General features: G+C 47.3%; 1 protein-coding gene across 1 annotated transcript; it reads left to right on the forward strand.

Annotated features, from left to right (window-relative positions):
• Positions 1-30,617: 30,617 nt before the first annotated feature.
• On the forward strand, positions 30,618-52,914 carry SKP2 (S-phase kinase associated protein 2). Its single transcript, XM_077281654.1, has 10 exons — positions 30,618-30,782; positions 31,996-32,267; positions 33,679-33,790; positions 35,109-35,252; positions 35,549-35,683; positions 46,562-46,660; positions 47,179-47,306; positions 50,060-50,111; positions 51,000-51,104; positions 51,434-52,914. Exons 1-10 carry the CDS (start codon positions 30,778-30,780, stop codon positions 51,639-51,641), a joined length of 1,260 nt encoding a protein of 419 aa, XP_077137769.1. The 5' UTR covers positions 30,618-30,777; the 3' UTR covers positions 51,642-52,914.
• Positions 52,915-72,089: the final 19,175 nt, after the last annotated feature.

Consider the following 72,089-nt stretch of genomic DNA (forward strand, 5'->3'; position numbering starts at 1 on the left):
AGGTACACCTGTCCAACTTCTTGTTAACACTTAATTTCTAATCAGCCAATCACATGGCGGCAACTCAGTGCATTTAGGCATGTAGACATGGTCAAGACAATCTCCTGCAGTTCACACCGAGCATCAGTATGGGGAAGAAAGGTGATTTGAGTGCCTTTGAACGTGGCATGGTTGTTGGTGCCAGAAGGGCTGGTCTGAGTATTTCAGAAACTGCTGATCTACTGGGATTTTCACGCACAACCATCTCTAGGGTTTACAGAGAATGGTCCGAAAAAGAAAAAAAATCCAGTGAGCGGCAGTTCTGTGGGCGGAAATGCCTTGTTGATGCCAGAGGTCAGAGGAGAATGGGCAGACTGGTTCGAGCTGATAGAAAGGCAACAGTGACTCAAATCGCCACCCGTTACAACCAAGGTAGGCCTAAGAGCATCTCTGAACGCACAGTGCGTCGAACTTTGAGGCAGATGGGCTACAGCAGCAGAAGACCACACCGGGTACCACTCCTTTCAGCTAAGAACAGGAAACTGAGGCTACAATTTGCACAAGCTCATCGAAATTGGACAGTAGAAGATTGGAAAAACGTTGCTTGGTCTGATGAGTCTCGATTTCTGCTGCGACATTCGGATGGTAGGGTCAGAATTTGGCGTAAACAACATGAAAGCATGGATCCATCCTGCCTTGTATGGAGCATCTTTGGGATGTGCAGCCGACAAATCTGTGGCAACTGTGTGATGCCATCATGTCAATATGGACCAAAATCTCTGAGGAATGCTTCCAGCACCTTGTTGAATCTATGCCACGAAGAATTGAGGCAGTTCTGAAGGCAAAAGGGGGTCCAACCCGTTACTAGCATGGTGTACCTAATAAAGTGGCCGGTGAGTGTATGTGTATGAGAGTATATATATCCACACATACTCTTCTGCATACCTTCTGGGTGCCCCTCACTCCTATTTTTTGGCTTCATTATATAATTGTTTTTATGCATATTTGCTCTCTATAATTTAATTTTTTCTGTCCTAAAAAAATGTGCACACTATGTATGCTGTATTCTAATTGTTGCAAATAAAGTATATTTAATTTTATATCCGTGTCAGTGCTTCCTTGGGTTCTGGTTCCATATTCTTGGTGATTGGTTTCTCATCAGTAAGTTACTGCAGATCTGTGCCAGTCCTTGCAGTCGGACCCCACCATCAGTAAGTTTCTGTCACTATATGCCAGTCCTTGCAGTCGGACCCACACGGTCAGTACGTTTCTGTAGATCGGTGCCGATCCCTGCGGTCAGACCCACACGATTAGTAAGTTTCTGCAGATCGGTGTCGGTTCCTGTGGTTGGACCCTCATGATGAGTAAGTTTCAGCAGATTGGTGCCGGACCAGAAGGTCGGACCCACCGGTCGGACCCACACTATCAGTAATTTTCTGCAGATTGCTGTGGGTCCCTGTGGTCGGACCCACACTATCAGTAATTTTCTGCAGATCAGTGCCGGTCCCTAAGGTCAGACCCCCATGATTAGTAAGTTTCTACAGATCGGTGTCGTTCCCTGCAGTCGGACCCAAGCGATCAGTAAGTTTCTTCAGATCTGTGCGGGTCCCTTCGGTCTGATCCCCATAATCAGTACGTTTTTGTAGAATGGTGCTGGTCCCTGCGGTCGGACCCCCACGATCAGTAACTTTCTGCAGAACGGTGCATGTCCCTGTGATCGACCCCCACAATCAGTAAGTTTTTTCAGATTGGTGCCAGTCCCTGCGGTCGGACCCCCACGATCAGCAAGTTTATGTAGATTGGCGCCAGGCCGTGCGGTCGGACCCCAAAGTCAAGAGGTTATCACTGTGTAGTTTTAGTGTTACTGTGACAACTGCAGACTCTGATTCGTGCTACAAGCCACCACTTGATCCTCACTGACACTAATGTATTACACCAGTCTCATGCATCCTCCCCACTGATACTCGTGTATTACACCAGTCCCAGCTTCCTCCCCACTGGCACTCATGTATTACACCAGTCTCAGGCTTCTGTTATGACCCCAATGGCAGAGGGTCTCAGGAATAATTGCTAAGTCTGCAAACACAGAAAACCAGCTCATAGGGCAGTGGTAACTGGGCTGACCATATATCTAATCCTAGCACCACAAATACCAGCAGCCGGGGAACGTTCCTACGTTGATCCTAGACGTCTCGCGCCAGCCGGAGAACTACCTAACCCTAGAAGGGAAAAGAAAGACCTTTCTTGCCTCCAGAGAAAATACCCCAAAAGTTGGATAGAAGCCCCCAACAAATAATAACGGTGAGGTAAGAGGAAAAGACAAACATAAGAATGAGCTAGGTATTTAGCAAAGAGAGGCCCACTAGCTAATAGCAGAATATAGAAAGATAACTTATATGGTCAGCAAAAATCCTATCAAAAATATCCACACTGGAAATTCAAGAACCCCCGAACCGTCTAACGGCTTGGGGGGAGAACACCAGCCCCCTAGAGCTTCCAGCAAGGTCAGGAATCACATTTAGTACAAGCTGGACAAAAATGAGAGCAAGCAAATAACCCAAAAAACAAAGAAGCAGGACTTAGCTTAATTTTGCACGAACCAGGAGCAGCAGATAGGAGCAAACAGAATGTGTCTGATTACAACGATGCCAGGCACTGGACTAAGGTTCCAGGAGGTTTATATAGCAACACCCCTAACTAACGACCCAGCTGGGTGCAAACTGAGGAAAGAAAATCCCAGAGTCATATCACTAATAACCACCAGAGGGAGCCAAAAAGTCTAATTCACAACAGTACCCCCCCCTTAAGGAGGGGTCACCGAACCCTCACCAAGACCACCAGGGCGATCAGGATGAGCAGCGTGAAAGGCACGAACTAAATCGGCCGCATGCACATCAGAGGCAACCACCCAGGAATTATCCTCCTGACCATAGCCCTTCCACTTGACCAAATACTGAAGCCTCCGTCTGGAGAGACGAGAATCCAAGATCTTCTCCACCACGTACTCCAACTCGCCCTCAACCAACACCGGAGCAGGAGGCTCAGCAGAAGGAACCACAGGCACAACGTAGCGTCGTAACAAAGACCTATGGAACACGTTGTGAATGGCAAACGAAACCGGAAGATCCAAGCGAAAGGACACTGGATTAAGGATTTCCAATATCTTGTAAGGACCGATGAAGCGAGGCTTAAATTTAGGAGAGGAGACCTTCATAGGAACAAATCGAGAAGACAGCCATACCAAATCCCCAACACGAAGTCGGGGACCCACACCGCGGCGGCGGTTGGCAAAACGCTGAGCCTTCTCCTGTGACAATTTTAAGTTGTCCACCACATGATTCCAGATCAGCTGCAACCTATCCACCACAGAATCCACCCCAGGGCAGTCAGAAGGCTCCACATGTCCCGAGGAAAAACGAGGATGGAAACCAGAGTTGCAGAAAAATGGCGAAACCAAAGTAGCGGAACTAGCCCGATTATTAAGGGCAAACTCAGCCAACGGCAAGAAGGTCACCCAATCATCCTGATCTGCCGAAACAAAACACCTCAAGTAAGCCTCCAGAGTCTGATTAGTTCGCTCAGTTTGTCCATTAGTCTGAGGATGAAAGGCAGACGAGAACGACAAATCAATGCCCATCCTAGCACAAAAGGATCGCCAGAACCTGGAAACAAACTGGGATCCTCTGTCAGACACAATATTCTCAGGAATGCCGTGTAAACGAACCACATTCTGAAGGAACACAGGAACCAGATCGGAAGAGGAAGGCAGCTTAGGCAAAGGCACCAAATGGACCATTTTTGAAAAGCGATCACATACCACCCAGATGACCGACATACCCCGAGACACCGGGAGATCAGAAATGAAATCCATGGAAATATGTGTCCAAGGCCTCTTCGGGACAGGCAAGGGCAAGAGCAACCCGCTGGCACGAGAACAGCAAGGCTTAGCTCGAGCACAAGTCCCACAGGACTGCACAAATGACCGTACATCCCGTGACAAGGAAGGCCACCAAAATGACCTAGCCACCAGATCTCTGGTGCCAAAAATTCCCGGATGACCTGCCAACACCGAGGAATGAACCTCGGAAATGACTCTGCTGGTCCACTTATCAGGAACAAACAGTCTGTCAGGTGGACAAGAGTCAGGTCTACCAGCCTGAAATCTCTGCAACACACGTCGCAAATCAGGAGAAATGGCTGACAAGATAACTCCCTCTTTAAGAATACCAACAGGTTCTGTGACTCCAGGAGAGTCAGGCACAAAGCTCCTTGAAAGAGCATCAGCTTTCACATTCTTTGAACCTGGTAAATACGAGACCACAAAGTCAAAACGGGAGAAAAACAATGACCAGCGGGCCTGTCTAGGATTCAGGCGTTTAGCAGACTCGAGATACATCAAATTTTTGTGATCAGTCAAGACCACCACACGATGCTTAGCACCCTCGAGCCAATGACGCCACTCCTCAAATGCCCACTTCATGGCCAGTAACTCCCGATTGCCAACATCATAATTCCGCTCAGCAGGCGAAAACTTCCTAGAGAAGAAAGCACATGGTCTCATTACCGAGCAATCAGGGCCTCTCTGAGACAAAACGGCCCCTGCCCCAATCTCAGAAGCATCCACCTCGACCTGAAAGGGAAGTGAGACATCAGGCTGGCACAAAACAGGCGCCGAAGTAAACCGGCGTTTCAACTCCTGGAAAGCCTCCACGGCAGCAGGAGCCCAGTTAGCTACATCAGAGCCTTTCTTGGTCATATCCGTCAATGGTTTAACAACACTAGAAAAATTAGCGATAAAACGACGGTAGAAGTTAGCAAAACCCAAGAACTTCTGAAGACTCTTAACTGACGTGGGTTGAGTCCACTCATGAATAGCTCGGACCTTGACTGGGTCCATCTCCACAGCAGAAGGGGAAAAAATAAACCCCAAAAAGGGAACCTTCTGTACTCCAAAGAGACACTTTGAGCCTTTAACAAACAAAGCATTCTCACGCAAAACCTGAAACACCATCCTGACCTGCTCCACATGTGAGTCCCAATCTTCAGAGAAAACCAGAATATCATCCAGATAAACAATCATAAATTTATCCAGATACTTCCAGAAAATATCATGCATAAAGGACTGAAACACTGAGGGAGCATTAGAAAGCCCAAAAGGCATCACCAAGTACTCAAAATGACCTTCGGGCGTATTAAATGCAGTTTTCCATTCATCTCCTTGCTTAATGCGCACAAGGTTGTACGCACCACGAAGATCTATCTTGGTGAACCACTTGGCACCCTTAATCCGGGCAAACAAGTCCGACAAGAGAGGCAAAGGATACTGAAATTTTACAGTGATTTTATTCAGAAGCCGATAGTCAATACAAGGTCTCAAAGATCCGTCCTTCTTGGCCACAAAAAAGAATCCAGCACCAAGAGGGGAAGAGGATGGACGGATATGCCCCTTCTCCAGAGACTCCTTGATATACGAACGCATTGCGGCATGCTCAGGTACAGACAGATTAAATAATCTTCCCTTAGGAAATGTACTACCTGGAATCAAATCTATGGTGCAGTCACAGTCCCTATGAGGAGGCAGAGCACTGGATCTGGACTCGCTGAATACATCCTGATAATCAGACAAATACTCAGGAACTTCCGAAGGAGTAGAGGAAGCAATAGACACCGGCGGGGAATCAGCATGAATTCCCTGACAGCCCCAACTTGACACAGACATTGCCTTCCAATCCAAGACTGGATTGTGGGTCTGTAACCATGGCAGACCCAAAACGACCAAATCATGCATTTTATGCAGAACAAGAAAACGAATCACCTCCCGATGTTCAGGAGTCATGCACATGGTCACCTGCGTCCAAAACTGCGGTTTATTTTCCGCCAATGGCATAGCATCAATACCTCTAACAGGGATAGGATTTACTAACGGTTCAAGAACAAAACCACAGCGCTTGGCAAATGACAGATCCATAAGACTCAGGGCAGCACCTGAATCCACAAACGCCATAACAGGGTAAGAAGACAAAGAGCAAATTAAAGTCACAGACAAAATAAATTTAGGTTGCAAATTACCAATGGTGACAGGACTAACAACCCTTGTTAGGCGTTTAGAGCATGCTGATATAACATGTGTAGAATCACCACAGTAAAAACACAACCCATTCTGACGTCTATGATTTTTCCGTTCATTTCTAGTCTGAATTCTATCACATTGCATTAAATCAGGTGTTTGTTCAGACAACACCACCAGAGGATTAGCAGTTTTGCGCTCCCGCAAACGCCGGTCAATTTGAATAGCAAGCGCCATAGAATCATTCAGACTTGTAGGAATGGGGAAACCCACCATCACATTCTTAATGGCTTCAGAAAGGCCATTTCTGAAATTTGCGGCCAGAGCACACTCATTCCACTGAGTAAGCACGGACCATTTCCGAAATTTTTGGCAATACACTTCAGCTTCATCCTGACCCTGAGAAATAGCCAGCAAGGCTTTTTCTGCCTGAATTTCAAGATTGGGTTTCTCGTAAAGCAATCCGAGCGCCAGAAAAAACGCATCAATATTTGCCAATGCCGGATCTCCTGGCGCTAGCGAGAAAGCCCAATCCTGAGGGTCGCCCCGCAAAAAAGAAATAACAATTTTAACTTGCTGAGCTGAATCTCCAGATGAACGGGGTCTCAGAGAAAGAAACAATTTACAATTATTCTTGAAATTCCTAAACCTAAATCGGTCTCCAGAAAACAATTCCGGAATAGGTATTTTAGGTTCAGACATAGGACTACTGGTAACAAAATCTTGTATGCCCTGCACACGAGCTGCCAGCTGGTCTACACTTGTAATCAAGGTCTGGACATTCATGTCTGCAGCAAGCACAAGCCACTCAAAGGTAAAGGGGAGGAAGAGAGGAAAGAAAAAAAAAAAACTCAGAATTTCCTTTCTTATTATCCCACTTCTGCAATGCATTAAACATTCAATGTTGGCCTGGCATACTGTTATGACCCCAATGGCAGAGGGTCTCAGGAATAATTGCTAAGTCTGCAAACACAGAAAACCAGCTCATAGGGCAGTGGTAACTGGGCTGACCATATATCTAATCCTAGCACCACAAATACCAGCAGCCGGGGAACGTTCCTACGTTGATCCTAGACGTCTCGCGCCAGCCGGAGAACTACCTAACCCTAGAAGTGAAAAGAAAGACCTTTCTTGCCTCCAGAGAAAATACCCCAAAAGTTGGATAGAAGCCCCCAACAAATAATAACGGTGAGGTAAGAGGAAAAGACAAACATAAGAATGAGCTAGGTATTTAGCAAAGAGAGGCCCACTAGCTAATAGCAGAATATAGAAAGATAACTTATATGGTCAGCAAAAATCCTATCAAAAATATCCACACTGGAAATTCAAGAACCCCCGAACCGTCTAACGGCCCGGGGGGAGAACACCAGCCCCCTAGAGCTTCCAGCAAGGTCAGGGATCACATTTAGTACAAGCTGGACAAAAATGAGAGCAAGCAAATAACCCAAAAAACAAAGAAGCAGGACTTAGCTTAATTTTGCACGAACCAGGACCAGCAGATAGGAGCAAACAGAATGTGTCTGATTACAACGATGCCAGGCACTGGACTAAGGTTCCAGGAGGTTTATATAGCAACAACCCTAACTAACGACCCAGCTGGGTGCAAACTGAGGGAAGAAAATCCCAGAGTCAAATCACTAGTAACCACAAGAGGGAGCCAAAAAGTCTAATTCACAACAGGCTTCCTCCCCACTGACACTCATGTATTACACCAGTACCAGGCTCCTCCCCACTAGCACGCATGTATTACACCAGTTGCAGGCTTCCTCCCCACTAGCACTCATGTATTACACCAGTCCCAGTCTTCCTCCCCACTGGCACTCATGTACTACACCAGTCCCAGGCTTCCTCCCCACTTGCACTCATGTATTACACCAGTCCCAGGCTTCCTCCCCACTAGCACTCATGTATTACACCAGTCCCAGTCTTCCTCCCCACTGGCACTCATGTACTACACCAGTCCCAGGCTTCCTCCCCACTGGCACTCTTGTATTACACCAGTCCCAGGCTTCCTCCCCACTGGCACTCATGTATTACACCAGTCCCAGGCTTCCTCCCCACTTGCACTCATGTATTACACCAGTCCCAGGCTTCCTCCCCACTGGCACTCATGTATTACACCAGTCCCAGCTTCCTCCCCACTGGCGCTCATGTATTACACCAGTCCCAGGCTTCCTCCCCACTGGCACTCATGTATTACACCAGTCCCAGCTTCCTCCCCACTGGCACTCATGTATTACACCAGTCCCAGGCTTCCTCCCCACTGGCACTCATGTATTACACCAGTCCCAGGCTTCCTCCCCACTGGCACTCATGTATTACACCAGTCCCAGCTTCCTCCCCACTGGCACTCATGTATTACACCAGTCCCTGGCTTCCTCCCCACTGGCACTCATGTATTACACCAGTCCCAGCTTCCTCCCCACTGGCACTCATGTATTACACCAGTCCCTGGCTTCCTCCCCACTAGCACTCATGTATTACACCGGTCCCAGCTTCCTCCCCACTAGCACTCATGTATTACACCAGTCTCAGGCTTCCTCCTCACTAGAACTCATGTATTACACCAGTCTCAGGCTTCCTCCCCGCTGGCACTCATGTATTACACCGGTCCCAGCTTCCTCCCCACTAGCACTCATGTATTACACCAGTCCCAGCTTCCTCCCCACTAGCACTCATGTATTACACCGGTCCCAGCTTCCTCCCCACTAGCACTCATGTATTACACCAGTCTCAGGCTTCCTCCCCACTAGCACTCATGTATTACACCAGTCCCAGCTTCCTCCCCACTGGCACTCATGTATTACACCAGTCCCAGCTTCCTCCCCACTGGCACTCATGTATTACACCAGTCCCAGGCTTCCTCCCCACTTGCACTCATGTATTACACCAGACCCAGGCTTCCTCCCCACTAGCACTCATGTATTACACCAGTCCCAGTCTTCCTCCCCACTGGCACTCATGTACTACACCAGTCCCAGGCTTCCTCCCCACTGGCACTCTTGTATTACACCAGTCCCAGGCTTCCTCCCCACTGGCACTCATGTATTACACCAGTCCCAGGCTTCCTCCCCACTTGCACTCATGTATTACACCAGTCCCAGGCTTCCTCCCCACTGGCACTCATGTATTACACCAGTCCCAGGCTTCCTCCCCACTTGCACTCATGTATTACACCAGTCCCAGGCTTCCTCCCCACTTGCACTCATGTATTACACCAGTCCCAGCTTCCTCCCCACTGGCACTCATATATTACACCAGTCCCAGGCTTCCTCCCCACTGGTACTCATTACACCAGTCCCAGGCTCCTCCCCATTGGCACTCATGTATTACACCAGTCCCAGACTTCTTCTCCACTGGCACTCATGTATTACACCAGTCTCAGGCTTCCTCCCCACTGGCACTCATGTATTACACCAGTCCCAGGCTCAAAAGGATATCGGAAGGAGATATAAAAGGGGAGACAAGGGGCGCAGAGTCTAAGTGTAGGTGTATATTCACAGCAAGAAATATATATTGTTGCTCTCACCCTTTGGATGTCTTGTATGTACATTCAATTGATCCGTATGATGGATCCACGCCTTATAATATTCCGGTATGCAGCACTATTGCAGGAGCTATGCCAGCCTTGATCCAAGGATTGCATGTGAATACATTGGTTAGAGAAAAAAAAAATCCTTTCTTGGAATAGGATAGTTTGGAGGTTGAGATAATTTGCTCAGTACCAAATTTATTAGGACACTTTAATAAGAACAAAACAACGCATTTCAGCCCACAACGGCCTTCATCAGGTATTATATGTGCTTTTAAAAATGGTTTAAAAGAAAGTTGTCTTTATAGATTGGTGATTCCTAACACATAGCAGGGGTGTGCCTGAATTAATTGGGATTAACACTCCACCCCAAGTGAGTCAGTGTGATCGTAAACCAATCCTGGTGTATCAAATGTTATAATGGTATATAAAAATATATATATATATATATATATATATATATATATATATATGTAAATAAATATACAAGACATATTATAAATTGTAAAGTTACACAGTAAATCCTTTCGAAAAGTATTTAAAAAACAATTAAATTACATATCGTCTTAGCAAAATTTAAAATGTAAAAGTTCGGAAAGGAGAAAAAAAAATAAAAAAAATAAAAATAAGATAAATGAATAAATAAATGAATGAATATGCGAAGCATATTATAAACTGCAAAATTGCACAGTGGATCCTGTAATCCTTTCCACACATATTTATAAAACAATTAAATTCTATAACATTTTAGCAAAATTCAGAAGGGAGAAAATATACATATATATACATATACACACATACACACATACATGTATATATACATATATATATGTATACACACACATACACATTTTTTTTTCTTTCCTCCTTTTTCTCTTCTTCTCTCCCTTTTCCTCTTCTTCTCTCCCTTTTCCTCTTCTTCTCTCCCTTTTCCTCTTCTTCTCTCCCTTTTCCCCTTCTTCTCTCCCTTTTCCCCTTCATCTTTCATTTACCTCTTCTCCCTCTCCCTCCTCCCTCCCCTCTCCATTGCGAATCTCTATACGTTTTCCACTGTTTCATTGAGGCCATCGGGATATAAGGTTTTCAGCCGGAAAATCCAGTAGGACTCCTCTCTATTTAATTTCTGGATTCTGTTGATGTCATTCTGTGGTATTTGCTCCACAGGGGTCACCTTTATGGCTGATGATGTTGCAGCAGTGACACTTTTTAGATCCACATTTGAAAACTCCAAAAGGATGTTATATACGAGTCTCTTTAGTACTTAAAGAGGATAGGGGTTTGCCCAAATTACTAGGAGCAATGATGTTTTTAATTGTAACTCCCCTCCGAAATGTGATACCTGAATCCTTTCTTAGGATGTACCAATACTTATTTCAAATCTGTCTTACTTGCACGCTTCCCTGATTAAAAGCTGTGATGAAATGATATTCCCATCTAGTATTTTTTTCTTCTATAGTGTTCTCATTTTTGTTTTTGCACCCCTTCGTTTGTTCGATGTTTGAATTAGAAGGTTGTTTATTGTTTATGAGTCTCTTGTACAGACACTCATTTTGAGTTTTTTTCAAGTTTGTTTCATAAGCTTCTGCTATGAGTTTTTTTGGGTATTTTTTATCCAAGAACTTTTTGGTCAAAATTTTGGATTGTTCTACATAGTCTGTGTCTACCGTATTATTTTTGCGGACGCGCCGATATTGACTAAACGGTATATTCTTTTTCCATTTAGAATAGTGTGCGCTCCGAAAATCCAAAAAAAAACATTAGAATCTGTTTTTTTTTAAAGTGAGTTTTGGTTATAATTTTTTTGCCTGAATGACTGATTTCTAGATCCAAATACTGGATTTTCTCTTTATTTATATTGTATGTGAAGGAAATGCCCCAATTATTCTTGTTGAGTTCTTCTACAAGTGAGATTGCTAATTTTTCAGTGCCCTTCCAAAAGATGATAAGATCATCTATATAACGCCTGTATAGCAATATGTTTTCTTTATAAGGCGTTTGGCTGAGAGGCGATGAGGACTCGAATCGCCCCATAAAGAGATTTGCGAAACTGGGGGTGACACGAGTCCCCATAGCGGTGCCAAATTGCTGCAAGGACAGCTCACCCTGGAATTCAAAAACATTGTGCTCCAATATAAATCTTAAACCTGTTATGAGAAAATCTTTCTGGACTGGTGGCATATCTGGAATCCCAGATAGATAGTATGCTACTGCTTCGATTCCCATACTGTGTTCTATGTTGGAATATAGAGCATTCACATCTAGTGTAATAAAGAAATAATCTTTTTCCCAATTTAGGGAACTACATTCCTTTTTAAGTTGGTTAGAATCCAGTAGAAAAGATGGTAGTTTTTTTACAAGATCCTGAAGATGTAAGTCTATGTAATGGGATCACTGGCTGGTCAAAGATCCGATACCTGAGATAATTGGTCTACCTGGAGGTGCTGTGGGATTTTTGTGAATCTTTGGTAAGTGGTAAAAAATTGCTGTGCTTGGATTTTTGTTTGTCAGAAAACGTTTTTCTTTTTTGTTGATAATATGTTGAGAATAGGCTTTATTTATAAATAGATGGTATTCTGAATTGTATGTTTTGGCAGGATCCATATTTAGTTTTTTATCATATTTTTCATTTGATAGAATATTATAGGCTTCTGGCAAATACTCATGTATTACACCAGTCTCGAGCATCCTCCCCATTGGCACTCATGTATTACACCAGTCCCAGGCTTCCTCCCCACTGGCATTCATGTATTACACCAGTCCCAGGCTTCCTCCCCACTGGCATTCATGTATTACACCAGTCCCAGGCTTCTTCCCCACTGGCATTCATGTATTACACCAGTCCCAGGCTTCTTCCCCACTGGCACTCATGTATTACACCAATCTCGAGCTTCCTCCCCACTGGCACTCATGTATTACATCTGTCCCAGCTTCCTCCCCACTGGCACTCATGTATTACACCAGTCTCGAGCTTCCTCCCCACTGGCACTCATGTATTCCACCAGTCCCAGGCTTCCTCCCCACTTGCACTCATGTATTACACTGGTCCCAGGCTTCCTACCTAATGGCACTCATGTAGTACACCGGTCCCAGGCTTCCTCCCCACTTGCATTCATGTATTACACCAGTCCCTGGCTTCCTCCCCACTGGCACTCATGTATTACACCAGTCCCAGGCTTCCTCCCCACTGGCACTCATGTATTACACCAGTCCCAGGCTTCCTCCCCACTGGCACTCATGTATTACATCAGTCCCAGGCTTCCTCCCCATTGGCATTCATGTATTACACCAGTCTCACGCTTTCTCCCCATTGGCACTCATGTATTTCACCAGTCCCAGGCTTCCTCCCCACTGGCACTCATGTATTACACCAGTCCCAGGCTTCCTCCCCACTGGCACTCATGTATTACACCAGTCCCAGGCTTCCTCCCCACTGGCACTCATGTATTACACCAGTCCCAGGCTTCCTCCCCACTGGCACTCATGTATTACACCAGTCTAGAGCTTCCTCCCCATTGTCACTCATGTATTACACCAGTCCCAGTCTTCCTCCCCACTGGCACTCATGTATTACACCAGTCCCAGGCTTCCTCCCCACTGGCACTCATGTATTACACCAGTCCCAGGCTTCCTCCCCACTGGCACTCATGTATTACACCAGTCCCAGGCTTCCTCCCCATTGGCACTCATGTATTTCACCAGTCCCAGGCTTCCTCCCCATTGGCACTCATGTATTACACCAATCCCAGGCTTCCTCCCCACTGGCACTCATGTAATACACCAGTCTTAAGCTTCCTCCCCATTGGAACTCATGTATTACACCAGTCACAGGCTTCCTCCCCATTGGCACTCATGTATTACACCAGTCCCAGGCTTCCTCCCCACTGGCACTCATGTATTACACCAGTCCCGGCTTCCTCCCCACTTGCACTCATGTATTACACCAGTCCCAGGCTTCCTCCCCACTGGCACTCATGTATTACACCAGTCCCAGGATTCCTCCCCACTGGCACTCATGTATTACACCAGTCCCAGGCTTCCTCCCCACTGGCACTCATGTATTACACCAGTCTCAGGCTTCCTCCCCATTGGCACTCATGTATTACACCAGTCCCAGACTTCCTCCCCACTTGCACTCATGTATTACACCGGTCCCAGGCTTCCTTCCCACTGGCACTCATGTATTACACCGGTCCCAGGCTTCCTCCCCATTGGCACTCATGTATTACACCGGTCTCACGCTTCCTCCCCATTGGCACTCATGTATTACACCAGTCCCAGGCTTCCTCCCCACTTGCACTCATGTATTACACCGGTCCCGGGCTTCCTCCCCACTGGCACTCATGTATTACACCGGTCCCAGGCTTCCTCCCCATTGGCACTCATGTATTACACCGGTCTCACGCTTCCTCCCCATTGGCACTCATGTATTTCACCAGTCCCAGGCTTCCTCCCCATTGGCACTCATGTATTACACCAGTCTCGAGCTTCCTCCCCACTTGCACTCATGTATTACACCGGTCCCAGGCTTCCTCCCCACTGGCACTCATGTATTACACCAGTCCCTGGCTTCCTCCCCACTGGCACTCATGTATTACACCAGTCCCAGGCTTCCTCCCCACTGGCACTCATGTATTACACCAATCCCAGGCTTCCTCCCCACTGGCACTCATGTATTACACCAGTCCCAGGCTTCCTCCCCATTGGCATTCATGTATTACACCAGTCTCACGCTTTCTCCCCGTCACGCTTTCTCCCCATTGGCACTCATGTATTTCACCAGTCCCAGGCTTACTCCCCATTGGCACTCATGTATTACACCAATCCCAGGCTTCCTCCCCACTGGCACTCATGTAATACACCAGTCTTAAGCTTCCTCCCCATTGGCACTCATGTATTACACCAGTCACAGGCTTCCTCCCCATTGGCACTCATGTATTACACCAGTCCCAGGCTTCCTCCCCACTGGCACTCATGTATTACACCAGTCCCGGCTTCCTCCCCACTTGCACTCATGTATTACACCAGTCCCAGGCTTCCTCCCCACTTGCACTCATGTATTACACCGGTCCCAGGCTTCCTCCGCACTGGCACTCATGTATTACACCGGTCCCAGGCTTCCTCCCCATTGGCACTCATGTATTACACCGGTCTCACGCTTCCTCCCCATTGGCACTCATGTATTTCACCAGTCCCAGGCTTCCTCCCCATTGGCACTCATGTATTACACCAGTCTCGAGCTTCCTCCCCACTTGCACTCATGCATTACACCGGTCCCAGGCTTCCTCCCCACTGGCACTCATGTATTATACCAGTCCCTGGCTTCCTCCCCACTGGCACTCATGTATTACACCTGTCCCAGGCTTCCTCCCCACTGGCACTCATGTATTACACCAATCCCAGGCTTCCTCCCCACTGGCACTCATGTATTACACCAGTCCCAGGCTTCCTCCCCATTGGCATTCATGTATTACACCAGTCTCACGCTTTCTCCCCATCACGCTTTCTCCCCATTGGCACTCATGTATTTCACCAGTCCCAGGCTTCCTCCCCACTTGCACTCATGTATTACAACGGTCCCATGCTTCCTCCCCAATGGCACTCATGTAGTACACCGGTCCCAGACTTCCTCCCCACTTGCATTCATATATTACACCAGTCCCTGGCTTCCTCCCCACTGGCACTCATGTATTACACCAGTCCCAGGCTTCCTCCCCACTGGCACTCATGTATTACACCAGTCCCAGGCTTCCTCCCCATTGGCATTCATGTATTACACCAGTCTCATGCTTTCTCCCCATTGGCACTCATGTATTTCACCAGTCCCAGGCTTCCTCCCCACTTGCATTCATGTATTACACCAGTCCCTGGCTTCCTCCCCACTGGCACTCATGTATTACACCAGTCTCACGCTTTCTCCCCATTGGCACTCATGTATTTCACCAGTCCCAGGCTTCCTCCCCACTGGCACTCATGTATTACACCAGTCCCAGGCTTCCTCCGCACTGGCACTAATGTATTACACCAGTCCCAGGCTTCCTCCCCATTGGCACTCATGTATTACACCAGTCTAGAGCTTCCTCCCCATTGGCACTCATGTATTACACCAGTCCCAGGCTTCCTCCCCATTGGCACTCATGTATTTCACCAGTCCCAGGCTTCCTCCTGTTGTGAATTCCGTTCTCGGGCTCCCTCCTGTGGTCATGAATGGTACTCTGTTGAGTTCTGTTCGTGGGCTCCCTCTGGTGTCTTTGAGTGATACTGCTGGTCCTTAGCTGGCTCCCACCTGCCTCGTTTTCTGCTGTGCTGGCTGCCTATTTAACTCCGCCTAGATCTTTACTTGTTGCCAGCTGTCGTTGTATTCAGTATTGGTTCAGATCTCTCTGGAACTTCTCTTGTGACCTGTCTCCTCCAGGAGAAGCTAAGTTTATGCTAGTTCATTTTTGCTCATTGCTTTTGGAAAATGTTTCTCAGTATGTGATAAGTTCAGTCCAGCTTGCTTATATGCTATTTTCTTGCTTGCTGGAAGTTCTGGGGTGCAGAGTTGCACCCTCACATCGTGAGTCGATGTGAGGGTCTTTTTGTATTCTCTGCGTGGATATTTTTGTAGCATTTTATACTGACCGCACAGTTCCCTTGCTATCCTCTTACTATTTAGTATTAGTGGGCCTCTTTTGCTAAATCCTGTTTTCATGCCTATGTTTGTATTTTCCTCTTAACTCACCGTCATTATTTGTGGGGGGCTGACTTTACTTTGGGGAAATTTCTCTGAGGCAAGTGAGGCTTTGTTTCTCTCTAGGGGTAGCTAGCTCTCAGGCTGTGAAGAGGCGTCTAGGGAGAGTTAGGTACGCTCCACGGCTGCCTATAGTGTGTGTTATAGGATCAGGGTTGCGGTCAGTAAAGTTCCCACATCCCCAGAACTTGTCCTATATTTCTGGTTTACTTATCAGGTCATTTCAGGTGTTCCTAACCACCAGGTCCATAACAGTACAGCTGGCCAAAGTGTTAATGCATCACAAAAGAGGGATAAGAGAAGTTCAGAGCTCATTTTTTTTTCTCTGCTGTGTGTTTTGCTTCTCTCCTCCCCTTAGTCTCTGGGTGGTTCAGGACTCAGCTGCAGATATGGACTTTCAAAGCCTGTCCTCTAGTTTGGATCATCTCACTGCAACGGTACAAAGCATTCAGGATTATGTGGTTCAGAATCCTATGTTAGAGCCTAGAATACCAATTCCTGATTTGTTTTCTGGAGATAGATCTAAGTTTCTGAATTTGAAAAACAATTGCAAATTGTTTCTTGCTCTGAAACCCCGCTCTTCTGGTGACCCTACTCAGCAAGTTAAAATTATTATTTCTTTGTTACGTGGCGACCCTCAAGATTGGGCATTCTCTCTGGCGCCAGGAGATCCTGCATTGCTAAATGTAGATGCGTTTTTTCTGGCGCTTGGATTGCTTTATGAGGAGCCTAATTCAGTAGACCAGGCAGAAAATACCTTGCTGGCTCTGTCTCAGGGTCAGGATGAAGCGGAGATTTACTGCCAGAGGTTTAGGAAGTGGTCTGTGCTCACTCAATGGAATGAGTGTGCCCTGGTAGCGATTTTCAGAAAGGGTCTTTCTGAAGCCCTTAAGGATGTTATGGTGGGGTTCCCCACACCGGTGGGTCTGAATGAGTCAATGTCTCTGGCCATTCAGATTGATCGGCGTTTGCGGGAGCGCAAACCTGTGCACCATCTGGCGGTGTTTCCTGAGCAGAAGCCAGAGTCTATGCAATGTGATAGGATTCTGACCAGAATTGAACGGCAAAATCACAGACGTCAGAATGGGTTGTGTTTTTACTGTGGTGACTCCACTCATGTTATCTCTGATTGTTCTAAGCTCACTAAAAGATTCGCTAAGTCTGTCACTATTGGTACTCTACAGCCTAAATTTATTTTGTCTGTTACTTTGATTTGTTCTCTGTCATCCTACTCTGTTATGGCTTTTGTGGATTCAGGCGCTGCCCTGAATTTGATGGATTTGGCATTTGCCAGGCGCTGTGGTTTTATCTTGGAGCCTTTGCAATTCCCTATTCCACTAAAGGGAATTGATGCTACGCCATTGGCCAAGAATAAGCCTCAGTACTGGACTCAAGTGACCATGTGCATGGCTCCTGCACATCAGGAGGATATTCGCTTTCTGGTGTTGCATAATTTGCATGATGTTGTCGTGTTGGGTTTGCCATGGCTGCAGGTTCATAATCCAGTCTTAGATTGGAAATCAATGTCTGTGTGTAGTTGGGGTTGTCAAGGGGTACATGGCGATGTTCCTTTGGTATCAATTGCTTCTTCTACTCCTTCTGAAGTCCCTGAATTTTTGTCGGATTACCAGGATGTATTTGATGAGCCCAAATCCAGTGCCCTACCTCCTCATAGGGATTGTGATTGTGCTATAAATTTGATTCCTGGTAGTAAGTTCCCTAAGGGTCGACTTTTCAATTTATCTGTGCTGGAACATGCCGCTATGCGGAGTTATATAAAGGAGTCCTTGGAGAAAGGGCATATTCGCCCGTCGTCGTCACCTTTGGGAGCAGGGTTCTTTTTTGTGGCCAAGAAGGATGGTTCTCTGAGGCCCTGTACAGATTATCGCCTTCTTAATAAAATCACGGTCAAATTTCAGTACCCTTTGCCTCTGCTGTCCGATCTGTTTGCTCGGATTAAGGGGGCTAGTTGGTTCACCAAGATAGATCTTCGAGGAGCGTATAATCTTGTGCGTATAAAACAGGGCGATGCATGGAAAACAGCATTTAATATGCCCGAAGGCCATATTGAGTACTTGGTGATGCCATTTGGGCTTTCTAATGCCCCTTCTGTGTTTCAGTCCTTTATGCATGACATCTTTCGAGAGTATCTGGATAGATTCTTGATTGTATACCTGGATGATATTTTGGTATTTTCTGATGATTGGGAATCTCATGTGAAGCAGGTCAGGATGGTATTTCAGGTCCTGCGTGCCAATGCCTTGTTTGTGAAGGGGTCTAAATGTCTCTTCGGAGTCCAGAAGGTTTCCTTTTTGGGCTTTATTTTTTCCCCTTCTACTATCGAGATGGATTCAGTTAAAGTCCAGGCCATTTATGATTGGACTCAACCTACATCTGTGAAGAGTCTTCAGAAGTTCCTGGGCTTTGCTAATTTTTATCGTCGCTTCATCACTAATTTTTCTAGTGTGGTTAAGCCTTTGACTGATCTGACCAAAAAGGGTGCTGATGTGACGAATTGGTCTTCTGCGGCCGTTGAGGCCTTTCAGGAGCTGAAACGTCGGTTTTCTTCAGCTCCTGTCTTGCGTCAGCCAGATGTTTCTCTCCCTTTTCAGGTCGAGGTTGATGCTTCTGAGATTGGAGCAGGGGCTGTCTTGTCTCAGAGAAGCTCTGATGGCTCTGTGATGAAGCCATGCGCTTTCTTTTCTAGAAAGCTTTCGCCGGCCGAGCGTAATTATGATGTTGGGAATCGGGAGTTGTTGGCAATGAAATGGGCATTTGAGGAGTGGCGACATTGGCTTGAGGGAGCCAACCATCGTGTGGTGGTCTTGACGGATCACAAGAATTTGATTTATCTCGAGTCTGCCAAGCGGCTAAATCCTAGACAGGCTCGATGGTCGCTGTTTTTCTCCCGTTTCGATTTCGTGGTTTCGTACCTTCCGGGCTCTAAGAATGTGAAGGCTGATGCCCTTTCTAGGAGTTTTGTGCCTGATTCTCCGGGAGTTCCTGAACCGGCTGGTATCCTCAGAGAGGGGGGGATTCTGTCTGCCACCTCCCCTGATTTGCGGTGGGTGCTGCAGGAATTTCAGGCCGATAGACCTGACCGTTGTCCACCGGAGAGACTGTTTGTCCCTGATAGATGGACCAGTAGAGTTATTTCCGAGGTTCATTGTTCGGTGTCGGCGGGTCATCCTGGGTTTTTTGGTACCAGAGATTTGGTGGCTATGTCCTTTTGGTGGCCTTCTTTGTCACGGGATGTGCGTTCTTTTGTGCAGTCCTGTGGGATTTGTGCTCGGGCCAAGCCTTGCTGTTCTCGTGCCAGTGGGTTGCTTTTGCCTTTGCCTGTCCCAAAGAGGCCATGGACGCATATTTCCATGGATTTTATTTCGGATCTTCCAGTCTCTCAGAGGATGTCCGTCATCTGGGTGGTTTGTGATCGTTTTTCTAAGATGGTCCATTTGGTGCCCTTGCCTAAATTGCCTTCCTCCTCTGATTTGGTTCCACTGTTTTTTCAGAATGTGGTTCGTTTACATGGTGTTCCGGAGAACATTGTGTCCGACAGAGGGTCCCAGTTTGTGTCCAGATTTTGGCGGTCCTTTTGTGCTAAGATGGGCATTGATTTGTCTTTTTCTTCGGCGTTCCATCCTCAGACGAATGGCCAGACCGAACGAACTAATCAGACCTTGGAAACTTATCTGAGATGTTTTGTTTCTGCTGATCAGGATGATTGGGTGACTTTTTTGCCATTGGCTGAGTTTGCCCTTAATAATCGGGTTAGTTCGGCTACTTTGGTTTCGCCTTTTTTTTGTAATTCTGGTTTTCATCCTCGTTTTTCCTCAGGGCAGGTTGAGCCTTCTGACTGTCCTGGGGTGGATTCTGTGGTGGATAGGTTGCAACAGATCTGGAACCACGTAGTGGACAATTTGGCGTTGTCACAGGAGAAGGCTCAACGCTTTGCTAACCGCCGTCGCTGTGTGGGTCCCCGACTTCGTGTGGGGGATTTGGTTTGGTTGTCTTCTCGTTATGTTCCTATGAAGGTTTCCTCTCCTAAGTTTAAGCCTCGTTTCATCGGTCCTTATAAGATTTCGGAAAGCCTCAATCTGGTGTCATTTCGTTTGGACCTCCCAGCATCTTTTACCATCCATAATGTGTTCCATAGGTCATTGTTGCGGAGGTATGTGGTGCCTGTGGTTCCTTCTGTTGATCCTCCTGCTCCGGTGTTGGTCGAGGGAGAATTGGAGTATGTGGTGGAGAAGATCTTGGATTCTCGTATTTCGAGACGGAAGCTTCAGTACTTGGTTAAATGGAAGGGCTATGGTCAGGAGGATAATTCCTGGGTTGTTGCCTCTGATGTCCATGCTGTCGATTTGGTTCGTGCCTTTCATTTGGCTCGGCCTGATCGGCCTGGGGGCTCTGGTGAGGGTTCGGTGACCCCTTCTTAAGGGGGGGTACTGTTGTGAATTCCGTTCTCGGGCTCCCTCCTGTGGTCATGAATGGTACTTTGTTAAGTTCTGCTCGTGGGCTCCCTCTGGTGGCTTTGAGTGATACTGCTGGTCCTTAGCTGGCTCCCACCTGCCTCGTTTTCTGCTGTGCTGGCTGCCTATTTAACTCCACCTAGATCTTTAATTGTTGCCAGCTGTCGTTGTATTCAGTATTGGTTCAGATCTCTCTGGGACTTCTCTAGTGACCTGTCTCCTCCAGGAGAAGCTAAGTTCATGCTAGTTCATTTTTGCTCATTGCTTTTGGAAAATGTTTCTCAGTATGTGATAAGTTCAGTCCATCTTGCTTATATGCTATTTTCTTGCTTGCTGGAAGTTCTGGGGTGCAGAGTTGCGCCCTCACATCGTGAGTCGGTGTGAGGGTCTTTTTGTATTCTCTGCGTGGATATTTTTGTAGCATTTTATACTGACCGCACAGTTCCCTTGCTATCCTCTTACTATTTAGTATTAGTGGGCCTCTTTTGCTAAATCCTGTTTTCATGCCTATGTTTGTATTTTCCTCTTAACTCACCGTCATTATTTGTGGGGGGCTGACTTTACTTTGGGGAAATTTCTCTGAGGCAAGTGAGGCTTTGTTTCTCTCTAGGGGTAGCTAGCTCTCAGGATGTGAAGAGGCGTCTAGGGAGAGTTAGGTACGCTCCATGGCTGCCTATAGTGTGTGTTATAGGATCAGGGTTGCGGTCAGTAAAGTTCCCACATCCCCAGAACTTGTCCTATATTTCTGGTTTACTGGCACTCATGTAATACACCAGTCCCAGGCTTCCTCCCCACTGGCACTCATGTATTACACCAGTCCCAGCTTCCTCCCCACTGGCACTCATGTATTACACCAGTCTCAAGCTTCCTCACCATTGGCACTCATGTATTACATCAGTCCCAGGCTCCTCCCCACTGACACTCATGTATTACACCAGTTCCAGCTTCCTCCCCACTGGCACTCATGTATTACACCAGTCCCAGGCTCCTCCCCACTGGCACTCATGTATTACACCAGTCCCAGGCTTCCTCCCCACTGGCACTCATGTATTACATGAGTCCCAGCTTCCTCCCCATTGGCCCTCATGTATTACACTGGTCCCAGGCTCCTCCCCACTAACACTCATGTATTACACCAGTCCCAGGCTTCCTCCCCACTGGCACTCATGTATTACACCAGTCTCAGGCTTCCTCCCCATTGGCACTCATGTATTACACCAGTCCCAGCTTCCTCCCCTGTTGTGAATTCCGTTCTTGGGCTCCCTCCTGTGGTTGTGAATGGCACTTTTGTGAGTTCTGCCCTTGGGCTCCCTCTGGTGGTTTCGAGTGGAACTGCTGCTCCTTGGGTTTAGTAGTAGCAGCTGCTTTCACTGATCGTTTCTCCTGCCTCTGCTATTTAACCTGGCTCTGGTCTTCATTCAATGCCAGCTGTCAATGTTTTTGGGTTGGATTCAGATCTCTCCTTGGATTTCTCTGATGGCCTGTCCATTTCAGCAAAAGATAAGTTCTTGCTAGTTCTTTGGTTGTCCATTTGCTGTGGACTTTATTCTCAGCTCATGTTATGTTTCTTTTTGTCCAGCTTGTCAGTATGATATATTCAGGCTAGCTGGAAGCTCTGGGGAAGCAGATTTGCCCTCCACACCGTGAATCGGTGTGGAGATTATTTTTGTAAACTCTGCGTGGATTTTTAGTTTTTAATACTGACCGCACAGTATCCTTTCCTATTCTGTCTATCTAGATTAGTATTGGCCTCCTTTGCTAAAATCTGTTTTCATTTCTGTGTATGTCATTTCCCTCTCCACTCACAGTCCATATTTGTGGGGGGCTATATTTCCTTTTGGGGTTTTCTCTGAGGCAAGATAGCTTTATGTTTCCATCTGTAGGGGTAGTTAGTTCTCAGGCTGTGACGAGGTGTCTAGGGAGTGATAGGAACATCCCACGGTTATTTCTAGTGTTGGTGTTAGGATTAGGAACTGCGGTCAGTACAGATACCACCTCCTCAGAGCTCGTCCCATGTTGCTCTTCAACCACCAGGTCATATCAGTGTTGCTCCTTAACCACCAGGTCATAACAGTACAGCTGGCCCGCAATGTGTTGAATGCATCTCAAAAGAGGGAAAAAAAAGTTATGAGCCATTTTTTTTTTTTCCCCTTTGTAGTTTGTTTTGTCTTTTTTTTCCCCTTAATCTCTGGGTGGTTCAGGATTCTGGTGCTGACATGGAGGTTCAGGGTCTGTTCTCGCGTGTGGATCAACTCGCTGCAAGGGTACAGAGTATCCAAGATTATGTTGTTCAGACTCCGGTTTTAGAGCCTAGAATTCCTATTCCTGATTTGTTTTCTGGGGATAGATCCAAATTTTTGAACTTTAAAAATAACTGCAGATTGTTTTTTGCTTTGAGACCCCGTTCCTCTGGTGACCCCATTCAGCAGGTGAAGATTGTCATTTCCCTGCTGCGTGGAGATCCGCAGGACTGGGCATTCTCACTTGAGCCAGGGAATCCTGCATTGCTCAATGTAGACGCATTTTTTCAAGCACTCGGATTGCTGTATGACGAACCTAATTCTGTGGATCATGCAGAAAAGACCTTGTTGGCTCTGTGTCAGGGTCAGGAAGCGGCAGAAGTATACTGCCAGAAATTTAGAAAGTGGTCTGTGCTCACAAAATGGAATGACTATGCGCTGGCCGCAATTTTCAGAAAGGGTCTTTCTGAAGCCCTTAAAGATGTTATGGTGGGTTTCCCCACGCCTGCTGGTTTGAACGAATCAATGTCTTTGGCCATTCAGATTGATCGGCGCCTGCGCGAGCGCAAGGTGGTGCACCATATGGCGGTGTCCTCTGGGCAGAGTCCTGAGCCTATGCAATGTGATAGGATTTTGACTAGAGCAGAACGGCAGGAATTCAGACGTCAGAATGGGCTGTGTTTTTACTGTGGTGACTCTACTCATGCTATTTCTGATTGCCCTAAGCGTACTAAGAGGGTCGCTAGGTCTGTTACCATTAGTACCGTACAGCCTAAATTTCTCGTGTCTGTTACCCTGATTTGCTCATTGTCGTCCTTTTCTGTTATGGCATTTGTGGATTCAGGTGCTGCCCTGAACTTAATGGACTTAGAGTTCGCCAAACGCTGTGGTTTTTCCTTGGAGCCTTTGCAGAGCCCTATTCCCTTAAGGGGGATTGATGCTACGCCATTGGCCAAGAATAAACCTCAGTACTGGACACAGTTGACCATGTACATGGCTCCAGCACATCAGGAAGATATTCGCTTTTTTGTTTTGCATAATTTGCATGATGTTGTTGTGCTGGGTTTTCCATGGTTACAGGTACATAATCCAGTGCTGGATTGGAAATCTATGTCTGTGACTAGTTGGGGTTGTCAAGGGATACATAGTGATGTTCCTTTGATGTCAATTTCCTCTTCCCCCTCTTCTGAAGTTCCTGAGTTTTTGTCGGATTTCCAGGATATATTTGATGAGCCCAAGTCCAGTTCCCTTCCTCCTCATAGGGACTGCGATTGTGCTATTGACTTGATTCCTGGCTGTAAGTTCCCTAAGGCCCGACTTTTCAATCTTTCTGTGCCAGAGCATGCCGCTATGCGGAGTTATGTAAAGGAGTCTTTAGAGAAGGGGCATATTCGCCCGTCTTCGTCACAGTTGGGAGCGGGGTTCTTTTTTGTTGCCAAGAAGGATGGCTCCTTGAGACCCTGTATAGATTACCGCCTTCTCAATAAGATCACGGTCAAATTCCAGTACCCTTTACCTTTGCTTTCTGATTTGTTTGCTCGGATTAAGGGGGCTAGTTGGTTTACTAAGACTGACCTTCGAGGGGCGTATAATCTTGTTCGTATTAAACAGGGTGACGAATGGAAAACAGCATTTAATACGCCCGAAGGCCATTTTGAATACCTTGTGATGCCATTCGGGCTCTCTAATGCTCCATCTGTGTTTCAGTCCTTTATGCATGATATCTTCCGGAATTATCTTGATAAATTCATGATTGTATATTTGGATGATATTTTGTATTTTTCCGATGATTGGGAGTCTCATGTGAAGCAGGTCAGGATGGTATTTCAGATCCTTCGTGCTAATTCGTTGTTTGTGAAGGGGTCTAAGTGCCTTTTTGGAGTTCAGAAGGTTTCTTTTTTGGGTTTCATCTTTTCTCCCTCGGCTATTGAAATGGATCCTGTTAAGGTCCAGGCCATTCATGATTGGATTCAACCCACATCTGTGAAGAGCCTTCAGAAATTTTTGGGCTTTGCTAATTTTTATCGCCGCTTCATTGCTAACTTTTCCAGTGTGGTTAAGCCTCTGACCGATTTGACGAAGAAAGGCACTGATGTGATGAATTGGTCCTCTGCGGCTGTTGAGGCCTTTCAGGACCTTAAACGTCGTTTTACTTCTGCCCCTGTGTTGCGTCAGCCAGATGTTTCTCTCCCTTTTCAGGTTGAGGTTGACGCTTCTGAGATTGGGGCAGGGGCCGTTTTGTCTCAGAGAAGTTCTGATGGCTCTTTGATGAAACCGTGTGCTTTCTTCTCCAGAAAGTTTTCGCCTGCTGAGCGTAATTATGATGTCGGCAATCGGGAGTTGTTGGCTATGAAGTGGGCATTTGAGGAGTGGCGACATTGGCTAGAGGGAGCCAAGCATCGCGTTGTGGTCTTGACCGATCATAAGAATCTGATTTACCTTGAGTCTGCCAAGCGGTTGAATCCTAGACAGGCTCGATGGTCTCTGTTTTTCTCCCGTTTTGATTTTGTGGTCTCGTATCTTCCGGGATCTAAGAATGTTAAGGCTGATGCCCTTTCTAGGAGTTTTTTGCCTGATTCTCCGGGAGTCCTTGAGCCGGTTGGTATTCTCAAGGAGGGGGTGATTCTTTCTGCCATCTCCCCTGATTTACGGCGGGTGCTTCGTGAGTTTCAGGCTGATAAACCTGACCGCTGTCCAGTGGGGAAACTGTTTGTTCCTGATAGATGGACTAGTAAGGTAATTTCTGAGGTTCATTGTTCAGTATTGGCTGGTCATCCTGGGATTTTTGGTACCAGAGAGTTGGTTGCTAGGTCCTTTTGGTGGCCTTCCTTGTCGCGGGATGTGCGTTCTTTTGTGCAGTCCTGTGGGACTTGTGCCCGGGCCAAGCCTTGCTGTTCTCGTGCTAGTGGGTTGCTTTTGCCTTTGCCGGTCCCTGAGAGGCCCTGGACGCATATTTCCATGGATTTTATTTCTGATCTTCCTGTTTCTCAGAAGATGTCTGTCATCTGGGTGGTTTGTGACCGGTTTTCTAAGCTGGTCCATTTGGTACCTTTGCCTAAGTTGTCTTCCTCCTCTGATTTGGTTCCATTATTTTTTCAGCATGTGGTTCGTTTGCATGGCATTCCGGAGAATATTGTGTCTGACAGAGGTTCCCAGTTTGTTTCTAGGTTTTGGCGGTCCTTTTGTGCTAGAATGGGCATTCATTTGTCTTTTTCTTCAGCATTTCATCCTCAGACAAATGGCCAAACGGAGCGAACCAATCAGACCTTGGAAACCTATTTGAGATGCTTTGTGTCTGCTGATCAGGATGATTGGGTGACCTTCTTGCCGTTGGCCGAGTTTGCCCTTAATAATCGGGCTAGTTCGGCTACCTTGGTTTTGCCTTTTTTTTGTAACTTTGGTTTTCATCCTCATTTTTCTTCAGGGCAGGTTGAGCCTTCTGATTGTCCTGGTGTAGATTCTGTGGTGGACAGGTTACAGCAGATTTGGACTCATGTGGTGGACAATTTAACGTTGTCTCAGGAAAAGGCTCAACGTTTTGCTAACCGTCGTCGGTGTGTTGGTCCCCGGCTTCGTGTTGGGGATTTGGTCTGGTTGTCTTCTCGTCATGTTCCTATGAAGGTTTCTTCCCCTAAGTTGAAGCCTCGCTTTATTGGGCCTTATAAGATTTCTGAAATTATCAATCCGGTGTCTTTTCGTTTGGCCCTTCCAGCTTCTTTTTCCATTCATAATGTTTTCCATAGATCTTTGTTGCGGAGATATGTGGTGCCTATGGTTCCCTCCGTTGATCCTCCTGCTCCGGTGTTGGTTGAGGGGGAGTTGGAATATGTGGTGGAGAAGATTTTGGATTCTCGTTTTTCGAGGCGGAAGCTTCAGTATCTGGTCAAGTGGAAGGGTTATGGCCAGGAGGATAATTCTTGGGTTGTTGCCTCCGATGTCCATGCTGCTGATTTGGTTTGTGCTTTTCACTTGGCTCGTCCTGATCGGCCTGGGGGCTCTGGTGAGGGTTCGGTGACCCCTCCTCAAGGGGGGGGGGGGTACTGTTGTGAATTCCGTTCTTGGGCTCCCTCCTGTGGTTGTGAATGGCACTTTTGTGAGTTCTGCCCTTGGGCTCCCTCTGGTGGTTTCGAGTGGAACTGCTTCTCCTTGGGTTTAGTAGTAGCAGCTGCTTTCACTGATCGTTTCTCCTGCCTCTGCTATTTTACCTGGCTCTGGTCTTCATTCAATGCCAGCTGTCAATGTTTTTGGGTTGGATTCAGATCTCTCCTTGGATTTCTCTGATGGCCTGTCCATTTCAGCAAAAGATAAGTTCTTGCTAGTTCTTTGGTTGTCCATTTGCTGTGGACTTTATTCTCAGCTCATGTTATGTTTCTTTTTGTCCAGCTTGTCAGTATGATATATTCAGGCTAGCTGGAAGCTCTGGGGAAGCAGATTTGCCCTCCACACCGTGAGTCGATGTGGAGATTATTTTTGTAAACTCTGCGTGGATTTTTAGTTTTTAATACTGACCGCACAGTATCCTTTCCTATTCTGTCTATCTAGATTAGTATTGGCCTCCTTTGCTAAAATCTGTTTTCATTTCTGTGTATGTCATTTCCCTCTCCACTCACAGTCAATATTTGTGGGGGGGCTATCTTTCCTTTTGGGGTTTTCTCTGAGGCAAGATAGCTTTCTGTTTCCATCTTTAGGGGTAGTTAGTTCTCAGGCTGTGACAAGGTGTCTAGGGAGTGATAGGAACATCCCACGGTTATTTCTAGTGTTGGTGTTAGGATTAGGAACTGCGGTCAGTACAGATACCACCTCCTCAGAGCTCGTCCCATGTTGCTCTTTAACCACCAGGTCATATCAGTGTTGCTCCTTAACCACCAGGTCATAACACTCCCCACTGGCACTCATGTATTACACCAGTCCCAGCTTCCTCCCCACTGGCACTCATGTATTACACCGGTCCCAGCTTCCTCCCCATTGGCCGTCATGTATTACACTAGTCCCAGGCTTCCTCCCCATTGGCACTCATGTATCACACCAGTCCCAGGCTTCCTCCCCATTGGCACTCATGTATTACACCAGTCCCAGCTTCCTCCCCACTGGCACTCATGTATTACACCAGTCCCAGGCTCCTCCCCACTGGCACTCATGTATTACACCTGTCCCAGGCTTCCTCCCCACTAGCACTCATGTATTACACCAGTCCCAGGCTTCCTCCCCACTGGCACTCATGTATTACACCAGTCCCAGGCTTCCTTCCCACTGGCACTCATGTATTACACCAGTCTCAGGCTTCCTCCCCACTGGCACTCATGTATTACACCAGTCTCAGGCTTCCTCCCCACTGGCACTCATGTATTACACCAGTCCCAGGCTTCCTCCCCACTGGCCCTCATGTGTTACACCAGTCCCAGGCTTCCTCCCCACTGGCACTCATGTATTACACCAGTCCCAGCTTCCTCCCCATTGGCCCTCATGTATTACACCAGTCCCAGGCTTCCTCCCCATTTGCACTCATGTATTACACCAGTCCCAGCTTCCTCCCCACTTGCACTCATGTATTACACCGGTCCCAGGCTCCTCCCCACTAACACTCATGTATTACACCAGTCCCAGGCTCCTCCCCACTAACACTCATGTATTACACCAGTCCCAGGCTCCTCCCCACTAACACTCATGTATTACACCAGTCCCAGCTTCCTCCCCATTGGCACTCATGTATTACACCAGTCCCAGGCTTCCTCCCCATTGGCACTCATGTATTACACCAGTCTCAGGCTTCCTCCCCACTGGCACTCATGTATTACACCGGTCCCAGCTTCCTCCCCACTGGCACTCATGTATTACACCGGTCCCAGCTTCCTCCCCACTGACACTCATGTATTACACCAGTCCCAGCTTCCTCCCCACTGGCACTCATGTATTACACTGGTCCCAGGCTTCCTCCACATTGGCACTCATGTATTACACCGGTCCCAGGCTTCCTCCCCACTAGCACTCATGTATTTCACCAGTCCCAGCTTCCTCCCCATTGGCCCTCATGTATTACACCAGTCCCAGCTTCCTCCCCATTGGCCCTCATGTATTACCCCAGTCCCAGGCTTCCTCCCCACTTGCACTCATGTATTACACCAGTCTCAGGCTTCCTCCCCACTGGCACTCATGTATTACACCAGTCCCAGGCTCCTCCCCACTGGCACTCATGTATTACACCGGTCCCAGGCTCCTCCCCACTGGCACTCATGTATTACACCGGTCCCAGGCTTCCTCCCCATTGGCACTCATGTATTTCACCAGTCCCAGGCTTCCTCCCCATTGGCACTCATGTACTTCACCAGTCCCAGCTTCCTCCCCATTGGCACTCATGTATTACACCAGTCCCAGCTTCCTCCCCACTGGCACTCATGTATTACACCAGTCCCAGGCTCCTCCCCACTGGCACTCATGTATTACACCGGTCCCAGGCTCCTCCCCACTGGCACTCATGTATTACACCGGTCCCAGGCTTCCTCCCCATTGGCACTCATGTATTTCACCAGTCCCAGGCTTCCTCCCCATTGGCACTCATGTACTTCACCAGTCCCAGCTTCCTCCCCATTGGCACTCATGTATTACACCAGTCCCAGCTTCCTCCCCACTGGCACTCATGTATTACACCAGTCCCAGGCTCCTCCCCACTGGCACTCATGTATTACACCGGTCCCAGGCTCCTCCCCACTGGCACTCATGTATTACACCGGTCCCAGGCTTCCTCCCCATTGGCACTCATGTATTTCACCAGTCCCAGGCTTCCTCCCCATTGGCACTCATGTATTTCACCAGTCCCAGGCTTCCTCCCCATTGGCACTCATGTACTTCACCAGTCCCAGGCTTCCTCCCCATTGGCACTCATGTACTTCACCAGTCCCAGCTTCCTCCCCATTGGCACTCATGTATTACACCAGTCCCAGCTTCCTCCCCACTGGCACTCATGTATTACACCAGTCCCAGGCTCCTCCCCACTGGCACTCATGTATTACACCGGTCCCAGGCTCCTCCCCACTGGCACTCATGTATTACACCGGTCCCAGGCTTCCTCCCCATTGGCACTCATGTATTTCACCAGTCCCAGGCTTCCTCCCCATTGGCACTCATGTACTTCACCAGTCCCAGCTTCCTCCCCATTGGCACTCATGTATTACACCAGTCCCAGCTTCCTCCCCACTGGCACTCATGTATTACACCAGTCCCAGGCTCCTCCCCACTGGCACTCATGTATTACACCGGTCCCAGGCTCCTCCCCACTGGCACTCATGTATTACACCGGTCCCAGGCTTCCTCCCCATTGGCACTCATGTATTTCACCAGTCCCAGGCTTCCTCCCCATTGGCACTCATGTACTTCACCAGTCCCAGCTTCCTCCCCATTGGCACTCATGTACTACACCAGTCCCAGCTTCCTCCCCACTGGCACTCATGTACTACACCAGTCCCAGCTTCCATTCTGTGTCTCCATCTTTAATTTTCCCCAATACACAGTTTTTATTTTGGAGATGGAGACATTCAGTGGTTGCCATGGGCAACAGAGTCGTTGTCTCCTGGGACAGACTTCCGCCTCCTCTGCGCTCAACAGAGGAGCACGTGACCAAACGGTGACGTCACCACGAGGGCAGATCGATCGCATTTGTGCGCCTGCGCGCTGGGTGACGTCAACGCGCCATTCCGTCCTGTGCTGCTGAGAGGAGAAGGACGCGGGAAGTTCGTACCCGGAGCCGGCGGCCGCTCGTCACGATGAGGTGAGACACAATGGCGGGGACGGGTTTACTGGTGCGGGATGCTGGTGGTGTGGACGCGAGGACGACGACTCCCGTCATGTACGGCGCTGTCTCTCTGGAAACGGATACAATCCCAATATCAGCAGGCTGTTGTTAGACTACAATTCCCAGCATGCCCTAACGCCCTCTTATTGTCGGGGCATGCTGGGAGTTGTAGTTCTGCAGCTGATCGTGCAACTTAAAGGGGTTTTCCATCCCTGAGTAATTAACCTGTTCCTGACCAGCCACATCTATAGCTGTGACCGCACAAATATATATTATTACTTCTGTCTCCATTTTTGGCGATTTGGGGCCGGGGGAAAACCAGAAGAAGCGAAAATAAATGGTTTTTTTTTCAATAGGGCATAGGTAATACGTACATACATACATACATACATACATACATACATACATACATACATTTTTTTTTATTTTTTAAAACTTTTTTTTTCGGGGTCATCAGCAGACTCCTGGCCGTCGTGGCGACCCGTGATCGCATCATGGGAGCGTGGAACGACGCCGGTGCGTGTTAATTCGATGTAACAGGTTCACAGCCTCTGGCGGAGTATCGCACCGTCCCTGGCTGATTACTTCAGCTATCTTACGGGGAAAGATCCAGGTTCATCGTGTAAGCGCTCATCAAAGATGGAGGCAGGGACCTGTCCTAAGGATCGGCCACCATTGTTAAAGTCCCAGACACACCCTTTAATGATCCGCTGCCCATGATGTTGTCAGAATCGGATGAGTGGGCACTGGCACCAGACACCCCCACAATGGACACAGTGTATACAGCCAGAGCCACAGCGCCATACAAGGAGTACTGGTCGTTCTGGGTACTGCAGATCATTCACTTCAATGAGAGCCGAGCTGCAGTACCTAGAATGACCACTATGTGATGTATAGCTCGGTATTGTGCTTCCATTCAGCCACTTCCGCAGGTGATATCAGGTGATCGGCAGTGAAGGGGGGGTGCTGGTATTCGGACCCCCACTCATCTGATATACGTATATGGAATGTAGATTATGAGCTCCGATGCAGACAGTGATGATGGAATATAATGGCGCTATATAGGCATAATGAATAAAGCCAGCTATAAAAGGTTCGCTTGTTCAACTCCAGAAATAAGTGATTTGGATGGAGCATGTGCTCATCGTTGGGGGACGACATTGTCGTCCATGTCTGGCTTTTCCTATAGGAAACACCTTCAGGAGATTCCTGCTTCGGCCGGGAACACGTCCAGGCTCAGTTCATTGTCTTGGGACGCAAAGAGAAGTTCAGATCTGCTGAGTGGATTGGGAGTGACCCCGATGGAGAAAGATTCACAGGACACGGAGAACAAAGAGAACACTCCCCAGGACCAAATTGTGCATATGACCCCTCCAGCAAAGAGGCAGAAACGGAAGGAGAAGGATGACGAGGGGTTTTTCATTGCCAGACGCTCCAGGGCATCCAGGCCTCCTAAGCAAGGTACCTACCAGTATACTGATACTAGCACTGAGGACATCAGCCAGGTGCCTATATACTAATACTGCGCTACATGGTGGTCCGGTATATACAGGACATCCGCCAGGTACCTATATACTCATACTGCAGGACATGGTGGTCCGGTATATACAGGATATCAGCCAGGTGCCTATATACTAATACTGCGCTATATGGTGGTCTGGTATATACAGGACATCAGCCAGGTGCCTTTATACTGATACTGCAGGACATGGTGGTCCGGTATATACAGGACATCAGCCAGGTGCCTATATACTGTACTGCAGGCCATGGTGGTCCGGTATATACAGGACATCCGCCAGGTACCTATATACTGATACTAGCACTGAGGACATCCACCAGGTACCTATATACTAATACTGCGCTACATGGTGGTCCGGTATATACAGGACATCAGTCAGGTGCCTTTATACTGATACTAGCACTGAGGACATCCACCAGGTACCTATATACTAATACTGCGCTACATGGTGGTCCGGTATATACAGGACATCAGCCAGGTGCCTATATACTGATACTGCAGGACATGGTGGTCCGGTATATACAGGACATCCGCCAAGTACCTATATACTGATACTGCGGTACATGGTGGTCCGGTATATACAGGACATCCGCCAGGTGCCTATATACTGATACTGCGGGACATGGTGGTCCGGTATATACAGGACATCAGCCAGGTGCCTATATACTGATACTGCGGGACATGGTGGTCCGGTATATACAGGACATCCGCCAGGTGCCTATATACTGATACTGCGGGACATGGTGGTCCGGTATATACAGGACATCCGCCAGGTACCTATATACTGATACTGCGGGACATGGTGGTCCGGTATATACAGGACATCCGCCAGGTACCTATATACTGATACTGCGGGACATGGTGGTCCGGTATATACAGGACATCAGTCAGGTACCTATATACTGATACTATCGGACATGGTGGTCCGGTATATACAGGACATCCGCCAGGTGCCTATATACTGATACTATCGGACATGGTGGTCCTGTATATATATCTTTAGGCTTTTGCACAAAAAATGCAGCAAAACCTGATCCCTGCGTTCTTTGCTGCGTTTTTACACTATCTCATTACTTTCTATGGCTGCAAAAAACGCTAAAAGAAGCGACAGGCTGCAGTTTTCCTATTCAGTCAGGAAAAACCCAACGTGTGCATGAGATTTCAGTAATCTCACAGCTTTTGCTGGTGCTGTGAAGGGCAGCTAAAAATTTGCATAAAAACCAGAGCAAAAATGCAGCGTGTGAACATGGCCTTAAAGGGGGATTAATTCTTGGAGTTGTAGCATTGTCGTACATTACTGTCCCTGCACGTTGTGTGACCGTTTTTTCCTCTTCCTTCTTTTTTTACCCGCAGTGATTTCCTGGGATTCGCTTCCTGATGAGTTACTTTTGGCCATATTTTCATACCTACATTTAACCGACCTGATGCTGGTGCCGCGGGTGTGCAAGCAGTGGAGCAGAGTTTCGTAAGTCCGTAACGTGAAGATAAGATTATGACCCCCGAGACCTTGATCAGACCAGTCCTTTTTAACCCCTATGACATATAGGTGCTATTTGATCAACTGTCTTGTGCCCCTAACAGCTGCTGGTGAAATCGCGATCCACCCGTGGCTGTTAACATATTAAATGCCGCTGTCCATAATCTGGCTGCGGCATTTAATATGGAAGCACGTCCCTAATCCCGCTAATCGATGCTCCTGTCACATGATCTTGGGGCTCCGATGGCTCGGCGTGACAGATGAGGAAGGGGGCTTGTCATTACTCATCTGTTATGAATGTCACCCCATGGTTGGCATTCATAGCAGATGATTTTTGCTACACATAGCAGGGCTGAAGCCCACCATGCATAGCACAAGAGATCAGAAGATGCAGCTTCAGGTCCCCTAAGGAGATTATTTAAGCAGGTGAAAAGTAGAAAAGAAAAATAAAATAAAAAAATGTAAAGGTTCAAATTTCCCCCCTTCCCCCCAATTCATAATAAAACGATAAAAAATACACATATTTGGTATCACCACATTCAGAATCGCCCGATCTATCATTAAATAAGAAGAATGAATCCAATCGGTAAACGGCGTAATGAGAAAAAAAAAACCGCCAAAATCAAAGCCTTGCATCTACCCCAAAATGGTATCAATAAAAACATCAGCTCACAAAAATAAGCCCTCACCCAGCCCCAGAACCCAAAAAATGGAGACGCTGCCAGTCTCAGAAAATTGAATTTTTTTTCTTTTATTACAAACTTTTTGGGTGTTTTTTTTTTTTTTTTTCTCACATAAATAAAAGAGGACCTAGACATGTTTGGTATCTGCGAACTCGTAATCACCTGGAGAATCACAGTGGCAGGTCAGATTTAGCATTTAGTGAACATGGTGAATAAAAAAAAGAATTTAATCACAATTGCTATATATATAGTACATGATATGGTAAGATTAATTATGTCAATCAAAAGTACAACTCATCCCACAAAAGACAAGCCCTCATATTGCCGTATTAGCAAAAAAATTAAGAAAAAGTTATGCCTCTGGGAAGAAGGGGAGTGAAAAACGAAAACGGATAATCATGAGGTCATGAAGCGGTTAAAGCCGTGATCTGCTCTGGGCTGCAGGAATGAGCTTTACTAAGAGCTCTGAAAGCCCCTGTGTCCATGTTGGACCCCCAGGACATGATGTTGGTGGTTACCCGCTGGGGAGGGGGCTCGGCTGCCTTTTAATCATGATATTCAGTTTACATACAAATGGTGGTGGAGGCGGCTGATGAAGTTGAATGTCGTCCCTTTTCCCGTAGGTGTGATGAATCATTATGGCACAGCGTGGATCTCACTAACAAACACATGGCGGCCGGAGTGATCGGAAACCTGCTGTCGCTGGGGGTTGTCGTCCTGCGCTGCCCGAGGTCGTGCATTGGAGAACCGTTATTCAAACAAGTCCGGTGAGAGATCCTGGAACAATAATAACACTCAATAGTCCGCACACCGACGTGCAGAAAAGCCGGCATGGAGGTTTATGTATAGTGTAGAGTTCAGGCTCGTACTTGGTGCGGAGCTCGGTATTGTAAAAGCGCCTAATGGACGATGTCGCCCGAAGCCTCCCAGCTCTGCGGAACTACTCGATATTTGGGGACCAGATACCCAGCCGAGCTTTATAACATGATCCCTAGCGCTGTCCGATCCTGTGCATTGTTGGAAACATTCCAAGTGACGGCCATGTTTTCTTTTTCTCCACCAGACCTCTGCGGCTTCAGCACGTCGACTTCTCGAATTGTACCATAACGCCAGAGTCTCTGAAGAGCATCATCTCCCGCTGCCACAACCTGCGCAACCTGAGCCTGGAGGGCCTGGAGCTTTCCGACGATGTCATGTGGTAAGAAACGCGTGCAACGTTTCTTCACAAACATGATGTCTACCGACCAGATCCTCCGTACAGTTCACTTAAAGGCTCAGTGTGAACGCTTCAAGAGTAACTGCACTTTACAATTATTTCTGTAAGAATCTGGTCCAGCATTGAAAGTGTTATAGATATGATTGTAAAATCCGTAAGCCGTTTCATAGTGAATATTGAAGCAAGGCTATGACCTCCAGATGTCCCCAGTGCACGGGGATCCCCCTGTGTGAACAGGTAATTAAAGAGGATTATCTGATGGATCGCAGACAAGGCAGGGCTGACAGAGGAATTTTGGGATATGACGGATTTATGGTTCTAGCCTCAGCATGACCAGAAAAGCAAGCAGATTACTTTATAATCCTTTTGCACATTATGAATTGAGGCTTTTATGAGAGGCATAGATATGGGAGTCCTGTTTTCAGAGTCGTGGAGGACGTAACACATTGTCTTCATCACTGGACGGTGGCGGCAACACCTCTACATTAATATTAGTCAGATGGATGCTATCTATGCCATGTCTGCTATCTACAGAGAGGTAAGCCCCATGACAGTAAGTAAAATATATATAATTTTGGTGTCATGGTGCTTATCACGATTTTTCCTTTCTATAGGTGGCAGACATGGCATGGATAGCATCCATCCGACCGATATTAATTTAGAGACGTGGGTGTGGTATATTATTGTTTTTCCAGGTGATGGAATCGGACGTGTATATACTATACACTCACTTGTGACGCTCACTGTGTGTGATTTTTTTTTTTTAATTTATTTTTTATTCCATAGCTGAAAGTTATGAAATTTTGCCAGTCACTTAGGATTTGTCTTCAATTCTTTAGAAAAAAAAATCATTGCATGTATGTGACTTTCAAAACCCTTTTTTCCCCAGATTATTTTCCTGTCTTGAGCAGCATTAATATCAGGTCCCACTCTTTTGGAGTACAGATGATGACCACACTCAGCAGAGGAGACAGGCACTGACCCATCACTGCCATCATCTGTGCTCCAACTGCGTGCTTTCCAATATTAATGTCATGGCTGGAATCTATTTGCATGTATTTTTGTATACAAGAATGAAGACAAGTGCCTGAAAAGTGATTTGCAAAGTTTCATAACTTTCCATGCTGGATAAAATTGTAGTTAAAGAAATTAGTTATGATTTGTGTGTCCATAGTGACTGTCTTAAAGGCAAGGTGTCAGGGGATTGGTGCTGCCCAAAACTCTGGCATCATGAATTTGAGCTTGGCTGTATGATTGCATCAAGGAATTTTTTCTTTTTTATTCTCCTACGCCTCATTGGGGGACACAGGACCATGGGTGTTATGCTGCTGCCACTAGGAGAACACTAAGTAATACAGAAAGAATAGCTCCTGCCCTGCAGTATACACCCTCCTGCTGGCTCCAAGTGAACCAGTTCTTGCTTAGTGTCTGTAGGAGGCACTTGGGTCTGCTTTCAGACCCCACCGTTTTTATTTTTCTATTTTTTTTTTTATTAACGGAGTGAAGGGGCGACAGATCCTTTCTAGGTTCCGATCTCCCCCGAACCATCAACAGGCGAGTACAGTCATGGACAAAAATTTTGAGAATGAGACAAATATTAATTTTTCCAAAATCTGCTGCTTCATTTTTTCTAATGGCAATTTGCATATACTCCTGAATGTCAGTGATCAGCTTAACAGCAATTACTGTACTTGCAAAGTCAATATTTGCCCAGAAAATGAATTTTAACCCCCAAAACACATTTCAACATCATTGCAGTCCTGCCTTAAAAGGAGCAGCTAACATCGTTTTAGTGATTGATCGCCAGCTCTGTCCTCATCAACACCCACACCTGTGTTAATGGATCAATCAGTCATGATTAAGTAAGAATGACATCGCTGGACACTTTAAAAGGAGGCTGGTGCTTGGTATCATTGTTTCTCTGCAGTTAACCATGGTTATCTCTAAAGAAACACGTGCAGCCATCATTGCACTGCACAAAAATGGCCTAACAGGGAAGAGTATCGCAGCTACAAAGATTGCACCTCAGTCAACAATCTATCGCATCATCAAGAACTTCAAGGAGAGAGCTTCCATTGTTGTCAAAAAGGCTCCAGGGCGCCCAAGAAAGACCAGCAAGCGCCAGGACCGTATCTTAAAACTGTTTCATCTGTGGGATCGGACTCCCAGCAGTGCGGAGCTTGCTCAGGAATGGCAGCAGGCTGGTGTGAGGGCTTCTGCATGCACTGTGAGGCGGAGACACTTTGAGCAAGGCCTGGTTTCAAGGAGGGCAACAAAGAAGCCACTTCTCTCCAGAAAAAACATCAGGGACCGACTGATATTCTGCAAAAGGTACAGGGAGTGGACTGCTGAGGAATGGGGCAAAGTCACTTTCTCTGATGAATCCCCTTTTCGATTGTTTGGGACATCTGGAAACCAGCTTATTCGGAGAAGAAGAGGTGAGCGCTACCACCAGTCTTGTCTCATGCCAACTGTAAAGCATCCTGAAACCATTCATGTGTGGGGTTGCTTCTCAGCCAAGGGAATCGGCTCACTCAGTCTTGCCTAAACACACAGCCATGAATAAAGAATGGTACCAGAATGTCCTCCAAGAGCAACTTCTCCCAACCGTCCAAGAGCAGTTTGGCGCCCAACAATGCCTTTTCCAGCATGATGGAGCACCTTGCCATAAAGCAAAGGTGATAACTAAATGGCTCATGGAACAAAACATAGAGATTTTGGGTCCATGGCCTGGAAACTCCCCAGATCTTAATCCCATTGAGAACTTGTGGTCAATCATCAAGAGACGGGTGGACAAACAAAAACCAACAAATTCTTGCAAAATGCAAGCATTGATTATGCAAGAATGGACTGCTATCAGTCAGGATTTGGTCCAGAAGTTGATTGAGAGCATGCCAGGGAGAATTGCAGAGGTCTTGAAGAAGGGTCAACACTGCAAATATTGACTTGCTGCATTAACTCATTCTAATTTCAATATAACCTATTGGTCCTCATAATATGATTGCAATTATATTTCTGTATGTGATATAAACATCAGACAAACACTAATAAAAACCAGAGGGCAGCAGATCATGTGAAAATATAATTTTGGTGTCATTCTCAAAACTTTTGGCCATGACTGTACGTGGAGCGTTCCTCCCGTATCCTTTCCTGCAACGTTGGATACCAGCCATGAGCTCACCTTACGTGCGACTGTTCCTTCGCTTTCCGATCTCCCCCACCATAGCAGGCGACCACATGGAGCAGCCCTCCATCTACCTCTCCTGGAGCCAGGTGCATAGCCGGACATTATATGTATGGCGTCCGTGCAGCCCCCCCTCTGCATCACCACTGATATAGCGGATGACGCATGGCGGCAGAAGCTCTCCACCCCCTCCCTGACTATGGCGACAGTGGATTGAGCACCAGCCCACCGCATCTATCGTGAGTACACTGCGGGGGCCGAGGCGCTGGGGGGTCCTGGTCCCTGGGATAAGGGAGGTCCACATATACCTTTAAAGCCCAGGTGCGTGGGTCATGTCTGTCCGCACAAATAGCGGCCGCGGCGCTGCAGGCCTCAACCGCAAGCATAAAATTTAGCCCCCGGCTTCTCTCTCGTCTAGGCCAGGACGCTGGCTTCGCCCACCGGTGTTTACCGCCGCCCACTCTCTCTGGCTCTTCTCGGTCTGCGAGAAGTGCCTTCTCTTCCTGATCTCGGCGGCCATCTTTGGACACCCACAGGGCTGATGCTGCAGCGCTGTTCCAGCGTTCTGAATTATTATTCTTCTTCTTATTATTATTATTTATTGTTATAGCGCCATTTATTCCATGGCGCTTTACAAGTGAGGAGGGGTATACATAATAAAAACAAGTACAATAATCTTGAACAATACAAGTCATAACTGGTACAGTAGGAGAGAGGACCCTGCCCGCGAAGGCTCACAATCTACAAGGGATGGGTGAGAATACAGTAGGTGAGGATAGAGCTGGTCGTGCAGCGGTTGGTTGATCGGTGGTTACTGCAGGTTGTAGGCTTGTCGGAAGAGGTAGGTCTCCAGATTCTTTTTGAAGGTTTCGATGGTGGGCGAGAGTCTGATGTGTTGTGGTAGAGGGTTCCAGAGTAGGGGTGATACGCGAGAGAAATCTTGTATACGATTGTGGGAAGAGGAGATAAGAGGGGAGTAGAGAAGGAGATCTTGTGAGGATCGGAGGTTGCGTGTAGGAAAGTACCGGGAGACGAGGTCACAGATGTATGGAGGAGACAGGTTGTGGATGGCTTTGTACGTCATGGTTAGGGTTTTGTACTGGAGTCTCTGGGCAATGGGGAGCCAGTGAAGGGATTGACAGAGGGGAGAGGCCGGAGAATAGCGGGGGGACAGGTGGATTAGTCGGGCAGCAGAGTTTAGAATAGATTAGAGGGGTGCGAGAGTGTTTGAGGGGAGGCCACAGAGCAGGAGGTTGCAGTAGTCAAGGCGAGAGATGATGAGGGCATGGACTAGGGTTTTTGCAGATTCTTGGTTGAGGAATGAACGGATTCGTGCACTATTTTTGAGTTGAAGTCGGCAGGAAGTGGAAAGGGCTTGGATATGTGGTTTGAAGGAGAGATCAGCGTCAAGGATTACCCCGAGGCAGCGAGCTTGTGGGACTGGGGAGAGTGGGCAGCCATTTACTGTAATGGATAGGTTCGTTGGGGGGGTCACGTGAGATGGGGGAAAGATGATGAATTCTGTTTTGTCCATGTTAAGTTTCAGAAATCTAGCGGAGAAGAAGGATGAAATAGTGGACAGACATTGAGGGATTCTGGTTAGTGGGGAGGTGATATCTGGTCCAGAGATGTAGATCTGCGTGTCATCAGCATAGAGGTGATACTGAAAGCCATGAGATTCTATGAGCTGTCCCAGGCCAGAGGTGTAAATGGAGAAGAGCAGGGGCCCAAGGACTGAACCTTGTGGGACTCCGACAGATAGGGGGCGAGGTGAGGAGGTGGTGTGTGAGTGGGAGACGCTGAATGTCCAGTCTGTTAGGTATGAGGAGATCCAGGATAGGGCCAAGTCTGTGATGCCAAGGGATGAGGGTCTGTAATAATAGGGAATGGTCCACTGTGTCAAAGGCAGCCGATAGGTCGAGGAGGAGGAGAACAGAGTAGTGTCGCTTGCTCTTGGCGGTTAAGAGGTCATTGGTGACCTTAGTTAGGGCAGTTTCAGTGGAATGGTGTGACCGGAAGCCAGATTGTAAGCGGTCAAAGAGGGAGCAAGAAGAGAGATGGGAGGACAGTTCAAGATGGACGTGTTGTTCCAGTAGTTTTGAGGCATAGGGGAGAAGTGATATAGGGCGATAGCTAGATACAGAGGATGGGTCAAGAGAGGGCTTTTTGAGGATAGGTGTGATGGAGGCATGTTTAAAGCTTGAGGGGAAAACACCAGTTGTTAGTGATAGGTTGAAGAGATGGGTTAGGGTTGGGATGAAGATTGTGGTGAGGTTTGGGATGAGGTGGGATGGGAGCGGGTCAAGTGCACAGGTGGTGAGATGCGATCTTGAGAGTAGAGTGGCGAGTTGATCTTCTGTAATGGTGGGGAAGTTGGTTTTGGAGGTGGAGGGCTGGGAAGTTGGGAGGAAGGGCTCTGGGGGTTGTTGACCAAAATTGTCTCTGTTATCAATCTTCTGCTTGAAGAATGAGGCAAAGTCTTCAGCAGAGATGAGTGGGGAGGGAGGAGGTGCTGGGGGACGGAGGAGAGAATTGAAGGTGTTGAATAACTGTTTAGGGTTGTGAGACAGGGAGGATATGAGAGATGAGAAGTAGGTTTGTTTAGCTGAATCACAGCTTCAGGGAGTGATTTCTGTGGACACGTTACGGACCTCCCCGGGGACTCGACCCAGGACCTGGGTAAGCTGCAGAAACCTAGCTTAACCCTTCCCCTGCTAGTAAGCGCTCTCCTCAAGGCTACACTATGTCTCAATCAAAGCCTAACAAAAAGTCTGTGAAAACCCACACTGTTTTTTGCTTGCTTGTAAGGTATCATTACCCCAGGGTCACAATACTGCATTATGCACAGCTTGTGAACCGGTGACTGCTCAGGAACCACCTGTTACTGATACCGAACCCAGTGAGCCTAGTCCCCCTGAGAGGGCTACCTCCCTTACCCGGTCTATGGCATCCCTGGCCAAAGCGTTAGACTCGTTCCGAGACCCTTCCTCTAACCAGGGCACTATTACGGACAACACTTCCGATGATCAGAACCCCTTGTACTCTAGGGGTCGTACCTTGCCAAGGAGCTCTCGCTCTTCCAGAAAAAGGACTCATGCCTTGTCCCCAGACCATCACCGGGATTCGGGTTCTGAGAGCTCCATTTCTTGCTCCCCCTCCCTTGGGGCTAGTAGAAAACCTGGCTCAGAGGACGATTCTGACACGTTCCTAGATCAGGAATTTCATCACGATCAGGAGACTCTCTACTCCCTGAGTCAGTAAACAAGGCCCTGAAGCTAGATGAGGAACCTTTATCTAAAACGGATCATGCTGTGTCCTTTAAGAGGACCAAGCGGGCTCACAGTGTTCGCCAATCATCCCGAATTTAAGGAAATAATTGAATCTCATAGGATCCGTCCAGATAAACGCTTCAAAGGGCAAAAGCCCATGGAGTCAAAATATCCCTTTGCTTTTGATCTAAGAAAAGATTGGTCACAGTCTCCTCCGGAAGACCCTCCGGTATCGCGCCTGGCTACTAAATCTATTTTATCCTCTTCAGAGGGCGCCTTGATTAAAAACCCCACCGATCGTCAGATCGACAATATGGCTCGTTCAGCTTTTGAAGCCTCAGCAGCCGCACTCTTTCCATATTTTGCCGCTATGTGGGTGGCTAAGGCTATGACCCACTGGGCTGAGGTCTTGTCTTCAGCGGAGCTGGATACCAATCCGGAGGACACCCTCAAAGTAGGCGGCCGCCTGCTTTCCTTCGTTGACGCGTGGCTCTCGGTCGTTCACGACGAATGGGTCCGCGACCTAGTGTCCTCCGCATACAAGATAGAATTCTCTCTTCCACCAAATCGTTTTTTCTTGTCTTCGCCTCCCAGGGCAAAGGCATCAGAGTTTTTTTCAAGCCATAAGCTCTCTAAAAGAAGACGGAGTTATTATTCCGGTCCCTCAAAGCGAAAGGTTTCAAGGTTTTTATTCAAACCTGTTCATTGTTCCAAAGAAGGACAGGACAGTACGGCCCATACCTAAAACTGCTGAACAAATTCGTCAGGGTATGACGGTTCCGGATGGAATCACTCCGTTCTGTCATCGCCTCCATGGAGAAGGGCGAGTTCCTGGCTTCTATAGACATCCAGGACGCATACCTCCACATTCCAATTTTCCCTTCTCACCAGAGGTTCCTTCGCTTCGCAGTTCAGGAACAACACCTGCAATTCGTTGCTTTGCCCTTCGGCCTCGCCACCGCTCCCAGGGTATTCACTAAGGTCATGGCAGCCGCCGTGGCCATCCTTCACACCCGAGGAGTGGTGGTGCTACCGTATCTACACAATATTCTCATCAAAGGCCCCTCTTTCCGCACCTGCAAGGAGGCCGTGAACATCACAATAGATTCTCTCTCGCCTGGGTTGGAAGATAAATTTCAAAAAATCTTCCCCAGTACCGGCTCAGCGAATTTCCTTTCGAGGAATGATACTGGACTTGTCCCAGGTGTTGGTGCTTCTTCCCCCGGAAAAGATCTTAGCCTTACAGCGAGAAGCTCTCTCAGCCTCGCGCTCTCTCTCTGCGCTTCAGTATGAGAGTCCTCGGCAGGATGTTAGCAGCTATGGAGGCGGTTCCATTTGCCCAATTACACCTCCGTCCCTTACAGCATACCCTCCTGGCTGTTTGGGATAGGAACCCGCTCTCTGTCGACCGTCGGTTCTTCCTTCCCCAGCAAGTCAGTTTCTCAGGTGGTGGACATTAAAGTCCTTTCTGAATCAAGGGAAGTCTTTTCTTCCAGTACAATGGCTAGTTGTGACAACAGATGCCAGTCTTCTAGGCTGGGGAGCGGTGTTCCTTCATCACACTGCTCAGGGCCGCTGGTCACTTCAGGAATCACGCCTTCCGATCAACATCTTAGAAATTTGGGCAATCAGGTTAGCTCTTCTCCAATTCCATCCCTTCCTGGCGGGTCGTCCCATCAGGATTCAGTCCGACAGTGCCACTGCAGTGGCATACATCAACCGACAAGGGGGAACCTGCAGCATGGCAGCCATGAACGAGGTAGGCTACATTCTCTGTTGGCGAAGGATAACCGCTCAATGATTTCTGCGGTTCACATCCCGGGAGTGGACAATTGGGAGGCAGATTTCCTCAGTCGTCAATGCCTCGACTCCGGGGAGTGGTCTCTCCATGCGGAGATCTTCCACCAGATCTGCTGTCGTTGGGGAACTCTGGACGTGGATCTGATGGCCTCACGACTAAATTCCAAAGTTCCCGACTTCATAGCTCGGTCCCACGATCCAACAGCCATTGGGCCAGATGCACTCGTACTCCCGTGGCATCACTTGCGGCTTCCGTACATATTTCCCTCGCTCCCCTTACTGCCAGAGTGATCAAGAAGATCAGAGCGGAGTGAGTACCAGTAATCTTGATTGCGCCAGATTGGCCTCGCCGGGCGTCGTACGCGGAAACTAGTTCAGCTAGTCGCCGACGTTCCCTGGCGATTACCAAATCGCGCAGACCTCCTCTCACAGGGCCCCATTTACCACTAGAACTCCGAGGCCCTGTGTTTGACGGCATGGCCGTTGAGTCCTGGGTTCTAACCCTGGCAGGTTTCTCTCCGGAAGTCATCTCTACCATGATCAGCGCTAGAAAGCCTACGTCTATGCGCATTTATCATCGCACTTGGAAAACCTTCTTTTCCTGGTGTGACAACCGGGGACGTTTCTCCTCTTGAATTTTCTGTTCCTTCCATCCTCTAATTTTTACAAACGGTTTGGACTTAGGTCTCGCCCTTAGTTCTCTCAAGGGGCAGATTTCAGCCCTGTCCCTTCTGTTCCAACGCAGGATTGCCAACAGATTACAAGTGAAGATGTTCATTCAGGGAGTCTCCCATAGGGTGCCGCCCTATAAGATGCCGTTGGAACCATGGGACCTTAATCTGGTCCTCGGAGTCTTGCAAGAAGCTCCTTTCGAACCTCTACAGGAGGTTTCCCTGTCCTTTCTTTCATGGAAGGTTGCCTTCCTGGTTGCGGTCACGTCCGTTAGACGAGTCTCAGAGCTGGCGGCTTTGTCTTGTCAAGTCCCGTTCCTGAATTTTCATCAGGATAAGGTGGTTTTGAGAACATCCCCGTCCTTTTTGCCAAAAGTTGTCTCATCCTTTCAATCAGGAAATTGTCTTACCATCTCTCTGTCCGGCACCAGTACATCGCATCGAGAAGGCCCTCCACACACTGGATTTAGTGAGAGCTCTCAAGAGATATGTCTCGCGGACGGCATCCTTCCGCAGGTCGGATGCCCTGTTTGTGCTCCCGGAAGGGCCAAGGAAGGGGTTTCCCGCTTCCAAGGCGACAATAGCAAAATGGATTCGTTCAGCTATTCAGGAGTCCTACCAGGTCATCCTGTCCCAGCAGGGATTAAGGCTCATTCCACTCGGTCAGTGGGTGCGTCTTGGGCCATCCGGCACCAAGCTTCGGCAGCACAAGTTTGCAGAGCTGCAACCTGGTCCAGCCTGCATACGTTTACAAAACATTACCATATTCACTCTCAGGCCTCGGCAGATGCGACCATCGGCAGGCGAATTTTGCAGGCGGCTGTGCCGCATCTGTAACCTGTGGGTACAAGGAGCAATTGCAGTTAATTGTTCCCCACCCAGGGACTGCTTTAGGATGTCCCATGGTCCTGTGTCCCCCAATGAGGCGTAGGAGAAATAGGGATTTTTGTGTACTCACCGTAAAATCCTTTTCTCCAAGCCAATCATTGGGGGACACAGCACCCACCCTGTTAAGCTAACGGCTTTGGTTTTCTGTGTTGGTTGGTTTTGACATAGTTCATCCTGGTTAAATGTTAAGCTCCTACTGCTTTGTTACCAAACTGGTTCACCTAGAGCCAGCAGGAGGGTGTATACTGCAGGGGAGGAGCTATTCTTTGTGTTACTTAGTGTCCTCCTAGTGGCAGCAGCATAACACCCATGGTCCTGTCTCCCCCCAATGATTGGCTTGGAGAAAAGGATTTTACGGTGAGTGCACAAAAATCCCTGTTTTCTTTGAAATGCTCCAGCGTTTCAGATAAAATAGAATTAAAAGATCCGACCTGGTAAAATAGCCGGAGATGACTGGTCTGGCTCTCACTGCACCGCTCTAGGTGATTGACAGGTCGGGGTCTCGCTCTGGGAGACACTTCTCAATCACTGGAGAAGCGCTGGGAAAAGCTGGCCGGAGACGGAGGGTGAACTGGTCTCATCTCTGGCTATTTTCTAAGGTCGGATCTTATATTTTCTATGAAGCTTCAGAAAATAATGTACCTGGCTGCGATCGTACAGCCAAACTCTGATTCGTGCTGCCTTTGGTTTGGGTAACTGGAATCGACTGTCAAATTCTTTAAGTGGTTTGTTCACACATGGCAGATTTTGTTGCAAACATTTCATTAACTGAAGGAGGTTTGTAAACGTCCATCAATCTGCTGTAGAAATATTCCCATTCACAAACCGGAATTTCTTTTGCAGAAATGCAGATTTGTTGTAGAAATGTCTGCGACTGAAAATCTGTTTTTAATCGACTGTAAACAGGGATGGATTTTGCTGCCAACACTCTGATTTCTGATGCTGCAGTCAGATATACGGCACTCAGACATTGCATATTAGAGGAAAAAGGAAGATGGTTAAAAAAATATAAGGATCACTGAGAGATAATTTTGCATGTTTTTCTCAGGGCCATTGCTCAGAATTCAGATCTGGTGCGGTTGAACCTCGGCTGCTGCTCCTGCTTCTCTCCAGAGTCGCTCGCACAGATGTTGAAGAGCTGCACTAGGTAAGACTTGTTACAGATTGCTAATGTTAAGTCCAAGTGCAACTCACTGGCTGCGGATTATAGCCCTGTGGCTTTTACTGTGACCGGGGATATAAAAGTCTGCTGTCGGTCCAATTCTACTATGAAAATCCCTGCAGCACGTTGGAGAGATCTGCTTGAATCTCACCCATTTGCCATATACTTTTATTCTGCTGCAGACTTCTCCTGCTTAAATCCACGGCTAAAATCCTCAGCAAATCCACCTGGTGTACATTCAGCCGTATAATGAAATGGTCGTAGTAAAGACACTCAGGCTCCGCATGGTAATGTGTGAGGCTGGAAAGTAACGGCTGAGCCCAGTGTAGCGTTTGCCCAAGTCCGATCCTGAATGACTATAATGCAAAGGTGTCGACCGATAAGACAGGTGGACAATGAAGCGAAAGACAGAAATCTGTCATAGAGGCTCAAGCTTTTCCTCTGTGGGGGGGTCCATAGTATGAGAGGTCACATCACCATCTGTATCCTCTCTTGTCTTCCAGCCTTGAGGAATTGAACTTGTCTTGGTGCGATTTCACACTGGACCACTTGAAGAGCGCGGCGGAGAACTTCCCAAGAAGCATCACACAATTAAATCTCAGCGGCTACAGACAGAACCTGGAGCTCGTCGGTATGTACAATATATACAGTGGGGCAAAAAAGTATTTAGTCAGTCAGCAATAGTGCAAGTTCCACCACTTAAAAAGATGAGAGGCGTCTGTAATTTACATCATAGGTAGACCTCAACTATGGGAGACAAACTGAGAAAAAAAAATCCAGAAAATCACATTGTCTGTTTTTTTATCATTTTATTTGCATTTTATGGTGGAAAATAAGTATTTGGTCAGAAACAAAATTTCATCTCAATACTTTGTAATCTATCCTTTGTTGGCAATGACAGAGGTCAAACGTTTTCTGTAAGTCTTCACAAGGTTGCCACACACTGTTGTTGGTATGTTGGCCCATTCCTCCATGCAGATCTCCTCTAGAGCAGTGATGTTTTTGGCTTTTCGCTTGGCAACACGGACTTTCAACTCCCTCCAAAGGTTTTCTATAGGGTTGAGATCTGGAGACTGGCTAGGCCACTCCAGGACCTTGAAATGCTTCTTACGAAGCCACTCCTTCGTTGCCCTGGCGGTGTGCTTTGGATCATTGTCATGTTGAAAGACCCAGCCACGTTTCATCTTCAATGCCCTTGCTGATGGAAGGAGGTTTGCACTCAAAATCTCACGATACATGGCCCCATTCATTCTTTCATGTACCCGGATCAGTCGTCCTAGCCCCTTTGCAGAGAAACGGCCCCAAAGCATGATGTTTCCACCACCATGCTTTACAGTAGGTATGGTGTTTGATGGATGCAACTCAGTATTCTTTTTCCTCCAAACACGACAAGTTGTGTTTCTACCAAACAGTTCCAGTTTGGTTTCATCAGACCATAGGACATTCTCCCAAAACTCCTCTGGATCATCCAAATGCTCTCTAGCAGTGGGACACGTCTGGCACTGCAGGATCTGAGTCCATGGTGGCGTAGTGTGTTACTTATGGTAGGCCTTGTTACATTGGTCCCAGCTCTCTGCAGTTCATTCACTAGGTCCCCCCGCGTGGTTCTGGGATTTTTGCTCACCGTTCTTGTGATCATTCTGACCCCACGGGGTGGGATTTTGCGTGGAGCCCCAGATCGAGGGAGATTATCAGTGGTCTTTATGTCTTCCATTTTCTAATTATTGCTCCCACTGTTGATTTCTTCACTCCAAGCTGGTTGGCTATTGCAGATTCAGTCTTCCCAGCCTGGTGCAGGGCTACAATTTTGTTTCTGGTGTCCTTTGACAGCTCTTTGGTCTTCACCATAGTGGAGTTTGGAGTCAGACTGTTTGAGGGTGTGCACAGGTGTCTTTTTATACTGATAACAAGTTTAAACAGGTGCCATTACTACAGGTAATGAGTGGAGGAAAGAGGAGACTCTTAAAGAAGAAGTTACAGGTCTGTGAGAGCCAGAAATCTTGATTGTTTGTTTCTGACCAAATACTTATTTTCCACCATAAAATGCAAATAAAATGATAAAAAAACAGACAATGTGATTTTCTGGATTTTTTTTTCTCATTTTGTCTCCCATAGTTGAGGTCTACCTATGATGTAAATTACAGACGCCTCTCATCTTTTTAAGTGGTGGAACTTGCATATTGCTGACTGACTAAATACTTTTTTGCCCCACTGTATGTATACAGCAGCTGTAGTGTATGAATTGTCCTGTACCCGATAGAGTAAAGATGTGGGGACCCCGGGAGGACGAGTCCTTTCCACTGAGACACTTTGTATCCAATACAGTAAAGATGTGGGGACCCCGGGGGGACGAGTCCTTTCCACTGTAACACTTAGTATCCGATACAGTAAAGATGTGGGGACCCCGGGAGGATGAGTCCTGTCCATGTGACACTTTGTACTCGATACAGTAAAGATGTGGGGACCCCGGGAGGATGAGTCCTGTCCATGTGACACTTTGTACCCGATACAGTAAAGATGTGGGGACCCCGGGAGGATGAGTCCTGTCCATGTGACACTTTGCACTCGATATAGTAAAGATGTGGGGACCCCGGGAGGATGAGTCCTGTCCATGTGACACTTTGTACCCGATACAGTAAAGATGTGGGGACCCCGGGAGGATGAGTCCTGTCCATGTGACACTTTGTACCCGATACAGTAAAGATGTGGGGACCCCGGGAGGATGAGTCCTGTCCATGTGACACTTTGCACTCGATACAGTAAAGATGTGGGGACCCCGGGAGGATGAGTCCTGTCCATGTGACACTTTGTACCCGATACAGTAAAGATGTGGGGACCCCGGGAGGATGAGTCCTGTCCATGTGACACTTTGTACCCGATACAGTAAAGATGTTGGGACCCCGGGAGGATGAGTCCTGTCCATGTGACACTTTGCACTCGATACAGTAAAGATGTGGGGACCCCGGGAGGATGAGTCCTGTCCATGTGACACTTTGTACCCGATACAGTAAAGATGTGGGGACCCCGGGAGGATGAGTCCTGTCCATGTGACACTTTGTATCCGATACAGTAAAGATGTGGGGACCCCGGGAGGATGAGTCCTGTCCATGTGACACTTGTACCCGATACAGTAAAGATGTGGGGACCCCGGGAGGACGAGTCCTGTCCATGTGACACTTTGTACCCGATACAGTAAAGATGTGGGGACCCTGGGAGGATGAGTCCTGTCCACTGTGACACTTTGTATCCGATACAGTAAAGATGTGGGGACCCCGGGGGGACGAGTCCTTTCCACTGTGACACTTAGTATCCGATACAGTAAAGATGTGGGGACCCCGGGAGGATGAGTCCTGTCCACTGTGACACTTTATATTTATTTTGCAGATGTGGAGGCGTTACTGCAGAGATGTCCTGATCTCACCAGCCTGGATTTAAGGTAAGAATCGCCAGTGCTGCTGCCGTCTATAATACTAAATATATATATTACCAAGAGCGTGATTGGGACAGGATGTGTCAGTCTGTCATGAGGCTCAGAGTGGGAAAAAAATAAGTCTCTATATAAATATTATTTATGTAGAAACTTAATTTTTTATTTTTTCACTCGGAGCCTCATGGCAACGCCGAATCTGGTAGGGGTTCATCCATCAAGGATGCTGAAGATGTGCCTTCAGATAAAGGGGTATCAGTTACATGTGGGGGTACATCGTCCGGAGGGCCATCTACTGTAAGTTATGTAGATTAGTATAGTACTTCTGAAATTGTGTGGAGAGATCTTCTGTTGTATGGAGAATACATTTTTCTTTATTTTTGGAATATGGTTTTGGGATTGTTGAGCTTTCAGTCCTCTAGCCAACTGACGACCACATTTGTTACCAAATTCATACAATTTGCTAGTAGTGAACAAACTTGTAGTGAACGTCTATGGCCAGGTCTAATCATTTCTTGACTTCTACTCGAGCTTGCCATGTTATTGTAGGAGAGTTATTGTCTGATTCACAGTCCTGCCTGAAATGCAATATGGTATCGAGTGCAAACCGGATCCAAAAGTAGAGATTCGTTCCATTTCCATTCCCTCTTGGCAAGAGAAGGCACAGAAAGGCAGGAGGCATGAGAGTGATGGGACCATAACATGGTTCCTATGTCAGTGTCTGGAAGCCATGACAAAGCTTGATGTTGCCTCAGAATGTAGTCGCTCCTGCTATATGAGTTATGAAGAGAATAGAAAGTGTAATCCTTGACTGATGGGTGTGTGAGCCTCCATACATCACCCGAATATCCTCTGTGACACTCATGAGGGATGTGTCTAACGAGCTTCTGTCCACAGTGATAGCGTGATGATCACCGCCGACTGTTTCCCGGCATTTCATCCGCTCCCGCTCCAGCACCTCGGACTCAGTCGCTGCTACCAGATCACTCCTGCCAGTTTGATGTAAGAACTTTATTTACTCTCCGCCGCTCGCTCGCTCTCTCTCGGCCCGGCTCGCGCTCTCTCTCGGCCCGGCTCGCGCTCTCTCTCGGCCCGGCTCGCGCTCTCTCTCGGCCCGGCTCGCGCTCTCTCTCGGCCCGGCTCGCGCTCTCTCTCGGCCCGGCTCGCGCTCTCGCTCGGCCCGGCTCGCGCTCTCGCTCGGCCCGGCTCGCGCTCTCTCTCGGCCCGGCTCGCGCTCTCTCTCGGCCCCGCTCGAAAGCTGAACACGGTGGATGTTCTCTGATGTTTTCTCGCTGCTCCGACTCCTAAACCTTTTCTTTTCCTCTTCTCAGTGATCTGAAACCTCTGCATCTGAAGACCCTCAGCGTGTTTGGAGTAGTGACGGACAATTCTTTACTGGTGTTAAAGGAGTCGCTCCCACACACAAAGATAAATGGCTCCTGCTACAGCACCATTGCCCGGCCCACCACAGGGGGCAGGAAGAACCGGACCATATGGGGCATAAAGTGCCGGCTGTCCATGAATCTCACGGACTCGTAACCAGAGCGGCCGCCGAGCTGAAAATCCACAAACTTGAATTCTCCTTAATCCAAACCGTATGAATTACCTGTGATGTAGCAGCCAAGCCTTGGTGGGTTCCTGCGGTGCCCGTGGGCGTATTCCAGGAGGTGGCGCTATGTAGACGTACCTGTATGTGATCGCCAGCCGGCACCGCGGCCACGTTCTTTTAAAGGAGACCCATCACTTCTAAAGTCTACGTGGCACCGGAGACCGTGTAGTCCCCGCCGACATGCCTGGTCCCTCTGTCCCCGGCGTAGTGTCTCCTCTAGAAGTGATCGGTCCCGGTCTGTATGTGATCCCTCCATCACATCTATATAATAAGCTGTAGGAGGCGCTCAGCCATCTTATTGTACTGTTACATCTGTGTTCTTAGATCGGTTCGAGTAGATACTTGCAGATGTAATAACTTTTTAGAAGTGGCGTCTCTCCTCTTCCTGCAGACCCCAGCCAGCCAGAGGGTCTAATGACCTGTACCGTAGACCCCCACTAGAACGCTGCAGGGTGCAGTCATTAGTCCAGGATTTGTTGCCAGACATGGTCCCACCCCTCCCCTGCTCGCTGTTTTGTTTTTTTCCCAATTCATTTACTTTTATTTTTTTTCACTTGAATGTATTTTGGTCTAAGTCATTTATCCAACTGTTTCATAAAATTGTTTGGCTTTTCCTGGCTTTTTTTTTTCTCTGCAGCATGAGTTAACAGAGACTCAGTGAGCTCATTCTAATGGAGAGGTTATCGGTCTCTTTCAAAGCTCCTCTCTGCTGTCTTATGACCATAAGCTTCAGCTCAACTTTGTCCTTTTAAAGATGTTGATAAGAGGTTAAACTGTCGGAACGAGCTCCCTGACAGTTTCTCAGTTAACTCATTCTGTGACTGAGTCTACAAAAGGCAACCGGAGCCAAATCTACCATGCAACTCAACTACACAATCACTTTCAGCCCCAAATAGGCCCTTGCAGATTTCCATATCCTTTACACAGATTTAGGTTTAGAGATTCCTGTAGAGTTTAGTACAATGGGGAGATTTCTGCTGTAATTCAGCCCTAAAATGCATTTAAATGGTGGGATTTACTACAGATTACTGGTTCGTATCCTGCCGAGGGCCCGCGCTGCACTGACCTGACAATCACATCATGGCCGCCTCTGCGGGGGACGGTACGAGCATCTTGTCCCTTTTAAGAAAAGTGCAGGTCGTGTTTGAGGTCTGCTCATTTTAATATGCTTTTTAACTACGGTCTTATTATATTTTTTACACAATTTGTCTGCCGTGTCTTTATTTCTATCGAACCCAAAACCATGTCTCGGGTACACGGCAAGAAACAAAAAGATGCTGCAAAACCGCATCCCTTTCCATCTCATCAGAATAAGATCACTGACAGGTTCACAGTTGGCTCCTTCTGCAGCAGGTTATGTACAGTGATGCACACAGGCTGTAGAAAGCAAATAGTTCAATATTTTAAACCTCTCTCTGCACCTCATGACGTTACTTTATAGACGCTGGGACCGGCATATGGTGCAGGCCCCACGCAAGGCCTGATGCCGACTGTGTTATACAGCCAGCGCCTACCTCTAGCAATGGCAATTGAAGCGGAGCTCGTTTAACCCCTAAATGCCACTGTCAATCACTTACCGCACCATTTAAACCACACGATCCTACCCAGGTGCCCATCTACCTCTCCATGATCCGAGGTACCTGCCATGGCAGTGCTCCCGAGGAGTCCAGTTTACGTCAGGACTTCATGGTAGACCGTGATTAGGGCCATATACTGCAATACTGACGTAAAAGTCTCATCTGGCTTAACCTGTAGGGGAAATGTCTTTAAAACAAAAAGAAAAGCCGTAAAAAAAACCTCACTCGTACCAACCGACACTCGGCACTTCGTGATATCTCTGGAGCTTCCACGTATCCCAGTGTTTCTGAGATTTATTTTTTTTGACACCTTGTACTTTATGATGGTGGTAAATTTAAGCCAATATGTTTTGTTTATTTATGAAAATAATGCATTTTTTAACAATTTTTATTTTGAAGTTTTAATTTTTATGCCCTTCAAACAAGCATGATGCACAAGATAATAACCTTTAGCACAAGTAAAAACTTCACATCAGCGTTTAAAAAAAAATAAAAATATAATAATTCTTGTTAGGGTTTTAGAAGAGTTAAACATTTTAGTAGTAAGTTTTCTAACAATTTCCAGTCCTTCTTATCCTTGATCGGGATGGAAACCAACAAGAAGTTAAGGGTCAGACGCATGAGAGGAGCGCTCGAGGCGCAGAAGAAACTTACCTGGATGAGTTGATCTGGAGATCCTGATTGCTGGATGCTAGGGGATCAGGGGAGGTCCATCCCTCTCCTCCTGCAGTATGGTCCGGAGGCCAGCATCTCTCTGGGTAGAGGTCCTTCAACCTTCTGGTTGAGCAGGAGCTCCTGATTGCCAGATGCAAGGAGATCGGGGAGGTCCATCCCTCTCCTCCTGCAGTATGATCTGGAGGCCCACACCTCTATGGGTAGAGGTCCATCAGCCTTCCGGTTGAGCAGGAGCTCGGAGTTCAACCTACAGGGTAGTGACACATCTATCATCCGGCATGTGTCCCAGCATGGACCACACTTCTATATTTGGAGGGAGCCCCGGTGATCGCCTAATTACATGGGGAAAAGAGGCCACTCCTGACGAAGCAGATGGACGACAGGTGAGAAGGGCCTATGTATTTAGCTAGCAATGGAAGGACAAAATCCTGGAAGTTCCGATGGTCCTACAGAATCCCTGGGTCAAGTGAGTGGAATCTGTTATCACCGGTCCTTATTTCCTACTGTTACCTACATTCAATTATAGCCTCTTCTATTTCTAAAAAGAGGGAGGAAAAATGTGCCACGTGTAACCTTCGCAAGCCACTGTATGTTCAGAATGCATTGCTAAAGTGGTTAAGGAAAGACACTCCTCCTTTATGCCTGACACGAGGACCATGTTTAGAGAAGAAGTCCAAAACCCTGTATCTGATCTGGTTTCTCCTCATTCCTCCCAGTTTGCGCCTTGTCAGAAAAGACCTAGATGGGATGTAGGGTCAAGTTCGAAGGAGGTTAAGTTATCTTATTACTCTGATCTGGAACAGGAGGAGTGTGAAGGTGTTAGGGTACCGTCACACAGTGAAATTTCCATCGATACGACGGTACGATTCGTGACGTTCTAGCGATATCGTTACGATATCGCAGTGTCTGACACGCAGCAGCGATCAGGGACCCTGCTGAGAATCGTACGTCGTAGCAGATCGTTTGGAACTTTCTTTCGTCGCTTGATCACCCGCTGACATCGCTGGATCGTTGTGTGTGACAGCGATCCAGCGATGTGTTCGCTTGTAACCAGGGTAAACATCGGGTAACTAAGCGCAGGGCCGCGCTTAGTAACCCGATGTTTACCCTGGTTACAAGCGTAAACGTAAAAAAAACAAACAGTACATACTTACATTCCGGTGTCAGTCCTCCGGCGTCTCAGCTTCTCTGCACTGTGTGAGCGCCTGCCGGCCGGAAGGCGAGCACAGCGGTGACGTCCCCGCTCTGCTTTCCGGCTATGGCGCTTACACAGTGGAGAGAAGCAGAACGCCGGGGACAGACACCGGAATGTGAGTATGTACTGTTTGTTTTTTTTACGTTAACGCTGGTAACCAGGGTAAACATCGGGTTACTAAGCGCGGCCCTGCGCTTAGTAACCCGATGTTTACCCTGGTTACCCGGGGACTTCGGCATCGCTCCAGCGCCGTGATTGCAAAGTGTGACCGCAGTCTACAACGCTGGAGCGATATTCATACGACGCTGCGAAGTCACGAATCGTGCCGTCGCAGCGATGGAAATTTCACAGTGTGACGGTACCCTTACCCCAGTATTACCAGAAGAGAAAAATAAATAGGTTAGGTAGATTCATAACTGGCTCAGTGATCGTACTCAGAGTGGTCAATGGTTGCACATCCAATTGGAATAGTGTGTGAAGTGGGGACCACAAGGCTCTGTCCTGGCCCCAGTATTGTTCAACATTTTTACAAATGATCTAGATGAGGGAACTGAAGGAAAACTGATTCAATTTGCAGGAGGCAGAGCTAACACTAGAGAAGAGCGAGAAATGATTCAGAAGGATCTATATAAGCTTGAACAATGGGCAGTGTCTAATAGAATGGTATGTAACGGCGAAATGCAAGATTCTATATCTGGGCAAGAAAAACAAAAATTACATCCACAGAATGGGAGGAATAGAACTAAGCAACAGCACGAGTGAAAAAGACTTAGGTATACTAATAGATCACAGACTGCACATGAGTCAACTGTGTGATGCAGCAGCAAAAAAGGCAAAAACATCTAGGATGTAAGAGAAGCATAGAGTCTAGATCATGTGAAGTATTTATCCCCCTCTCCTCCTCCTTGGTCAGGCCTCATCTGGAATTCTGTGTCTGGTTCAGGGCACCACATTTTAAAAAATACATTGAAAAACTAGAGCATTTCAGAGAAGAGGGACCAGGATGGTGAGAGGAATGTGAAGTATGTCCTATGAGGAACAGTTAAAGGATCTGGGAATGTTTAGCTTGCAAAAAAGAAGGAATAGAGACATAACTGCTGTCTACATACATCTGAAGGGCTTTCACCGTATAGAGGGATCATCATTATTCTCATTTGCACATGGAAATACGAGAAGCAATGGAATGAAACTGAATGGGAGAAGACACAGATTAGATACTAGAAAAAAACTTTTGACGGTGAGGATGATCAATGAGTGGAACAGGCAGCCATGAGAGGAGGTGAGTTCTCCTTCAATGGAAGTCTTCAAACAGAGGCTGGACAGACTGCTGTCTGAGATGTTTTAGTGAATCCTGCATTGAGCAGGGGGTTGGACACGATGACCGCAGAGATCCCTTCCAACTCTAACATTCTATGATACTGATACACCTCTGCAGTCAGTCAGAAATACTGTGAAAATTGAAGAGATCCATCAATCGCCCTCAATTCAGGATGACATGTTTGGAAGTCTAAGGTCCTGCAGGCATAGAGTATTTATGATTAATAAACATATAAAGGCTATGATCATAGAGAAATGGGAAGATGTAGAAAATAGGTATTAAGCTTACCGTTAATGATGTTTCCAGGAGTCCATCCTGACAGCACCCTGGAGGACGTCCTTCTCCCCTTGCTGGGACAGGAAACACACGAGTTTAAAAGGTCATGTCCCACCCCTAATCCTCAGTGTTGTAACAAGAACCGCTACAAGGATATGCAGAAAAAAAGTTTAATGATGACATCAAACATAATACATTGAATCCAGACATATTACATCATATGTTAGAAACATGTTACATACATGCCAGGTTTAAACAAACATGATATAAGTATCAGAGGGAGGGAACTACTAGTGCTGTCAGGATGGACTCCTGGAAACATCATTAACGGTAAGCTTAATACCTATTTTCCAGGACGTCATCCTGACAGCACCCTGGAGAGTACCAAAGCACCTCCTCAGGGTGGGATTACCGCTTGGAGAACTTTTCCCCCAAAAGCAGTATGTTGACCAGACAAAACATCAAGTTTATAATGTTTACAAAAAGTGTTGGCGCTAGCCCATGTCGCGGCCTTACAAATTTGTTCTAAAGAGGCCCCTGCCCTCTCTGCCCAAGAAGTAGCTATCCCCCGGGTAGAATGTACATGGAGACCCTCTGGAGGAGGGACCCCCTGAGATTGGTAGGCCTCCGAGATCACGGACGCGATCCACCGTGCGATAGAGGCCTTAGAGGCCTTCTTACCCTTATTTTTTCCCCCATACAGAATGAACAAATTCGGATCAGTACGCCAAGAGCTGGTGGCTGCCAGGTAGTCTAGGACCGCCTGCCTGACATCCAGAGAATGTAATTCCCTTTCCTTAGCATTAGTGGGGTTATCGCAGAAGGATGGCAACACGATTTCTTGGTTTCTATTTTTAATTGTTCCTACTTTTGGGATAAAGGAGGGGTCCAGTTTAAGAATTAGGCAGTCAACTCTAACCTGGAGGTACGGGTCCCTAGTACACAGGGCCTGAATTTCCCCCACCCTTTTAGCCGTGGTGATTGCCACTAGAAATGCCGTCTTGCGAGTGAGGACCGAGATGGGCATATTATCGGAAGAAGCATAAAGGTCCTTACAGAGGAACCTGAGGACCAGATTAAGGTCCCAAGAAGGCGATAAATGTCTAATAGTAGGGCGCAACCTCTGTGGCTCTGATGAATTTAACTATCCACGGGTGAGAAGCTAGGGGATAGTCAAGGAAGGCGCTAAGTGCCGAGATCTGCACCTTCAGGGTATGTGCACACGTCAGGATTTTGTCAGGATTTTTCATCAGGTTTTGTAGCCAAAACCAGGAGTGGGTGATAAATGCAGAAGTGGTTCATATGTTTCTATTATACTTTTCCTCTAATTGTTCCACTCCTGGTTTTGGCTAAAAATCCTGACAAAATCCTGACATGTGCACATACCCTAAAGGTGCTAGGTTTGAGACCTTTGTCAAACCCAGCCTGAAGGAAATCCAGGATTCTGGGTAAGTCAGGAGTGCCTGCCGTAACCTCAGACCTGCCACCTTCCAGACAGAATCGCCTCCAGATCTTTAGGTAAATTGCTGAAGTAACAGGCTTTCTACTGGACTTGATAGTTGTTATCACTCGACTTGACAGGCCCTTTGCCTTCAAGATGAGCCCCTCAGGATCCATGCTGAGAGACGGAGTTTCTCTGGGTTTGGGTGAAGAACCGGGTCTTGGTGGATGACATCCGGTCTGAGAGGAAGTTCTACTGGATCTGCCATTGCCAGCTGTAGTAGAAGGGAGAACCAGCTCCTTGGCCAGTATGGGACGATCAATATGACCCGGGCTTGATCCTGTTTGATCTTCCTGAGAACAGCTGGAATTAACGCCAGAGGAGGGAAAGCATATGAGAGAGGTTCCATCCAGACTTGGCTCAGAGCGTCTATCCCTTCCGGAAGATCCCGAGGGTTCAGTGAGAAGAATCTTGAGACCTTCGAATTTTTCCTGCTTGCGAATAGATCTATGCAAGGAGTCCCCCAGCGAAGACATAACTCCTGGAAGATGTCCTGGTTGAGTTCCCATTCTGTTGGGAACACCCTTCTCCTGCTGAGGTAATCTGCTATGATGTTCTGGGACCCTTCCAGGTGAATCGCTGAGATGGATAGAACCGATCTTTCTGCCCACCGAAATATCCGATCCGCCAGCTTCTGAAGTAGATGGTGTCTTGCACCTCCCTGATGCTTCAGGAAAGAGACTGTTGTCACATTGTCGGACATTATCCTGACATGGCGATTCTTCAGGATGTGTCGGTTCCTTTTCAAAGCTTCCCAAACAGCGTACAGCTCTTTGAAGTTGGAGGAGCTCTGGGTGACTTCCTCCGGCCATCTCCCCTGAAGGAACCTGTTTTCTAAGTGAGCTCCCCAGCCCCAGGCGCTGGCATCTGTAGTGACTACTACGTGGGGCTCGGCAGACCATAATACTCCTTTCCTTAGGTTTTCTGGTTCTGTCCACCAAAGGAGAGACTCTCTTACCAGAGGAGTTAGCCTCAAAGTACTGTCCAGAGAAGCTAGGCGTCTGTCCCATTTGAACAGGATTAGTTTCTGCAGTGGTCTGGGATGGAACTGAGCCCATCTTACACATGGAATACAGGCCATCATTAGGCCGAGGACTCTCATGGCCACTCTTATTGACCCGCCGTGTCTTAAAAGGATCCGGATTTGGGACTGTATTGCTTCCAGCTTGGACTCGGGGAGGAGGGATATTCTGTTCGTCGAGTCCAGATACACTCCCAGAAAGGTTTTCCTGTGTTCTGGGATTAGGTCGGATTTCCTCCAATTTATGACCCATCCTAACTCTTCCATCACCGAAATGGTTCGGTTCCTGTGGTCTGATAGAATCTCTGGCGTACTTGCTACCAGGAGGAAGTCGTCGAGATATGGGACTATTATGATCCCCTGACTTCTTAGGAAAGCGACGATCTCGGACACCAGCTTTGTAAAGATACGGGGTGCTGAGGCAAGCCCGAATGGAAGGCACTGGAACTGGTAGTGACAGGTCCCGGATGGCAGAACTACCGCAAACCTCAGAAGCTTCTGAGATGAGGGGTGGACTGGGACCTGATAGTAGGCACTCTTCAGGTTGAGAGTGCACATCACGGCATTCTGATCTATGAGAAGGATCGCCGAACGAATCGACTCCATACGGAACCTCTTGTACCTCACCCAGGCATTCAGAGGCTTCAGATTTATTATAGTGCGAGATTCGCTGGATGGTTTTGCGATGGAGAAAAGGGAGGAGTAATGACCTTGGCTTACTTCCAGAGGAGGTACTGGCACTATGACCTCTGAGGACAGCATGTCCTTTAGGTCTATCATCATTGGGAAGTCTCGCATTATAACCGTAGGTGCAATAAATCTGTCTGGCGGAGGAGAGTAAAACTTGATACGGTAGCCTTCTGGCACAGACCGAAGAACCCAATTGTTTTGAGTGATTCGGGCCCATTTGTGCGCGAAGTGACGGAGCCTCCCCCCTATAAGTGTGGCGTCATTGCGGTTTAGATTTTGAGGAGGGACTGAAAAAGAAACTTCTGATTCTATTGCCCTGGTTACGGGAGCCCCTATAAGATCCTCTATGAGATCTACCTCCTCTAGAGTCAGACTGTCTTCGGAAGGGGAATCCCCTCCGAAAGGACTGAGGTTTTCTAGTTTTGTCCTCCGGAAACCCTTTCTTTTTATCCGAAGCTGACTCTAGGATAGTATCAAGAGGGGGCCCGAATACCCGTGCTCCGGAGAAGGGGATTGAACATAGCTTAGATTAGGAAGCACTATCCTTCCACTCCGGATGATGCATTGAAAATAGTAAAAGGTTTTCAAAAGAATTTAGCCCAGCAGGAAAGACAAGGGTTAAATCACTAGCCGTAGTAATTCTTGCTCGCTCACTGGCCCCCATCGCTGCAGCTGCTAGATCAGTGTTTCTTATCTCCATGTAACAGACTCCAGTTTCTGCCCCCTCCTATCGTACATGCAAGTCCAGCTTCACACTCCAATACGCCTTTAACCCTGTATAGGAATCTAACTCCCTCCCAGCTTCTTCATGTCAATTTTCAGACCAAGAGCTTGTTTTAATCGGTGTAAATGGCAGACCCCCCCCCAGCCCGGAAAGGCCCCTACATCTCCTCTTCCCGTGAAACCTTCACACCTACAAGGCCAGATTTTCCAGGAATCTGAAGTTTGGTTCCCTGTCATTCACGTTACTACATCACACCTCAGGAATCCCAGGTTCTTTTCTCAGTGGGGTATGGGGACATGATTACCCACCAGGTAGGAGCCATAGTGAACCCAGCTAATTCTACCCTGTTATATAGAGGTGGTTTGGCCCAATTGATAGCTAGAAAAGGGAAGCCCAGTCATAGCCCAAGAGTGTCAGGCCTGCCTTGCCGTTTATGGCCCCTTGCAACCAGGAGAGGCTATGGCCACCCCACACGATGTACATAGTATCCTTAATCAAGTACAACCTAGCCACATGTCCATGGCTGGACAGCTGCGACTTCGGTGTGCTATTCTCATGCCTACTAATGTGACTTTGAAAAGGTGCACTGTCCTAAACCCCGCTACTCTTCTCCTAGTTCCTATGGATCCAAAGGGGGGAGGAGTAGGTGACATGTAGGTGACATGAGCAAGGACACTCTTTCTTTCTAGAATGGATCCAGAGGAACAAGATTAGGTTTCCAAACCACATGATTGTCCGGAATTGATGTTTCAGGAAACGGCTGGTCTCTAGTGTGCCCATTCTAATGCTGATTTTGAGCTTTTTGTAGATGGATCCCGTCACCAAGATGACCAAGGACGCTACTGTACCAGATATGCTGTGGTCTCAGAACATGAGGTAATCAAGGCAGAGTCAATGCCAGCTCATATGTCTGCACAAGAAGCAGAGCGTGCAAACTAGCAGAAGGTAAGACTGTAAATATCTACACTGATTCCAGGTATGCTTTTGGCATTGCACACGATTATGGGCCTATCTGGAGAGCCAGGGCTTTCCTGACAGCAAATGGCCACCCCTTTAAACATGCTGAGGCAGTCCAGCAACTTATGAATGCACTACAGATTCCCACCCAAGCAGGCATCATAAAGGTAAAGGCACATAGCAAAGGCACTGATGGACGGACAAAGGGTAACGCACTGGCAGACCAGGCTGCCAAGAAAGCAGCAAGCACTCCTGTGGCCTCTAAAGTACATCACCTAGACACCCCACCATCTCCACTTGTGTTGAAAGACATCTTAGCCCGGTTACAAGAACAGGCAAGTAAGGAGGAGAAAAATAGGTGGCAAAAGATAGGGGCTTGCTCTGATACCGTCACTGGACTATGGGGGAGGGGTGAAAAAGTCTGCCTACCACAGGTACTGTACCCAATGATGGCACAGGTTCTGCACGGGAATGTGCACGACTCGAAGACGGCCATGTGTGACACCCTACAGAAACAATGGATTGCCCCCGGGGTTTTCAACCTGCGCAGAAAGGCAGGTACAGAGCTGCATGATATGTGCCACACATAATCAGGGTAGGACAGTGAAAACTCCATCCAAACACACTCCCCGGCCCCTTTACCCATTCCAGAGACTGCAGAATGATTATAATCAGTTGCCTAGGGTAGGGACGTATGAGAATGTGTTGGTCTGCATTGATTTATTTTCAGGTTGGCCAGAAGCCTACCCAGTTGCCAAAGCTACGGCTAAGACAACGGCGAAGAAACTGATGGCTGAGATCATATGCAGGTATGGAGTTCCTGAAGTCATTGAAAGCGATCAGGGTTCCCATTTTACTGGAGAGATCATGTCAGAGGTAATGGCAGCACTGGGGGTAAGTCAAGCATTGCATACTCCATACCATCCACAGAGCAGTGGAAGAGTGGAGAGACTAAATGGAACTCTTAAGCTTAAAATCCAGAAGGCAATGGCAGAGACTGGTAAACCATGGACAGAATGCCTCCCTCTAGCTTTGTTTTCAGTAAGATATACCCCAAACAGGAAGACAGGACTGTCACCGTATGAGATTCTGTTTGGCAGGAGCCCCAATCTTGAATGTTTCTTTCCACAACAGTTGCAGCTCAAGTACCAGGACTTGACTAGCTATGTGCAGGCCTTACATGGACACCTTGCTAAAGTGCATTTAACTGTCTTCAGTTCTCTTCCAGACCCAGACAAGGTTCCTGGACACTATGACTTTGTGCCAGGAGACCTGGTGTATGTGAAAAAGTTTGTGCACAGAGACTGTCTCCAGCCGAGATTTGAAGGACCTCACACGGTGATCCTGGTTACCCCCACTGCAGTAAAACTCGAAGGAAAGAGCACCTGGATCCATGCCTCACACTGTAAAAAAGACTGTTGTTTTTGATCCTGGAACTGAGGGCCATCCTCGCCCCTACCTCTTCGGCCCCTAGTGTAAATAAGAATTCTGGTCCCACTATTCTCTGGGTAAACCTGACAGCCCCGGTGAATATCTGGCGATTTGATTTCTGTGATGTAGTCAAGTGCCTTGAGACTGGACGGGTGGTAGAGAGGATCATCCAGTTTTATATATGTGTTACCAGAAATGACAACAATAACTGTTATTATTAGACAGATGCTGCCTGGAATACGGGAGATGATTGGGGATATAAACCTAGTGAAGCCATGTTCCCAAGAATGGGACGGGTAGGAGTCTTCGTGAGAGAATGCATCTAACAGCCCTTCTGCAACCACTTAGGGGCTGTAAATGGGGTAAAAGTTGTCACCCCCTCCTCCTAAATCTCGAAAGCCCCAATCTGCTGACCTGCAGACATTTGTACTGGGAAGGCATTATAATTATGTATTTAGTGGTGGATATCATGGGAATTTAGGCCATATACAGCTCCAGGATATTAGTTTCAGACCAACCAAGGCCCCTGTTACCAGTACACCTAAAACAGGCCCAGGTGAGCGTTTGCAAAATGTAGTTAATGAAGTGATCCCCATTCCAGGTCTCAGTTGGCAAGAAGTTTTCTCCATAGAAACACAAACAGCCCCAAGGAAAAACCTGTGGTTAGAATGGGTGAGATACAATGTAAGAGTCCAGAATATCTCTGTAGGATGTATTGCTTGTGCTGCTGCGAATACACATCTCTACACACATGCACTGCTTTTTCCTGATGACAACACCACTGCCTGTGTCATGAATTTGTTGAAAGGTTTGAAGTCCACTGATTGCCCAGATTATGTCCCACTAATTCATAAGGAACCTAAACTAAAGGTCCCAGGAGAAGTAACCGTATTAGCTGACAATTACACCTGCTATAATTCCCACGACACCACAGGTACACTAGTAGGGATCTTCAAGACAAGTTTCTGCAAAAAGAACAGTTCTCTAGATACTGATTTGCTAATTAAACATACACAATATATGTACACCAACGATACCTGATGAACCTACCAGAAAGAGAAGAAGTTTTGATCAGCTCCACATGAGTTATGAAGAAGATCCACTAGTATATATTGATGCCATTGGAGTGCCAAGGGGGGTGCCTGACCAGTTTAAAGCCCAGAACCAGATTTATGCTGGCATTGCTTCTATAATCCCACAGGTGCAGATTAATAAAAATGTTGAATGGATCAAATATATATATTACAGTGAACAAAGATTTGTCAATTATAGCTGTGATGCCTTCCAGGGTATAGTTGAGGATTTGGGCCCTAACACTTGTATGACCCGTGCTGCAACCCGACCTAAGAGAATTACACTGAATCCTGTCCAGACAAGATCACATGCAGTGATATAAGAAGCTGACACAGGATTGTGGTTGGCGGATAGTGGGGACATTAACTTTTGGAAGTAGGCTGACAGTAATCCTTTTGGGAAGGAGCTGTAGACCAGCATGTCATGTCGCCCCCACCACCAGAGAACCAACCACATCAGGTAGGGTAAGACAGATACAGGAGTATTATCCCTGGAGGCCCCCTGACTAGCTAGCTATGCAAAAACAATTGGCTGACCCTGAGAACCAACCTTTCTCATTTTACAAACAAATAATGACAATATGATAGATGTATAAGTACACCTGGGCAGGCCTAGGGAGTTAAGGTACCTTCACACGAAGCGACGCTGCAGCGATAGCGACAACGATGCCGATCGCTGCAGCGTCCCTGTTTGATCGCTGGGGAGCTGTCACACAGACCGCTCTCCAGCGACCAACGATGCCGAGGTCCCCGGGTAACCAGGGTAAACATCGGGTTGCTAAGCGCAGGGCCGCGCTTAGTAACCCGATGTTTACCCTGGTTACCAGCGTAAAAGTAAAAAAAACAAACAGTACATGCTCACCTGCGCGTCCCCCAGCGTCTGCTTCCTGACACTGACTGAGCTCCAGCCCTAACAGCACAGCGGTGACGTCACCGCTGTGCTTTCACTTTCACTTTAGGGCCGGGCTCAGTCAGTGTCAGGAAGCAGACGCTGGGGGACGCGCAGGTGAGTATGTACTGTTTGTTTTTTTTACTTTTACGCTGGTAACCAGGGTAAACATCGGGTTACTAAGCGTGGCCCTGCGCTTGGTAACCCGATGTTTACCCTGGTTACCAGTGTAAAATATCGCTGGTATCGTTGCTTTTGCTTTCAAACACAACGATACACGGCGATCGGACGACCAAATAAAGTTCTGGACTTTATTCAGCGACCAGCGACATCACAGCAGGATCCAGATCGCTGCTGCGTGTCAAACGAAACGATATCGCTAGCGAGGACGCTGCAACGTCACGGATCGCTAGCGATATCGTTACAAAGTCGTTTCGTGTGAAGGTACCTTTAGTGAAAGCAATCCCGACTGGCACCTTCCTCAATCAAGAAGTAGACCCACCAGAGTACGATGGTACTGATCCAGGGGAGATCCCTAAGTATGTCCCCCTCAAGAGAGTAGACAGAACCCCCCAGTCTCAGATGATGCTAAGAGATTTAGTTTAGGGACAGTGGGAGAACTCCATGTGAGGTTAGTGAAGGGTTCAGCTGCCTGGAGGCCTCTCGCTAGGGGAGAGCTTCTGAGGTGTCTGGATGAAGAAATCCACCTCCCCTTTTCCCATCACATGGACAGTCTCGAAGGATCTTTCTTTAAGGGAAAAACTTAGTGTTTAGGGGGGATTGTCAAGGTGAAAATATACTTTCTTATATACTTTTTGTACTTTTATATCTTATACTGTAAAACAATAAGTTTTTCCTATCTGCTTGCGAATGTAACTGTATTTAAAGATGGCAGCCAGTGTTCAGTTTCGTTTCAGTTTAGTGACCGAAGGGTTAAGATTCATTTCTTTGGAAATCGAAACTTAGAGAAGTAAAGAAGAGGAGGAATCCACCAGGAGACGTCTGACGAATCAGGAGGAGATTGAGCACTAGACGTATGCTGCTGAAACCCCGCCTATTGCATTCCCTTTTTAGTATTGTGTATTTTAGAATAAAGCCAGTTGGTGTGACCGTTGCGGACATGTGTGGACGCACGGGGCATTAACTAAGTTTGAACCAGCTACCTGTCTGACTCATTCTTATCCGGTACCAGATGCCTTGCACACATATTAATTTGGAATGACTGGTGAATGAGGGTATATTGTCGTTACGACCCCGACACCCGGACCAGGATCTTAGCCAGACCGCCCTCCTAGCCGCGTTGGATAGAGAACCACTCCTAGCCGAGAATCTGTCCGACTCAGCAGTCATATCGGACAGAAAGGCCGTGGCGGACCTCATAATAGGGATGGACTTTAGGATCTCAGATCTCGGAGTCTTATTGGACAGGTGCTCTTCCAATTGACCCATCCAAAGGTACATAGAGCGAGCTACCGAGGTAGCTGCTATGTTGGTTTTAATCAGAGCCGCGGAAGATTCCCAGGCTCTTTTCAAAAGGATGTCAGTCTTTCTATCCATGGGATCGCGCAGGCTTGAAGAGTCCTCGAATGGTATGGCAGTCTTTTTAGCCACCTTCGCCACCGGAACGTCAACCTTAGGGATTTCTTCCCACAGTTTTACGTCCTCAGGTTCAAATGGTAGATGAGCTTTGAACTCTTCGGATAATACCAGCCGGCGTTCCGCTTCCTTCCACTCCTCCATTATCATGGCCTTAATGTGCTCGCTAACGGGGAATACAGTCTGCTGACATGACATAAGTCCCCCGAACATCAGGTCCTGCCTGGATTGTGGTTTGGGTGTCTCTTCTATCTGCATGGTGCACTGTACTGCCTGCACCAGATCATTTGTCTCTTCCGCCTGGAAGAGATATTTTCTTTGGTGGTCCTGTCTTCCTGACGGAAGCTCGCCCTCTTCCTCTGAGACGAAGTCCTCTGAGTTAGACTTGTCCTCAGAAGTAAACTCTGGTTCTCATTCCTGTCTGGCCCTCTTGCAGCTGGGAATAGGACTGGGCTTCTGCACCATACTGGATAAAGAAGCCTGCACCTCCTCACGTATAAGGGACCTCATCTCGGACAGTAATGCAGGCTGTTCGTCCCTCACGACCTTAGACGTACAATCTGCACACAAGGTCTTTCCGTGGGAATCTGGGAGTTTCGCGTTACAGATAGGGCATCTAGCAGATTTTCCCGAGGCCTTGCCGGATCTCCTAGCCTGACCAGAGGGGCCAGCAGGGGTTCCCTTATCCTTAAATGACATAAGATAGGGATAAGCGCTGGGGTAAGCCTGCTTCTACGTGCGGATAGGGGTCTGCGCTATGCGCACTTACCACCTCCTCGACCGGCATACTTGCATCAATGACGAGTGAAGCAGGTCCCCGCAGCTTGTAGCGTCGGAACAGGATCGTTTCAGCCGATATGCGGTCCACAGTGGAACGCAAGCTTTCCCCCTTTGCTTGCAGCGTTACCGGAAGTGACGGTAACGGATGCCGAAAACCGGAAGTGACGCGTCCTGGGCACTTCCGTTTGGAGACGCCGTGCTGGACACCACGCTGCTCCCTGGAAGCCGCACACAGCGTGGATGGCGTCCGCAGCCGAGAGCCTCCCACCGGGAGGAGCGGCTGCCACCAGGAGTCTCGTCCACTCCTGGTCTTTGGAGCAGAGGGACTCCCCACCGGAGGGTGTCTGCCCTGAGCCTCTTGACAGGGGGAAGGATATTGGCAAGCTGCACGATCCCCCTGAGCTCCGGTAAGCTTGCAGCTTTTCACTCGTGCGTCCTTTCCTTGCAGGGACAGGAAAAACACTGAGGATTAGGGGTGGGACATGACCTTTTAAACTCGTGTTTCCTGTCCCAGCAAGGGGAGGAGGACGTCCTCCAGGGTGCTGTCAGGATGACGTCCTGGAAAAAGGGCCGGTTATACCCAGAGACTTTAATGCTCGTCTTCCAGTTTGAACCAGAAGAGGTAAAAATTTGGAAAAAAAATGAAATTACCGTGGCCAGAGTAGCAAGAAAAACATACATCCTATTTGAGTATTCATCAAGTCTAAGAGATCCAATGGATAGTAAATCAGACAGGCTACTCAAAAGGACCTGGGAAACTTCAGCAACAATGATTATGGCCAATATCGCTGCAATTTTGGTGGCAAGGTCAATGAAGTTATGGATTGAAGAATTAGCCAACTTAGGGTAAAAACTCCAGAATATCTCTGAAGGTCTTCTTCCTGACTTAAAAGGAAACAAGATTTATGGCAGACGCCTGAGTGGAATCGATCCACTTTGCTGCAAGAAATTTCAACGCCACTAAGCGATCTATGTGGCTATGGTCTGGAGATAGCCATTCAAAAAAAAAAGCTATGCTCCTTTCCTTTTTCTGGACTCCAGGTATTTGGCCCTGTGCTGGACGATATCCTGCAGGAGGCCTCAGACGATAAAAAAGGGTTTCCAGAAGAGAAAAGTGTCTACCTTTCAGAGAACCCGATCTCATCAAAAGCAAGACAATATAGAAGGAAAGGGAAGATGGGTGGATGGACCTAGCCCAAACCCAAAGGAGGTAACGGGAGAAATTCCCTTCGCGATCCAGTTGCTGGCGCAGGAAGACAATGACGCCAAAAAGGTAGGCGGAAGGCTGCATTTTTTTCACAATGAATGGAACCAAGTATCTCGAAAATCAGTGGATACTGCAAACAATCTCAGAAGGATACAACATAGAATTCACTCAAAGCCCTTGGGAAGATTCCAACTTGCATCTTTCCAGTCCCCGAAAATCTATCAAAGGCTTCTAGGAGACGTAAGGATGCTAAGAGATGCGGGAGCAGTAATTCCGGTAATCTTCCACATGACCATAAAAAAAATCTAAAACCTCTAAACCACTGCGTTTCGTCCAAGAAACTAAAAATGAAATCAATGATGCCTCTAATCAGCAATAATATGATGAGTGCTCTAGATCTCAGAGGCCTATTGCCATATGCCCATTCATCATTCCAGTTAGAAATAACCGAGGTTCACAGTGAAGGAAGAAGTAGTGGTAGTTCAATATTTCCAATGTCTTCCATTTGGTCTTTCTTCTGCCCCCCCCCCCCCCTGCATTTTCACCAAACTGTTAGCAGAGATTATGGCCTTCCTAAGGGGAAAAGGGATCACCATTGTACCTGGAAGACTTCCTTCTGGTGGCAGGATCAGCGCAAATGGTGAAAAGCCATCTAGTCTCAATCATCTTGGTTCTGAGGTACCTGGGATGGATTGTAAATTGGGAGAAATTGGACCTCATAACAGGAAAACAAAAAATGTTTTCTAGAAGTCCTTTTACATTCAGAATGCCAGTCATCTTTTCTACCCGAACCAAAGCAGGAGGAACTCCAAACCAGAGTCCTTTCCTTCCAGGGATGAGCATGAGTTTCCACCAGAGAAGGTATGAGAATCCTGGGCCTGATGACATCTTGTATAGTTGTAAACTGTATTGTGCGTTTGGTGGAGTCAGTTCCCCTCAAGAAAATTGCAACAAGAGATACGTCTTGGGACAAACGGGCGGATTGGTCAAGAAAGTAAAATTGTCCATAGCAGTAAAAAAAAAAAAAAGTGTCTAGATTGGTGGACCTCTGTGGAGAATCTTCAAAAGGGAAATACATCCCCATTCGTGATGGTTACTACAGATACGAGCGGCAGCGGATGCGGTTCTTTTACAAGGTTGGTACCTTTTAGGGCACCTGGCCAGGGCATCTCGGATCATTAAATCACAGAGAGCTCCGACACTTCTGGGAGACATTACAGAAATGTCCAGGTCCTAACGGATAACGCCGCAACAGTGTCCTGTCTCAGTCATCAAGGGGGTCCGAGGCATCACCATCTCCAAACCTTAGTCACAGACATTGTCCTTTGGGCAGAAAAAAAACATCCCTTTCTCCGCGGTACATCTGAAGGGGTCTGAGAATCAGGAGAATCAGGTGGCGGACTTTCTCAGTAGACATCAGAATGGGCACTAACCTGGGAAGTGCTTCATTAGTTAATCCATCACTGGGGTGCTCGTCAGGTAGACCCATTTGCCTAAAAAAAAAGAGTGCAAAAGTACAGAAATATTTTTACTTAAATGGAGGAAACAGCCCAGCAGGAAAATATGCCTTGACCCAAGTATGGAAAATGAATTTGGCTTATGCATTTCCACCATTTCTCCTAATTTTGGCAGTGATGAGGAAGATTCGGGAGGACCAAGCCAAAGTAATTTTTGTAGTATCTTTTTGAGCCAAGAGAAGCTGGTTTTCCTTCTGAGACAAATGGCTCTGGAAAAGCCTATCCTCTTACCATTGAGGCATGATTGTCTTTCCCAGGGGCCAGTATACCATCACAATGTGGAATTCCTGCGGCTATCAGCCTGAAGACGCAAATCTCAAGGACTTTCGCACCCAGTAATATCCACTATCCAGAAAAGTAGGTAGCCTGTGTGGAAGAAGTTTTGTTCACAATGTAGAGAATTGATGTTGGACGTCCAGATATCCCAAAGATTCTAGACCTCCTCCAGTTGGGGTTCGACAAACGGTTAAGACCTAGCATGCTGAGAGTACAAATTTCGACTTTAAGTGTCTTCCTGGATTACCCTCTAGAAAGTCATCCTGAGATTGAAAGATTTGTTAAGGCCACAGGCAGACTTAGGCCAACAGTAAAAAGTTCCGTTCCTCCATGGGACGTGAATGCCAAATGCCCCATGTAAACCACCATACGAGCCTCTAGGAGATTCAGATTTGAAGTCACTCTCCTTGAAAATGGCCTTCCTAGTAATGTAACCATTATGTGGGTATTGATTAACTCCTGATAATTAATTCCCTGGCACTTGATTATAGTGTTACTGTGATTAGGGGTCTATCAGACACCCCCATTACTAACTTGGTACTAAAAACACAAGGAAAAACCACTTTCTCGAAACAGGCTTCGGTGAGTGTGAATACCGGTAAAGTGACTGCTATTCACAGGCGCTGGGTAGTGTCTACAACGCTCATCATCTGAGCTCAGTGAGACCCATGATCATGAGCATTGACGTCACTACCCGGTCACTTTACTGCTATTTACACTTGCCGGAACCAGATTCAAGGAACGTGGACTACATCTGAGGAGCTTCGTTGGAACATTTTTAAAAATTGGTGAACGAGGGACAGAGAAAAAAAAATCGTTCACCAATTTGGGAAGTTGTTTTTATTTCTGTCTTTTTCTGTCTTTCATGTAGTCTTTGTTGGACTACTTCGGATTCGGTGGATTTGCATCAGCTTTTTTCCAATAAATTGGTGAATGAGGGATCGTGTGGGGGAGTCTTTATTCAAATTAAGTGGTTTATTTTCTGTGTGTGTGTTTTTTATTTTTCATTACTGGGTTAGTAATAGGGGTGTCTGATAGATGCTTCTCCATTACTAACCCCTTATTACAGCTGTGATTTTTGACAGAACAACTACCATTACCCCGACTGCCACGAAGTTGAAGCACCAGATTTGGAGAATCTAATATTATGTGCCACATCTGGGGCCTGGTATTTTTAGACTGGGAAGGGGCCAATATCCATGGACTTTGCCAACTTGATAATATCAGCCTGCAGCTGTCTGCTTTACCTTTGCTGGTTATCAAAAATGGGGGGGGATCTTTTTTTTTTCTCTTTTATTTCTTTGATTAATCCATTTACAATAAAATACGCACAACACTAATTATATATCTCACGGATATTTATTTATATCTGTGCACATCTTATCTAACATACCAAAGAGAGACATAAATGATTGCATCAAAAATGCCAGGAAAAACGCAAGTGAGCTGAGATGAGGGATTCATGCGGAAATTCAGCTGCATGAAAATCTGAACAAACACTGATCATGGGAACGCACCCTTAGGTTCACACTTTGATGCCCATTTTTGTGCAAGTTGCATGTTTTTTTAGTTGCTTTCAAGTTTATTCCCTTCAGGGCAGCTCACAACATTGTGTTTTATTATTTTTGCTCATTAACAAACATAAAAAAGCAAAAATTACATATTTTTTTGAAAA

The sequence above is a fragment of the Ranitomeya variabilis genome, chromosome 1 (assembly GCF_051348905.1).
Source record: "Ranitomeya variabilis isolate aRanVar5 chromosome 1, aRanVar5.hap1, whole genome shotgun sequence".
Classification (NCBI taxonomy): Eukaryota; Metazoa; Chordata; class Amphibia; order Anura; family Dendrobatidae; genus Ranitomeya; species Ranitomeya variabilis.

What these genes read in the sequence shown, in the direction of transcription:
- SKP2 (XM_077281654.1), top strand. An exon ending in CTTTCCGACGATGTCATGTG is followed by an intron (nt 35,684 to 46,561) that starts GTAAGAAACGCG and finishes TGTTTTTCTCAG; the next exon opens with GGCCATTGCTCAGAATTCAG. An exon ending in ATCACTCCTGCCAGTTTGAT is followed by an intron (nt 51,105 to 51,433) that starts GTAAGAACTTTA and finishes TCCTCTTCTCAG; the next exon opens with TGATCTGAAACCTCTGCATC.